Source organism: Ammospiza caudacuta, chromosome 2, assembly GCF_027887145.1.
Source record: "Ammospiza caudacuta isolate bAmmCau1 chromosome 2, bAmmCau1.pri, whole genome shotgun sequence".
Classification (NCBI taxonomy): Eukaryota; Metazoa; Chordata; class Aves; order Passeriformes; family Passerellidae; genus Ammospiza; species Ammospiza caudacuta.
In genome coordinates, this window is record NC_080594.1 from 116,610,665 (window position 1) to 116,681,559 (window position 70,895).

The window sequence follows — 70,895 nt, forward strand, 5'->3', positions numbered from 1 at the left end:
GTGATGTCCATGTGTTAGAAAAATCAATTAAGAGTTTAGGGCTTGACATAGTTTTTGCTCTCAGACCTGGAGGAGGAAGTTAGCAGAGCCTGAGGGAAATTTATTGTTGACAACTGAACAGAGTTTATAAACCACATTACATAAAGCAGAGATGCCCTATCTGGGAAAAAGAGAACAAAAAGACTGAAAAATGCAGACTAATTAGCATGAGAAACGAGAAATCAATAACAAATAGAAGACAGAATGCTAATTAATGAAGAAAACTCTGTGAATTGTTAGCTAATTAATATTAATCTCTTTGCTGAAATGTATAAATAGATAAGCATTTTGATGGCTGGTGTGCATGTTGCAGGGACCCATCCCCGTGTTCCTTCAACGCCAAATCATGAATGTGAAAAACGCCAATCACATTTTTTTTTAATTTTTAAAGTTTTATAGTAATAAAATGATTATAAAAATAGTAATATAATTAGAGTAATAATAATTTGGACAAATTGAATTAGGACAATATGAGACAATAGAGACAAAGAGTTATGGACAGTCCAGATACCTTTTTCTGAGCAGCAGGAGCCCAAAAAAGGACCCACATTAACAAAGGATTAACCCTTAAAAACAACAGCCTGTTGCATATTCATACACTTTATACATGATGCATAAATTCCATTCAAACACAGGATTCTGTCTGGTCAGTGTCAGCTTCTTCCTCTGAATCCTGAGAGCGCCTTTGAGGTGGGAAGAAGTTAATTTCTTCTGATAAGAGAGCAATAAATTCTTTTTCTCTGAAAGATTCAGGTGTCCTGTGGCTGCTATCTCGCTGTGAGTCCTTTCTTTTTAAAAAGTATCCTATATAGCATAGTTTCTATTTTAACAGTTTTTATAACCTAAAACTATATTTAACACAGTACTTAAGAGAATGAATACAGCATTACTTTCTAACACAACACATACAATATTCACTTTAATATTTGCGAAAAGCCAATGATAAAATACATGCATTTTTCTCAGCGAATGCCGCCTTTCCAGCAAGCAGCTCGGAGGGTTTATTCGTATTTCCCGGCGCTCGGGTCGGGGTGCCCGGGCAGGCCCCGCTGAGGGGCCGCGCTCGCTCCGTTGTCACAGCGACGGCGACGCCGCGGCCATGTCGGACCTGGGCTCCGAGGACGCCGAGTCCGGGGAGGCCGAGAAAGACATCGGGGTCCGCGGGGCCCGGGGGGAGCGGGGAAGGGAAGGGGAAAGGGAAAGGGAAGGGAAATGGAAAAAGAACAGCTCCGCTCAGTGCCCGCCGGGCCGGGCAGCGTTGCCGAGGGCAGCCCCGGGCACGGCTGTGCCACCTCCCGCCTTCTAACGCGGGTCTGGAACAACGCGCCCGCGCTCTGCAGCCCTGTGCCAAGAAGGCTGGGGGTGCCGGGGTCTGGAGCCGAGCTGGAGCAGCTTTCCTCAAGCACCTGTGTCCCTCTGATGGGTTGGATTGTGGCGGCCCCAGCCCTTTAACCCTTTCCCTCCCGTTTGGCAGGAGTACGAGGGCGATCGCGATGGCGAAGGGCGGCGGCACGGGCTCGGCAAGGCGCGGCTGCCCAATGGTGACACCTACGAGGGGCAGTACGAGCACGGGTTGAGGAGTGGGCATGTAAGGCACCGAGCCTGGCTGTGGCTCTGCTCCTGCAGCTGGGCTCTGTATTGAAACAAGGGCGAGAAATGATGGGTGTTTCATCTGTGCCAAATGTGTTCCAGGGGACATACAGGTTTAAAAACGGTGCTCTCTACACTGGGGACTACCTTGAGAACAAAAAGCACGGCAAAGGTGTCTTTTTTTATCCAGATGGATCGAAATATGCAGGTAAAGCAATGAACACAATTGCAGGGATTTCTGTAGCCAAAAGGACACATTCGACCTCACTCCTCCTCCCTCCACAAATGAAAAGAGTGGAGAATGTTTTAAGTAGATACAAGATATTTTCCAAGATATATTGCTACAAAATATTTTCCTCTTGTTCCCTTTTTAGTAACAGTTTTGAGAAGCTTGGGGTTTATTTGTGGGGATTTATGTTAGGACGTTTATTAGGTTTATTGTTTAAAAAATAGGCTTTTTAATAAAGCCTATTTTTAGGGATCGGGACACCTGAAGTTTGAAGAAGTAATGAAAGTTAGAGTTCCCCTGCTTGCTGGAGAGTACCTGAAACAATCAGAATTTATCAGTTAAGATTTAAAGGACAATATTTCCCCCCTAATTTCAAAGCTAGAAAAGAAAAGACGTCCACATTGTGAGGGCTAAAAGCTGAGAGAAAAAAGAGCAGCCCAATCTTGCCTTGCAGGAACATATGCTCTGAGTTGGGTTTTTTTGTTTGTTTGGGTTTTTTAAAATTTATTTTAAGTTTGATTTGAAGAATAATTAAGATAGAAACCATCTAGCATCCCTCTGAATATATGTGCCCCAATATTGACAGGACAACTTCAATAAATTAGTCAAATTAAAGTCGCTCCTCTTTAAATTCATGTGGAAATGTCACATTATCTAATGCAACTGTAATACATTTCCCAATTCAAAGATAGGATTGGGTTGTTATGTGTTCATAATGGTAATAGAGAGTGATAATGAAGGCAGGTAATTATGGGAAAATGGAAAGAGAGGTCAGGCAGCAGCATAAATACATGTGGAGAGGAACAGACTGATGAAAAAAGAGCAAGGGATTCTACTTTAGAGTAAGGAGTGGTGTAAGGAATAGTGAGGAATCCCAGCCGTGCCATAGCTTTCTTTTCTTTCTCTAATACTTGTATGATAATGTTACAAACTGGCCACAGGGAAATAAACCAGCTCTCACACTGCTTTTATCCTTTTGTCCTTGAAGGAGACTGGGCGCATGACCAGAGACAGGGCTATGGAGAATATCTGTATGCAAATGGAGACACCTATACTGGAGAATGGGCTAACAACAAGAGGTTTGTTTCCTTCTCACAGGGATGTTTCAGGTCACCCAATGGCATTAAAATGCAAACATTATTTTCAGAGCATGTCTGACTGCAGCAAATGAGGTCCAGGGGTGACCTTGGCAATTTAGTCCAGCTTGAGTAGTTTCAGCTGCTTAATTAATACAGTCTTAATATCTTAATTATAACAACAGCCTAAATTCTTAATATTCCCTGGCATAAAACAAAATTATTATTTTCTCCCTAGGCATGGGCAAGGCACATATGTCTATAAAGAGACAGGATCTAAGTATGTTGGTTGTTGGGTAAATGGAATCCAGAATGGACCAGCTGAACTTATCCACCTAAACCACAGATTTAAGGGCAGGTTTCTCAATGGAAAGGTAAGTGTGCTTTCTATTCTGAACAGTTAGCATGGAATTGCCTTAAAATGACTTATTTCCACTTAAAATAGTAAGCTAGGCTTCTGATCTTTTGTAATATTTCCTGTACCATTAGTGTAACACATGAAACTGAATTATTCTATAAACACAATGCCAAGTTTCTTTGCAATGTTGCTTTCCAACTGTAGTGTTACTGACTATTGTATGGAATTTCTAGTAAAGGATATTTTACATTTCTGTGCTTAGAATGGATTAGCTGTTCAGTTCTCCTGATGTTTTTGTGGTTTTATGCAGCCTTTAGGTCGTGGCAAATTCATCTTTGATATTGGATGTGAGCAGCATGGTGAATACATACAACCAGTGCAGGTAAAAGAAACAGTGCAAGAGCACTCAGTAAATCAAATCTGTTGTTGAGGAATATATAAAATGCCTTTCAGACAGTGATGTGAAAGTAGATCATTTGAGTCAAAAAGGGTAGAAACTCATGCATTCCTAGGTGCTAAATGAGGTTTCATTTTGTTTTTTTAATGGTTTCTACTGGGTAAGCTTTGAAAAGTACAAGGTGTGATTTTGTACTGTTTGCAGACATGAATCCTTTCTGCTTAAAAAGAATCAGGACATTTTCAAAACATTTGAAGCTTCAAATCACAGAGGAATATAGAGATATTTGTATACACAATTAGCCTCTATTGCATTTTCTTCTCAACACCAGAAAACAATGAGCAGTATTTTTTGTGTTTCTGAACTGCTTGGTGCTTTGCATACAAATGGTAATTTCCAGCAGGGTCATGTTTGGGAAAAATATCCTATTGTTGTTCTGGTCATGTTGGGAGCTTAATGTCCATAGCTTCTAATAATTATAGGAAGTGGTTGGGATCAAAGTCTGTTTTCCCTTCTTTATTCATGAATGTTTTGAAACATATCTGTTTGATATGGTGCAAAAATAGCTACAGAAGTAGGAAATACATTTTAATGTAACTGATTTTTAAAAAAAATTTCCACAGTTTAGCTTAGAGTTTGCTACCTCTGTTGTCTGACACATCAGTTCCTGTTACACACTCTGAAAACTGTGATGCAGCAATCATTCTGAAGGATAAAATAATAATCATCAAAATCCTATCAATTGTGATAGAGACTTGCAAAGCTTGGAGACTGTTTTGCTGTTTTTCTGGCTGGAAGCAAGAGATCCTCAAATTAGGTGTCAGATTCATAGGAGTATCCAGAGTAATGTGTGTTTCCTTAGTTCAGCTGGGAATTCTTAGATGAGTTTTTAAAGCAGGGGACAGTGCTGTCACTAAAGTAAGATTAAATTTTGCCCTTTTGCTTTAGTTGAAGTAATAACAGAACAAAGCCCATTAAAAAAAAAGAGAGAAGAAATTAGCTAATAATACAGACAGTGATTAAATTATTGACTCCTTCATATTTGTAGGAAAAACATTATTTTTTTAAATTTTAAAAATATTTTCACATTTCAAAGCCATAAGCTCTATGCACAACCTTCCTCCTTCCTAGGTGTTTTCAAATGTCTTCCTTAGGCAAAGACTGAGGTAGAAACAGCTGGTTTTTCATTCTGTTTCTGTGTGAGACAGACAGTGCAGCATCTACCAGGCAGAGCATCAGGTAGCAATCATCATTAACAGCCAACTGGTTTCATCAGGGCTCAAGAACTTGGTAGTTCTTGTCCAAGATTTGCAGCTGCTGAAGTTCCTCCACCTGTAAATACTTTCATTCCCATTTTGATTCCAGATAAGGAGGTTTTAGTAGACTAACCCATCATCTTAGTTACTGTCTGTAGGATGAAATCCTGGATTTCATGAATTCTCTTCTAGGAAAAAGAGGAAGAAGATGAGGATGAACCACCTTTACCTCTTGAACCAATATGGAAAGTATCAGAAATTACCAAATTAACACCCTGGTCTCCCGATGATGAGGAGCTGCTAGTCCCCAAAGAAGGTGAAGGTGGAGAAGCTGAAGAGGGGGAAATTCCATCAGCTCTAGGTTTGTTCTGGAAACATCTGGAAACTCCATGTTTTGACTATGATGACCATTGTTTTAGGGGTTTAATATCAAGTGATGTGAAAAGGTTTTTGTGTTTTGTTTTGTTTTTCCTGTGATTTTCCATGTATTGACTATTTGGAACTTCCAAGTCCATTCATAAACTGCACAATATGTATGTATGTGTTTTATTTCACATAGCATGAGATACAACTGTCTTGGGAAGCCTGTGAGTTATTTGACTCTATATCATGGCTTATTATACAAACTTGGTTATAAAGATAAGATTTTGTGGGATTTCTCATGTGAACAACAACTGCAGCCTTCAGTAGGACTTAAGAGCTATTACATGGAAACAAAGGCTGAATGCAAATTTGTAAAACAGGTTTTCTTTAATATTTCTAATTTCTTATATTTCAGATGCTGAGGAGGGTGGGGATCACCCAGAAGGTGATGCAGGAGAGGAAGGTGAGGAAAAGAGAGAGGAAGAAGTAAATCAAGATCAGGAGGATCAAGGTGAGAAATGGGGCTCGTGTGCTCATTCTTTAATTAGCAGTCAGGGTTTGAAATTGTGGATGTCAATCAGCTGAAGCCATGCTGCTGTTAGGAGACCATGGGCATCTCTGCCTTTCATAAGGAGGGCAGTCCTCTGGAGAAGTAAACTATGAGAAGTTAAATTCATATGCTGCAATAGAACAAATTAAAAGTGACACTTCTGTGCATATACACTTGACAGCACTTGCAGAGCTGAATTTGTAAGAGATTTAATTTCCAAACTGTGGTTTTTTTACCAAAAATGAGACAAAGTATGTCAGATCCTGAGAAGTTCAGGAATTTTCAGCACTTCAGTTTTCTCTCATGAATTCAACTGTGTATCCTTAATTCTCCCAAGTGTAGTTCAAAAGCAGGCAAAACAAATATGAAGAAAGAAATTTTTGGTGTTGTTATACATTCTGGTTTGAATAGTCTTTGTTTGGTTTGTTTCTCCTACAAACCAAGGAGATTTGAAGTTCAGGTGCTCAGGTTTTCTTCCAGGCAGTTCAAAAACCTGTTTTAAATACACAGTTACAAGCAGCAACAGGGATGCATCCATGTTTACTCATATTTAGCTTAAAAGCCTCCAACCAATTGTGTTCTTTGTATTTATTCTTAAAATTTGCAAGCTTGCCTATCTGATATGAAAATATCAGATGAATTTATCTATTTGTAATCAGTCCATTTTACAATAAATCCAAGCCAACCACTGTCTTTATGGATTAGAAAATACCTTAAACCATATGAAAATGCCTGGAGGTATACACTAAACATTTAGGTCAGCCCTTGTAGTTTTCAGTTTATTTGCTTTTCATTTTCAGCTCTGAAGGTGCTTTCCAGCTTGAGGGCAGGACAGGCAGCTGGCTGACCTGGTGTGTGGGACTGACATCTTACAGGGTCCCTGGGCTTGGGTCAAATCCATCAGAAATCTCAGCAGGTTATAGCTCTGCTTTGGATTTGGCAAAAGTGCATTGAGCCTGGTTTGTCTCAAAGACCCTTGGACTCAACCATTTGGACTGAACTTGATTCTAATAAATTTTCTGGCCCACCACAACAAAGAAGTTCTGGTTTTCCCAGTGGCTTTCCTAGAGTGTTTTTGTGAACAAATGAGCCCAGGTGTCTGTCAGATATTGCACAGAGGCAGATGCCAATGCTTGAAAACACAGCAAAGTGATAGATTCAAAATTCCCTCCAACTCTTTATTTCCAAAATCAAGGAGTTGGATGATTTTCAACATTTTTCAGCATAGGTCTCCATCCACAATTAATGAGGCAACATATTGTTCCCCTTGTCTTTAGGTTTAGCAAGATTAAGTTATAGGAAGAGGGAATGATTTGAAGAAAATATGCGTCCTGTGAAGAGCAGATATAAGAAAATCTGTTTTCTTTGCAGCCTAGTAATCCCTGCTCCTTTACCATCATTTTTTTCCACACAGAAATTCCTTCTTTTTTTGTTCTGCATTCTTTATGATATCATCTAACCAGGAGGCATTTTTGGCTGTTCAGTTATATGTGGGCTGGCTGGCAGTCGGTGTGGGTGTACTGAGTCTGTCTGCCAGCTGTCAAACAATGTAAACAACTTCAATTCAACTACTGGCATTGAAAGGCAGTGGGTGAGGAGGACTGAGGTGGACAGCAGAGTTCTAGAGTTATGTTTTAGATTACTGGGATTACTTTCCAGTGTTTTATAATAAAATGCATCTCTATGCTCTGTCTTTCCTTCTACTCCACAGAAATTACTGATTTTGGAGGATGAACCAGAGGAATCAGAGGATTTGGGTATAACTAAAGGAAAAGACCCCAAAATTGAAATTTTAAAGTAGATTATTTGGTTTGGTAAGCCTGCAATATTTTTAGTTGTAAAAGGTTGTGTTAAGATGTTTTGAATAAACATTTCTAGGTGCTTTGAATAAACATTTCTGTCAGTGTTCTGTCTGGAATGTGTATCTTTGGACCTTTTATACTCTCAGATTCTCACAGCAACTTCCTTTATTCCATGTAGCCAGTAATGAGGTGTCAAATCCAGTGTGGAATTATTCTGGATTCATGAAGCCATGAAGCTGTGTCCACACAACTTACTCTTCTACTCCTGGTGGTTGCTGTGTTTCTTGAACCCTGCCTCTGGGCACAGAGACTTGGGGGTCTTGCTGGTGAAGACAAAGGCAGTACTGGACTTCCCAGCTCTCTCCATTTTTCCTGTCACTAGGGCACAATTCCAGGCCTACGTTTTCCTTGTTGATTTTGCTCTTGTCCTTGCATCTATAGAAGCTCTTCTTGTTGCCCTAAATCTTCCCTTGCCAGTTGGAACTCCAACTGGATTTTTTTATCCTAACACACTGGTGCAATGTTTTTAAATTCTTCCTCTTTACGCTGGTTTTCCTTCTGCTTTCTGTATACTACTTGTTTAGTTTGGTTTGGTTTGATTTTGGTGTATTGCAACTCAGTCCCAAGATCCTTCTTTACCATGTGCCTTCCTTAAGCTGTTTCAAAGATATTGAAACAGCTGATCAGCACTCAGCCACATCATCATAATGATCATCGGTGATCCACAAGCTCTTATCAAAATGTTGTTCATATACAGAATAGTTTCATGCCTTCAAGCAGCTTCTTCACATGGAGAAAAACTCTCCTCCAAATTTTACCTGTCTTTATTGAGGAGCCCTTCATTCATTGGAGAGCTCTGGTTCTGTGAGCTGTCCCACTGTGTTTCAGTTTTCCCAAGGATGTCACTGTTCTGCATCTGAAGCAGTTCCTAGTTCCTCCTTTTCCCAGTTTTATACACACAGTCTAAGACAGGCTCCCTTTTGAGTTGTTTTATCTTCATGATGGGTATCTTGCTACCATCACCCTGCTCCATTTATGTAGCAACCCTGAACTTAATTCCTTAGTGTAAGCAGTTCTTGCCGTCCTCCAAGATACCAAGTTTTTCCTCATCAGATTCTCAAACCTGTTGGCAAACACACTCTTACTTTGTTGCTCAAAGAGGGAGCCATGGTGATTAAAGCCCAAGCAGGAGCACCGTGCTCCTATCGCTGCTGAGGTACAAGAGGTGGCAAAGGCAGCAATTTACCCGCTTTGCTCAGCTTCCCATCCCCTGCAAGCGTGCTGAGGGAGGGCTGGATCCACTGTTTGTGACATTGGGGAAGCCATGCAAGAGCCCTGGGGCCTCTCTCAGGAGGAAGCAGCTCCTGGGATGTCTGTGCTAGAGCACGACAGAGATGGAAGAGGACAAAGTGAACCCCAACTTCCAGCCCCCCAGCCCCTTGCCCAGCTGGCCGAACACCAGGCCCTCAGTGGGCACTTGGTGAGGGCAGTGCATGGCTCAGTCCTGCCCCTGTCAGGGACTGAGGAGGAGGGGGCTTTTTCAGTGTGGAGGAAGAGCAGGAATCTGACATGGATCATGAGCTTTCCCAATCCCCTAGATGTTAGGAGCTACCAAGAAATTTCTGACTGGGAAGAGTCTCTTGAGTGAGAGCTCTCCCAAGGAGATGTCAGTAGCTGTGGAGAGCTCTCCAGCTGTGATGAGGAGAGCAGGAGCTGTCCCAGGGAGAAGCCCTCAGCTACCAAGAATTTTCCATGGGGAAGAATGCAAGGAGCAGGGCCTGTCCCAAGGAGCTGTCAGAAGCTCCCCAGAACCATCTGACTGGGAGGACTCTGTTGGCCAAGAGCTTTCCAGAGGGGAAGACTCTGCTGGACAGGAGCTGTCCCAAGGCAATGGTAGCAGAGCCTGTGTGCAGTCCAGCTGGGACAATGATGGTGACAAAGAGCTTGCTCAGGCAACTGAGAACATGTGAGTGTCCGCAGCGATGGGATCAAGCCCTTGCTGCAGGAGAAGGACATGGCACAAACTGGGTTTCTTTGAGCTGAGTGAAGAAGACGGGATGGAGTTTTTGCAGAAAATGGGCTCCCAGGGCCTGTCCCTCAGAGGCCTGGGTTGAGCACAGGGCTTCTCCCTCCTTTGAGTAGCAGGTGCCAGAGGCAGGGACAGAGAGCCAAAACAATGAAAGTTTGGCTTAAGAAATAGTAGCACTAAGAAAAGAAAACCCACAAAAAAACAAACAAAAAAAACCCTAAAACCACCAAAAATCCCCCAATAAACAAAACATCACCACACAAAACCCCTCCCCCATCAAAAAACCCCCAAGAAAATAAGAATAGGAATATGAATAAGAGTAAGATTAAGAGGAATAAGAGGATTAAGAAATATTAGTAGTAAATTATAATAATTACAAGAAGAAAAAGAATAACAAAAAAAGTTGAATAATAATAACAAGATGAAGAAATCATTGTAGTAGTAAAGAAGAAGAAGAGGATTAAGAGGACTAAATAGTAATTAAAATAATAACAAAAATAATAAGGATAAGTTGATTAAGAGTTATAAGAAGAACAAGATTAAGAATAAGAAGATAAGAATTATTAGTAGTAGTAATTTGTAAGAGAGAATAAGAAAAACAATGAGAAGAACAAGTACTAAGAAAGAAAAATACTAGTAATAGTAAATAAGAATAAGAATAGTAAGATGAAGAAGATGAAATTGTAGTAGTAGCAAATAATAATAATAATAATAAAAATCCACACCTTCTAGAATCACAGAATGAAGGGGAGGGCCTTAAAGATCATCTGGTTCCAGCTGATAGTAGTCTCTTCTCTCTGTCTCTCACTGTCTCTTTCTCTGTGAGACCCTTTTGCTATATCTTTCTACCTCTCTTCCTCCCCTTTCGTGATAAATAAGCTCCATGTTAAATATTGTCTTCATATGGCCCCCTTTGCACCTGCATTTGGGCAGAGGCCTCTCTCCCTCATGCGTTTGTAACACCTGCTCAGGGTCCCTTCCAGCCGCCAGCATTCCGGGATTCTGTCAGCTCCTCTCTTCCCTCTTCTTCTTGCCTCTGCTTTGAGCTGGGAATGTGTTGAAGTGAGGGGAGAACGACCATTGTGCATCGAACTCAATTTATTGATCGATCAGTCAGCTTAAATAATAGTGTTAACGAACTTCATGCATATTCCAAAATACAGCTTTATGATAGGCTAACAGAGAAAACTCTAACCACTCCTTTTGTTTTACAATACCGTTGATTGTTTACATCAAACAAAATCAGTGTTCTCACTGTGATACGAACGGTTCTCAAAACTTCCATAACTGTTCTCAGGGTGCCATCTTTTCCCAGAGAGGATGTTACCTTTGTTATGGGAAGACTGCCTGAGAACTTTATTGTTTATACAAGGATGCCTGAGAGAGACTAATTGTTTATAGAAGTCAGGCTGGAAACTGCTTTGAAACTGCTTTACAGCTACCTGTTACTTTTCTCTCAGCTGCATGGCTTCGTGGCCTTTTTCCTCAAGCCATGCCTGAACTAAACTCTCCACAGGAATGTGCTTGAGAATGTCCAGCAAAGAATCCTTTCCTGTCTGCTCCAGGAGCCCATGTGGCTTTGGGACCTTGTCACCTGCACAGCTCCCTCGAGAGGCAGAACCAGCACCCCGAGAGCCTCGGGAATTCCTCTCTGTGGTCCATGGCACACACTGCAATGGTCTGGAATTCCAGTTTCCAGCAAGGAAAAGATGTTCCTGCCCTTTAACACAAAGCTCTGAAGGGGCTGCAAGCCAAGTGGAGCAAGATCTTGCAATGACATTGCATGAGCAGGTTTCATAACTTAATCAAGGGTTCTTTTAGCACATGGATTGGGAAAAAAAATCAGGTGAGGGTCTTTGGCTGGGAGGTGCCACAGGTAAAGACAGACAGTATGAAAGAAGCAGAGCAGACAAACAATGAAAGAAGAGAAAGGATGCAAGTAGCACTAAGCTGAGAAGGTGGCACTCTGAAATCCAAAGTGGAACTTCCTGAAAAGGAATGAGACAGAAATAAAGAAATCTGAAACTTTGAATTATTATGCATTTTCTCCCTTTATCACAAACCTCCTCTGGATAACAACAATCATGCAGCACAGTTTACAGAAAGTCCTTAGTTCTGAATTGACGTTGCAGGCTGTGGACACAATGAAACATGGAATGGGCTTACTTCTCCTTTCAGTTACTTTGACATTCTCAGGAGAGGAGGCAGCAAGAAGAAAAGGGCAGCTTGCATTCACCCTTCAAGAAGACACAGGGCAGGGGAAGGGAAGGTTTGGTGATCTCTGTAAGTGCTCCCACAGGCTGATACCAGAGCCCCAAGGGGTGCCTTCCTGCAGTTGCTGGGTATTGAGGGGCAGCACTGCAATTTTATTCACTGGGCTTTGTTATTCTGCCACAAGCCAGGTAAGTAGGCCTCGGCCTCCTGTGCACAGAGATTCTGTGATCTTTCTTTTTTGGAGGAGAAAGCCTGGCCCATTGGTAGCCAAACCCCTGTGCCCAGAGGTGACACTAGCAGGTTTCTTTACTATGCCCAGTGCCCACAGGTGACACTAGCAAGGTTCTTTATTGCATGAAAAGATGTGAGGGGCTGTTCACAAAACTCTGCAGTTGTTGCTTAGTGTGCAAACAGCATCACACACACTGAGAGAAGGGGAAACCCTTTGTTGTATGAAAACTGACAAAAACTCTGAATTTGACGCTGGTGTCTTTGGCAGGCCACTGAAGGCCTCTGAAGGCCTCTGCTGGTCCAGTGTCCCTAAGGAAAGTTCCCCTCACAGGGGCCTGGGCACATCACGGGCTACACGTGCCAAATCTGTGGCTGCTCTGTGCTGGATGTGGGGTGTGGCCCTTTGTGACGCAGGTGTGTTGTGACAGGGCCTGTGGTGATGCAGGACACAGTGGCATCCGGAGGCCTTTGTGACACGGCAGAGCCCCACCCTGCCAGAGGGGTGTCTGAGGGTGTCTGAGGAGTGTCTGAGGGGTGTCTGAGGGGTGCCTAAGAGTGTCTGAGGGATGTCTAAGAGGTGTCTGAGGGATATCTGAGGGGTGTCTGAGGGGTGCCAGAGGGGTGTCTGAGGGGCGCAGAGCCCTGGGGTGCCCAGTCCCAGCAGAGCTACTCTGCCAGGAGGCAGCAGCTCCCCTGAGCATTTCTGTGGCAGAGCACAACAGAGCCGCTCACAGAGGAGGTGAACCCCAACTCCTCCCTTGCCACGGAGCAACGGGGCCAGCGCATGAAACCCCAGGTGATGGCCAGCCATGGAGGGAGAAGAGACGGAGAGATCTGGCATGAGGCCGGAGGCAGAGGCCCAGGAGCCAGGGCCGGGCTGGCGACTGTGTCAAGGTGGTCGCCTCCTTCCCCCACAGCCAGGGCAGAGAGGCAGGGTCGTGCCCCACACAGGACCTGGTGGCCCTCCAGCCGCCGCCATGGATGGCTGGAAGCCCTCAGGGAGCAGGGGCATGGGGCAGTAGGGGGTTCAGAGCTGCCAAGGCCACAGACTGTGGAATGGGACTTGGCCAGGAGGGAGAGAGAGAGGAAACCCTACATGGGCCGGGAACTGGTCCAGTGGGGAAAGGAGAGGGGCCAGGAGCTAGAGCAGTGGGAATATGAGAGATACCAGGGCCTGCCCCAGTGGAGAGATGTGAGGGTCCAAGGACTGTTCCCTTGGGAATATGAGGTACACAAGGAGCCTTCCCGATGGGGAAATGAGAATGTCCAAGAGCTGGACCAGGTGGAATATGAGAGATACCAGGAACCTTCCCACTGGGAAGACATGAGAGTCCATAAACGGTTCCCTTGGGAATATGAAGGACACAAGGAGCATTCTCGATGGGAAAATGAGAGTGTCCAAGAGGTGGACCAGTTGGAATATGAGAGATACCATGAGCCTTCCCAATGGGGAAATGAGGATGTCCAAAAGCTCCATGGATGGGAACACGATAGATACAAGAAGCATTCCCAGTGGGGAGATATGAGAGTCCACGAACTGCTCCCTTGGGAGTATGAGGGACACAAGAAGCCTTCTCAATGGCAAAATGAAAATGCCCAAAATCTTTACCAGTGGGAATATGAGAAATACCGTGAGTCTTCCCATTGGGAAGGCTCCACTGACCAAGAGCTGTACAAAGAGGAAGTCAGACATGACCCAGAGCTGTCCCAAAGGGGATACAGGAGAAACATAGAGGAGTTGCAGAAAGATGCAGAAGAGATCACAATCACCACCATTTGGATCAACCCCAAGTATGCACAGTTCCTGCAGGACCCCAAGGACTCTGCCTTGGCAGAGCAGGTGAAGGCAGCAGGGGCACAGAGCCGAGGGCCTGTGCCGGGGGCCCTGCACAGCCCCAGCAGCCCCCCAGGCCCCTCAGCTCCCCAGGCAGGAGCCCAGGCCCTCAGGGAGCAGCCGGCTCCCCCCAAGAAACACCCATCCCGCCTCAGGCGGGCGCTGCGGGCACTGCTCTGCTGGCCCTGCCTGAGGGCACAGCCGGACAATCAGTGCCCGCTGCCAGCGCCAGGCCCGGTCCCGCAGGCCCAGAGCCTGCCCGGTGCCACACGGGCTGCCTGTGATGTTCCAGGGCTCGGGGACATCGCTCCTCATCGGGAAAATGGCCTGGCTGAGGCTTAGGGCTTGAGAGGCACCAGCCATGTCAGAGCCAAGGGTAGGGGCACAAAGCCTGGGGAGAAGGAGCTCCTGCTCAGAGGGGACACCAAGGATGCAGAGTGACAGCCACAAGGACATTTGGCACAACTTCTCAGATAAGGACAAAACTCATAAAGCCAACTCAGCAACTGTGCTGAAATCAGCTCCAGCTGGGAAAAAGGTACTTCTGGCATAGGGGCATGGCGACTACCAAGTCCTGGCCCAGTGACACCAGAAACCCAGCGAGAAAAAAGAAGAGACAGACTGAGCACAAAGAGTCGTTAGCATAAAAAGCAAGGGAATCTTTAAACCAGTAGAAGAAAAGTATCAATACTGACATTTTAATGCCAAGATACTAATATTAATTATTAAGTTATTGTAAATGAATATTATTCAATAATAAGATAAAAGATTGCATCAGTATTTAATACATACAGAAACAAAATACCATTATAAAATACAAATATAAATATTGTATAATATTTAATAGTTATAATGTCTATATATAATAAATATTGAGAAATAATATATTTTGAATATTGTAAGATGTCAAAAATGTAATACATGATCTAGAATATTAGAGTTCCATGTAATACAAATGTAACATCTAAATATCTAGATATGATGCTATAAAAAATGAAAATAATTTAAACAAAAATATTATATGTATTTAATAAGAGAGCCATATAACTGGTAGGCAATGAACATGAATGCCTTTGTTCACTAAAATGTATAAATAATGAAAAGTTTTGATAGTTACTGTGCTGGCTCTGTGGATTTGCCACCCAGCAGCTCCTCCTGTGCAGAACTGTAAATAAAGGAAATAGCTGAACTCTGTGTGGGGATTGGCTTCTTGTACATGGGGTGAAAGGATCCCTTTGGCACAGCAGCTTTGCCATGGCCACATGGATAAAAGCTGCTGCTTTTCCAGGCAGGCTCAGCTGTGCCCGGCCCATCTCGGAGCCAGCCGGGCGCGGGCAGAGCAGCAGAGATCTGAAACTCGGCGGCTGCGCGGTCGCTGTGGCCCAGACAATCCCCCAGCAGCCACGAGAGCCCCTCTGGGAACGAGCACCAGATCCCAGAGGGCGCCTCTGCCAGCTGCCCCCGAGCCCCTGCAGCGAGGAGTTGTGGTCCAGGTGTTTGGGGAACCTCCTGGGGCTGCTGGGCCCAGCTGTGTGGTGTTCCAGTGAGCACCTGGCAAGCTGAGTTCCCCCACAGGGACAAGGGCAGCTGGTTTGCAGGTGTCCCTTGGTTCTTTAAAGAATCATTTGTTGGAGTCATTGTCCTACTAGGGTAGGCAAGAGCAGCCTCCCACTCTGGTAAGGCACAATATTCTCTATCAGATGTCTCAGAAGTATGGTCACTTCAGGTAAAGAAATGCCACTTTTGGATAAAGAGATTTTGATGCAATTGAATTGGCATATGAGAGATGTTATAAACTTTGCTTTCTCTTCATCATCTCTAGAACATCCATTACTCTGAAAGCTCAGGATGTCAGATTTACAGATAAAAATCCCAACTGAGAAAACCAGGTGGGCTTTCTTTTTCACAACCAAACATGGACCCAGCTCAGCTATGGAGAGGGCACATGGTCCTGTGGCTGCCCTTATTGCTGTGATCCTGAGGGGCAGCACTACAGAGCAAAGCAAAAATTCCTCCCTTTCTCCTTTCCCTTCCTGCCATCCTCCCACCCATTGCTGGGACAGATGATTTTAGATGATATTAGAACCTCTGCTATCTCTGTTGAGGATGCTCTTAAGTTAACTGCTGATATGACCACCCCATCCAGCTACTGGATATGATTACATAGAATAGTTGAATCTTTCAGGGCAGGAGCACATTTACATTTCCTGCTTTCTGTACAAGGTCATTGATTTTTTGAAACAACCCAAAACCCTGAACTCTTGACCAGAGCAATTGCCATGTAAATATCTGCAATTTCATGCAATTCTCCAGACAGTGATGTAAAGCTGTCAGATGTGCAAACTGAATTGCTGACTGCTAGGGGCTTAATTAAAATTCTGCTTGTGAAGCCTGTGATTCTGCTTCGTTTGTTTGTCCTTCAGTCCTTCCCCAGGGCTCTCTGGTGCCATCACCAACAGCAGCTCTGGACATTCCCGCACCTCCAGTACACCCAAAGCTCCCAGCAGTGTCCTGCAGGCTCACACACAGCCCTGACACTGGCACACTGTGCACTTAGGTCTGGGCAGGGACAAGGAACATTGCTGCTGCTGTCAGAAATTGTGAACTTCAGCAACTTCCCTCAAGGATGTCCTCCTCCTCTGCTCCACCCAGCCCAGCCCCTACCATCCCTCCATCCCAGGTTCAGGCTCTCACCTCTGTAGAATTCCAGATGATATCCCATTTTCCCTTCTTCAAAGAGAGTAATCTGCACCTCTCCTCCTGCAATTCCTTGGATGTCACACCAGGACCAGCACACAGCTCCCCCAGGGAAGGAGCCCAGAGCTGGGAGAGGCTCAGACACAACGTGCCCCTGCCCAAACCCTGTCTGGGTATTGAATGCAGGGAATGATTGGCATCTGACTCCATTGCTTCCCAATGCTGAACAATTACTTTATTAAAACTATACTACATTCCATTAATACTATATTATAACTATACTAAAGAGATACTAAAAGATATTATATTCAAGGAAAACCTGTGACTGTCTCCAGACAGTCAGGCACAGCTTTGAGTGATTGGTTAATTAATATAAACAACCATCCCCAGAATCCAATTACCAAATCCCTTCAGGCAAACAATTTCCATAACACATTCCACATGTGCAAAACAAGAGGTGCAGCAAGTAGAGATAAGAATTGTTTTCTCTCCTTCTCTGAGGTCTCTCACTGCATTTCCCAGGACAAGTCCTTGGGAAGTCGTGCCTGCTTCTCTCTGTGAAGAGAGATGTGGCCACATCTAGGCTGTCACCAGCATGGTGCCAAGGGAAATTGTTCCAGGGTGCTAGAGATCAGCCCCAGTGTTTCATCACCCTTGGTGTTGCACAGTTGCCACTGCTTGGAGGAGAGTTTCTGCCATTCCCCAGCACCCACACAAATTACCAACAGCTCGGCTTGCTCTGCTCCCATCTCCCAGTGGAAGAGGAATCCTTACAGAGCAGCCAAAGCCCAGTGGTCCCTATCAGCAGGCAGATAATTACTTAACATGCAGCTAATGCAGCTTTTTGAAATCAAAAATAAAAAAAGCCTTTTTATTTTTAATGCAGTTTTTTGAAACAAAAACCTGTCAATCAGAAAGTGGCTGGTGGGACACAGCAGCTGCAGAACCCTCCTAGAAGCTGCCAGAATCAAATGGAAAGACATAATAGTAAATTAAAAGTACAGAGCAAGGCAGAGCTATACAAAGTGTTGTACAAGCACGAAATTCCACTGACAGATGGTTTTCTTTCTTTGTGCAGGTGAATAAAGCTGCTCTGGAAATTTTTTCCCTGTTAATTTGTAAGCAATACCTTAATTATTATGTATACCTGTCTGGTTTTAATTTGCTCTCTCATACTGTGAGAATTTTGGTATCAATATTAATGGGCCTGGAGCCTGAGGTAGAGAGTTACCAGCCAGTAGCAGTTTTTATTCTGCTTCTGAAGTGAAACAACAAGGTTGGGCCCATTAGGCTGAGATATTGTAATGATATTGCTGAAACAGGAATTACATTTTCTATTTCTTCACTTCAGAGCAAGAAATCAATATTAAATTTTTAGCAGAACGAAGAAAAACATTTTGACAATTTCCATTTCTCTACAACTCAGAATTCCAACAAAATGTATCTGAAAGTTTGAAAGTTAGTGATAAAAATGGATTAAGAGCAAGTGGAGATAGGGAAACCGGTCACATGAAATAGAGGTTATTACTTCTTCCTTGCAATTTTTTCTGCTGTCAGAAATAACATAGCGATAAAATTCCCAGGCAGTCTTTCTTCTCCTATCTTAAATATTTTTTTTCAATTTTTTTTGTCACACTGATGTCCCCCAATGCTTACCCCAGTGAGCATTTTTAGATTAGTTCTATTTTCCTAATTTTTGCTACTTTTGATTAAGATTTGTGATGCATTTCCATTATTACTGTAGCTAGATCAAAGCTACCTTGGCCTGCTAATGTTGTGGGGAGGGGATTAGTCTTTTGATAAGAAAATTAGGATAATTAGTTTACTTGCTACTTTTGTCATAGTCTACTGTAAGTGTGAGGAATATCTGCCCAACATAATTCCAAATTCACCTCCATTTTAACATAATCTTCAAGTCACGTTCATTCTTGGGTAGTTTAAATTACTTTTTTCCCCTGCAGCACTGTTTGTTAGTACATGAGTGACCTCCAGTGGTAGTCCTGAAAAAAATAAAAAGCCTCCTGCTTGGAATACAATCAGGGAAAGCTGAGAACATCTGCAAATCTCTAGTGTGTTACAGGTTGCTCCTGAGAACAGGACTTGTTCCTTTTGGAGATCCCCAGTAAGTAAAAAAGGAGTAAAAAAATCCACTCAACTGTTAGTCCTGACCTGTGACTTAAAACTGTGCAAAGAATAGAAATATCTGTTTCTCTGACTCAGCAGAATCATTCATATTCCTTGAACCAGTATTAATGCTGGCATAAGGAAAAAAAGCTTTGGAAAAATCAGGATCAGAACATTCATGGCATGCTTTATCTCGCTTTTTTGAAGAATTTGTCTCAAGCGTTTTTCCAAGCTCCTCTGCCTAAAAGTAGTCCCAAACAATACAATTTTTGATGTTCATATCCTTTCAGGGTATGGAAGAGGCATTATTGTTTAAAAAAATTGCTGCTTTTCCTCCTCATCCCTCAATCACACCAGACTTTATTTAGCCATATAAATCTGAAGTTGTTTTCCCACAAGGGGTCACCATAGATTAGCCTCACTGCAGGTCTTCATCATAAGAATTTATGTTCTCACATTTTAAGATACAAAGAAAACATTTAGATTCTCAAGGCAGTACTAAAAGCATCTATTGAAGCATATAACTTTGTAATAAAATGTATCCAGTGGAAGGAAACTGCAATGGAGTAAAGCAACAACTAATTCTAGAAGTTGCATTAAAAAACCAAACCAAACAAATAAACAAAACCAAAAAAACCCCAAACAAACAAAAAAAACCAAAAAACAAATCACAAAACCCCCCAAGAAACTGGAAAATAAGTTCCTATTTATTTTGTTTATCACAAAAATAAATTGTACACACCATGTTAGGAATTATCTCTCTCTCCCCAGCACCAGATTGTACAACCAAGAAACCTTGTATGATAAGGACATAATTTCAGCTCTGATTTTAAAAATTGTTTAGGGTTGAGTCTATGTTCATGGGGTCCCAGGAAAGCCAAAAGCAGGGTCCTTGTGAATAGCAGAGCTTGTCCTTGCCCTTCCATTACTAAGACTGAGATGGTTTCAATGGGTTCCTGAGGGTGCTGCCTGTTCTTTCTGTTCATGTTCTTTCTGTTCAATTGACTCAAACAACAGACATGGAGAAGTCTTTATAACTTTAGCACAGTGTTTTGTGACTAAGCATTTGTCCTCACCACATAAGAAAACTTAAGTTTGAAACCCTCTTTTAAACATGCACTGAAGTTTAATTCATTGCTTTCGCTGAAGTAAAATTCATTGGAGTGCATCTGTATGGAGAATAAAAGAAAAGCACAGTGGGATTCTGGTTTGAATGCTTTAGGAATCTGCCTGTTAAGTATATTTAGCTTGTCAATAGTGTTGTCCATGCACTGTGGGCATCTGATTAGATGCCAAAATCGGGTGGAGCAGTAAAATCCATCCCCTGTAAGAGACAGACAGACAGACACTTCCCCCCGCCACATCCTTCTCCCCTCCTGTCACCTGCCTCTAGGGAGCTGCACACACTCATTAAGGACAGGAGCTGGATGGGTAATAACAGGATTAGAGTGCCATTAACTCGTTTTCAGCAACATTATTTCTGCAGACCAGAAGGACTGAAAAGCAAAAAGAAGTTTCATTATTACCTTATACACAGTGGCAGCAACGTAGAAAAGCTCCTAAAGAAAGGATGATGCTGTTAAAGAAATGAGATGGTGCTGTTCTTACAGGTTTTTTTTCACAACAGACCCACCCTGACAATACATGTGATTCCATTGGGTGAAGGGAGAGATGTCACATGGTATTTTATAGGAAGAAAAAGATTCTTAATCCAAACTGGAGTTTGCAGCCCAATCTAGGATTGATGTATAATAGCATTATGGAAGAAACCCCTTGTTATCTCTAGAAAGGTAGAAGAAAATTTGTAATGAAATTTAATATCACTAATACATTAAAAATGACCAGTCTTTGCTGATTTTCTTGCATCATACAGCCCTTTCTCAGCCAGACCTGTGAGTCCCCCCTGCCCTCCCTGCTGGCCACAGAGGAGCCTGGCCACCACCTTCAGACAGAGCAAACTCATCCCTCACCACACCTGCCTCTCTTGGCTGACAGCAAGTGTGTGCTGGGCTGAGATGTGGAGAAGTAGCCAAGCCACAGTTCTCTCAGCACTGCAGTGGCATCCTGCTTCCCCTGATTAAGAAAAGGTTGTGGTGACATTTGGTGTTTTTATCTTTTTCTAGAACTACAGCTGTAGCCACCCATCTCCTGAGCTTGAGTCCTGTGCCCTTGCTCATTAAAGAGCTCCTGTCTGAGACATTTGACTTTCACTGTAAAATTGCAGCACTGTCAGAAAACTGAGAGCTCAAGCAACTCCACCAGAGCTGGAAAGTCAGAATGAATCATTGCAGGTGCACAGCTGAGATAACAAAATCTCTACACCCACAGATAAAGGTGCCTGTCAGGCACTTCTCAGCCCCAAAGCTGCAGTGTTGGATGGGCTCCTCTGCATGCCCCCATGGCTAATGGCATGCAGGGAGATGTCACATAGGAGCAGGCAATGAGGAGTGAAAGTGAAAACATTTTTAGCCATGCTCTGAGAGAAATATTTTCATTTTTTCCTTTCATTGAAAGAAACATTGTACTTTGCTGGCAGCAGTTATCTGATAAGCAGAAAGGAAAAGCAGGAGAAAAATGGACAGTGGAAAGGCATGTTCCTGTTTGTGCATAGGATTTCAGGGCTACATTTTGTTAATTAAACACATCACATAGAGAAGAGCTGCAGAAAGCTTCCAGATGACCCACGGGGATGGTGGATCATCATTAATAAATTCACAACCAGCACAAGCAAAGCTGTTGTGCTGCAAGTGCCACCTTGGGAAGGGTTCAGAGTTAAAGCTGCTCATGTCACAGTTTTGTCACCAGTACAGTAACATGGGGCATCTTTCCTTGTCCCAAAAACAGTAAAGCAACTGGTTCATTTCCCTTCAAAAAGAAATAATTTAAACCCTTTTGCAATATGCAGCACTTGAGAATTTCTGGATGAGGAGCTGATGTGATAGAAAATGGACTCCCTTCATAGAAGAGGTAAACTAAGAGTCAGTGTGGTATTTGCTCTCACAGAACTGATGGAGTGAACAGGAAACACAGTGGCTTTAGCTAGAGCTGGTCTCCTCTTTGGGTAGGAGTTGACTTTTTTCAGTCCCAGTTTTTCTGTTGTCTGAAAATATCCAAGTGAATAAAGAAGGGGGAAAAAAAGGGAATTCTTGCTGGATGTAGTTCAGTCTTAAAAATACAGCATTGTTTACTTCAGTGCCTCTTGGAGTGGAGTTGATAATCAGGTAGTTATATATATCTATATTTATTAAACATTTTTTGCTCAGGAAAGGTTAAAAGGTGCTTTTGTCACCACCATCAAAAGTGTTATTTCTCACTTGTGCCCTACCTCTCAAGTTCATTCTTCTCAGTCACCAAAATAAAAACAAAATCCAGGCACCAAACTCAGAAGTGTTTTTCTGTGCTTTGACAGCTCAGAGAGGGCATTTCCCACCCTCTGTGTGTCTTCTGGATGAATCACTGGACTGTGATGAACCATAACCTGCCTTTGGCTCCTTTTTGACAACTGCAAAGGCAGAGATGGCATTTTAATCTTCCATGATAGTATTTCTCCAGTTAAATGCTGCATTTGCTCCATGAGTTAATGTCTTCACTGGTGGGTTGACCATCTGCCATTTGTTCTCCTCTTTCTGTTCTTCACAGAAACACATGCCCAGGGCAGGGATCTGAGAAGGAAGTTACCAGCAGGGTCATTGCTTTGACATGAAGGAGGGGGCTTTGCTACAGAAAAGAGAAGCCCCTGATATTCTGTCACTCCTGAAATGAACTAAAACCAGGCTGGGAGCTTGAGGGGTGAAAGCTGAACTTGTGTCACCACTCCACATTCATACCTGGGCAAGCTGTTCCCATGTCTCACCCTCCCCCACAGTAAACAATTTCTCCCTAATATCCAGTCTAAAGTTAGAAGCCATTGCCCCCTGTCAGTTTGAAGCCATTGCCCCCTGTCCTGTAACTCCAGGATTTTGAGAAGTTTCTCTCCATCTTTCTCGTAGGCTCCCTTCAGGTACTGGAAGGCTGCAATTAGGTCACCCCAAAGCCTTCTTTTCCCACTTTGAAAGGAAGGAGACCGGCTCCAAGTGGAGAGGTTTCCAAATGCACCTCATATCTGTAGGGGTTACATGGCATTGACTTTCCAGATGAAAATCTTCTCCAAAGACTTAGCTGCCAGTCACATACAAAGCCCCCAGAATAAAATCCTTCTCTTTACCTCCAGTGCTTTGCTAAACCTGTGTGAGACCCCCTTTGGAATGAGAGAGCTGATGTCACTGCTGCTGGCATGCTGTTACACATGACTTGCTGCATAAGCAATCTCCTTATTAAAAACACAATGAAACAACCCAAAGGATTCCTGGTGGAATAAAATCCTCTCACCTTCTGCACCATCTGGGCAAAGTCTCTGCTGTCTCTGCTGGGGAGCCCTGTGAGTGCCCGGCTGAGGGGTGCCAAGGAGGAGCCGTGGCCCACGATAAGGATGACACCTGGAAAAGCAAAGAACCACGGTGAGGGAGCTGCAGCACTGCCACATTCTCCACCAGCACATGGGGATGAGGTGGCTTTGGGGCTGTTCATCTTTGCAGACCTCTTTGATAATGTGGCAGAGTGTGTTGTGATGGGCAAAAAATATCTGGTGTGTTGAGCGTGACATCTACTGAGAGAAGGCATTTGTGAGGGAAAGAGAAAAAAGCTTTCCAGAAAAGCATGTTATATTTTGCTGAGCTACATCCTGTCACAGACATCTTTTATGGAAAATCCTTTCCTTAGGATTTTCCCTCCTGAGAAGATGGGAGGCCTCAGGAACAAAATGTAAACAGTGATTATCTGCTGCTGTGGAATGCAACAGGTGGATCTGTGATTGGTCTCATGCGGTTGTTTCTAATTAATCGCCAATCACAGTCAGCTGGCTCGGACTCTCTGTCCAAGACAGAAGCTTTTGTTATCATTCCTTCCAATTCTATTCTTAGCTAGCCTTCTGAGGAAATCCTTTCTTCTATTCTTTTAGTATAGTTTTAATGTAATATATATAATAAAATAATAAATCAAGCCTTCTGAAACATGGAGTCAGATCCTCATCTCTTCCCTCAACCTGAGACCCCTGTGAACACCATCACAACATCCTGATGTAGAAAGACAAAGAAAAGCATATACTTTTGCAATTTAGTACTCTACCGTCTCAGTTTTATTTTACTTTTTTCATTTCAATTCCATAAATTGCATTTATGTTACTTTGGTGTAGCCCAGGGCAAGCACTGAGTCTACCTTAAGCTCTGTGCAGTACCAAAAGCTCACATTAAATGTGTTTCTGGTGGCAAATCTCTGCCAGTTCCTCTTACTGCAAGGGTCTGACAGAATATTCAAGGATCTGAAACCCCTACCTTTGCAGGGGCAGGCACTGATGATGTGTTTTATAACTGCAGAGCTCCTGCTGACATAGTCTTCATAACTTTCTGATGGCACCAGAGAGGAGAGTGGGAAGTTACCCCTGACAATAAAATCACAAATATATGTTAATGTGGATGAATGCACTCTTAGCAGCATTGAATGACTACACCAGAGAAAAAGGCACTCAGTTAAAAGGTTTATCTACTGGCTTGGCCGACACACTGTTACCTCTGCTTGTCTGAAGCATGAGCTTCTCTCTGAGTAATTTCCATTCAATTTCATGGCTAAGTCTCATAGCTCGTAAAGCACCAGATGCAGGGAAAACCAGGCTTCAATAAAACTTGCAGTTTACAGTGGAGATTATTTAAAGCAGGATTTGTGCCTATGAAAAGCTTTGAGCAATTCTGCCAGCAAAGACCATTGCCCAGACATGAGCTGCAGAGCTGCCTGGGTCTTCCAATCCTGACTGAGTTCAAAATAAGAAGACACAACAATGATGTGAATGCTTTCAAGATTTAGTATCTCAGCATTAATCTCCTCAATAAACCAAGTAAATAAAAATCTATATTGAATAAAGCTCATCTGCAATGCCGGCCAAATGGATAGTAAAGACTTCCACTATTAGAGTTTAAAAAATAGGTGTTTCCAGGGACAGAAATCACAATGCATCACTCCAAGATATCTGAGTACTTCTGCTGAGACCAGGCATTCTTTCATTTATATACTAAGGCTTTTCAGGCACCCAAAAACCCCAAGAGCCAGACCATCACACTGCTGTGAATCAGGGCAGCCTCAGAGGTCTGGTGGGGCTTGGGTGATGGACAGCTTTTATAGGGACTGATTGGTAAAACCAGACCCTGCTGTCCCACGAGCTCAGTAGTAGAGTGAACCTTGCCAATGAATTTTAATGTGCTGACACTTAATTTTATAATCTGGTTTTTACTGATACCCCTTGCTGGTGATTCTTTAAGTGATCTTATTCATAACAGCTGGCACCCAAGGATTTTTTAGTCCTGCACGTGATGGGAAGAAACTGGCATTCTATGTCAAAGTTTATAGTTCATCCACCCTGTTTTTGCCTGGACCTGAGTGAGCTGTGAGGGGCCTAAACACTGTAGTTCACATTGCCTTAAAGATTCCCTTAAAGAACTTCCCACTGCTGTGCATTTGCACAGTTTCTTTTGAGGCAAGTGATTTTGGACCAAAAAAAACCCCCTAGAGAATATTCTATTAGTGAAGAACCACCAAAAAGACCTGTGCTCCAAAAAAAAGAAGGATTTTGGGGACTTTATGCAGTTTCAAACAAAGATACATTGTTGGCTGTAAGGAATGTGTTAAGACATGAGATGTTTCCTTTCCCCCTTTCTTGAATATGTGGGAAATCCCAGAGACAGCTGAGTAATTTCCTGGATCTGGCTGCACTGCAAACACTGAGCAGACTGGTTTGTGAACAAGATGAGGAGTTAGACTGAATTGGAGGTTTATCATTTCCTGCCAGGCTGTGGTTTGCAAGTGCTCAGAAAAGGCATCGACCCTCACCCTGCCAAGTTATGAGGGCTCCAAAAAGTCCTTGCTGAGCACAGCATTAATCTTTGATCAACTTAAAATGATGCCAGAAACATCAATTGAAGTGAAATGCTCTTATCTTGCCTGTCCCCAAAACCTCTTGCTGCTGCCCTGCAGACCCTCAGCCAAGGGCTGACTGACCTTATATAAACATCACATTTCTTTGTCACTGAAAATCAGGTTATTCTTCACATTTCCAAAGTGTTTTCACATGAACCAAAGACAAAAGCAAAGCTCCTGGGACCTGACATTAAAGCCCATAATGTCAAGGCAGCACCAGAGGAGGGCTGGTCCCATGCATAAGACATTTGTGCTAGTGCACCCATGTGCTTGTGACAGCATATCTTATTTTTATATCCTATTTTGAACTGAATTTGATCAGAATCACCCCATCTTTGCAATGTTTGCAATGATTTATGACACATGAAAGGACAAGATATCTCAAGGAAAAACCCCACAGCTTTATCAGCCAGACACAATTACCTGTAACTCGTGTCTATGTCATAAGATGCCTCCACCAGCTCTGCCACAGTCATGAATTTAGGGATTGCTCTGCTTGCTTCCCACTTGGTCCATTCAAACAGTCCTGGTTCCACCCTGATTCTGACTTTTTGATTTAATTTAAGCCCTGCAAGAACAAGAAATAGATCTTAGGAGAAAGGTACACTTGAAGTGCTACATTCAGGCTATACATTCTGCCTTGTTTGCTGTTGTACTTTCATTAATGAAAATGAATTACTTATTATCAACCAACTGATTAAAGGAAGCCACCATTATATTCTTGTATGACTAACATAAAGTGACTGCAAATTATTATCATCATCATTATCATAATTATAATTTTTGAAGCTCTCTTGTGATGCTCTGCTAGAGGGAAAATACTCAGTTTTGCAATGTTGCAATCTGGATAAATTTCAGACAGGAAATATTTTTACCATTTTTATATAGTCGTTTGCTCCTCAGTGGGGCAGTAAACTGTTCTAATTGTCCAGAATTAGAAATGGAATTCTCTTGTCAAAAGAAATATTATTTTTTGAGTATTCTCAAGAGAGGTTACTGAGTGGCAGTGAATGCCTTCTGATGTAAACATGGCAATGAACTGTGAGCTTGCTGAAAGGAACAGGAGATGAAAAAGAAGAGAGGGAGAGGAAAGAAAATATGTTCTGCAGCATGAAGGATTAAAATAGTTTGGTTTGCAAAAGGAAGCATGGAACCAGTCTTCCCTGATTCACAATCAGATCCTTCAGAGCTCTGGATACATCTGATAATTGGGTCAAAACATTTTCTGGAAGAGGTGGCAGTGGTGATTTGAGGAGCAGCTACTAATATTGAATTCCAGCAGATATGAAACACCTCTGTTTTATATAACATTAGATTCCATTCTAACTAGGAAGGCCCAGAGTTACTCTGATATATTCCTCAGATTGCACACACACCAGCAGGTCCATTCTCACTAGAGAAGCCCAGAGTTACTCTGATATATGCCACAGAATGCACACAAACACCAGCAGGTTTGTTTCTAACTAGGAAAGCCCAGAGTTACTCTGATGTATCCCACAGAATGCACACACACACCAGCAGGATTGTTGCTGCCTGCATTAGAAACAGTCAAAACCACCTCGTGTTGCCTGCGTAAAGAAAACCACAACAACCACAAAGTTGTGCATCTCCCTTAATTGCTGATGTCAGAAGCTTCAGAGAGGTTTGGTGGAGATGTTTGCAGTGTGGCAGAAGCACCTGGCAGGTTTTGCTGCCTTACCCTGCAGTACATGCTGAGCTGTCTGCACGCAGCACAGGGCAGGGGACGAGTACACGGAGTTGACTGTCACCTCCTGCTCCAGCAGAGCTTCCCCTGGATGGCAACAGCAAAGTGTGACAGATGAGAAATTACTACAAAACACTTTCTGCAAAAAAAAACCACCTCAGAGCTTTGTAATGTCATCAACATGGGATATGTTGGCAGTCCCTTTCTGTTAATTTTTCCCACTATCTGCTGATTGAGCTCATTAGAAAGCTCATTCTGGTGGAAACATCAATTCTAAAATGAGTCCTGGAAAGATAATTACAGAAGATTCACCCCAAATCTGCAAACAGCACTTAGGCATGTGGCTGTGTCTATAAATCTGAACCATCAGAGACAAGCAATTGCAGCAGATCAGCACTGTCACAGTCATGCCTTTTGCCCAGGGAGCACAAACAACTTCATCTGGTGAGTAAATTGAGTCAGCCTAACCCACATCACCCATCTTCCTGCAGTGAGGTGACCACACTCTGCTGACCATGGAGCTGCTTCCTCTGGCCAGCCCCTTCACCCCTCACTGTCCACTCTGGGACAACTGCACAAGGCATTCATCCCTTGCAGACAAGCAGCAGGGCACAGGGAGTGTTCTGGTTCCTCCAGGAACTGGCAGAGGGGGGGGTCCCAAAAACAATTTATCAGTTGTGTTCTCTGTTTTACTATTTAAGAAGATATTGCAGTGGTTTCCCACAGAGAATTGTGCCCATAATTGAGTGCTGGCAGGAGATTTTTCTGCTGCGAGGCCAGCATGAGCTTTGGCAGATGATGACAGCCTGCTTCCCAAACCCTTACACTTGCAGGAGGATAATATCCAGCTTACCTATAAGCCTTGACTGGAAAATACCACAGCAAGATAAAGGAGGATCACATTCAGACTGCTTCATGCTGTCTTTCTGCCTCAGCAGGGAGGAGGGGAAGTTCAGATCTGCTCTGTAGTATTTCCCTGAAACAAGGCAGGACATTTTGCTGTGGCACAAGGGAGGCAGCAGCTGTGTTGTGTTTGTTTTACAGACTGTCAGTGTCTCACTGATGAACAACAGCCACTGCTATTACCTTAAAGGGAGCATGTTTTAAGTTCACAACACTGGCTTGGGAAATCATCTGTCCTAAGAGAACAGCCCCTCTTCTTCAAGCTCAGAAGGAGCAAATGGGGAGCAGGAGAGGAAGAACAAGAAATCAGGAGAATTTGGCTTTGTGGGACACAAGAGAAACAAAAATCGACTCCCTATCTATATTCTTTTACAGTTGCCAAAATGACCGAAAAAGCCCCATTTCCACTGAATCAAAATGAAAACTATTGATTATACAGCTATATGGTATCACTCTCCTTATCTGCTGTGAATTCCATGCCTTAAAGATGGGAAGTCTCCAGCAGAGCAAGGCAGGCTTTCAGCACAAAGCTCTCACTCATGAACTCCCACCTTCTTGTTCCCCTCCTTCCTCCTGACACACATATTTCGCTGTTTTGGATCAGTTTTCTTCACCTGAAAATGTACCTTTTTCTTTGAATTTTGAGAGAGAGAGAGGAAATTCAGATTTTCATTTAGGTCAGTGCTGACATTCATTTCCACCACAGATTGCTCAGGTTGGACTAGTGACATAGTGTGACCGATCAAGAGCCCACAATTCTGACTCAGGCCCAGAAAGGTGGAGGGGTCTGACAAGAACCACGTAATGAAAGGTGATGAGGGTGCTCCTGTGATTTGTTCATGTTCAGTGACACACACCTCCATCAGCAGCACAAGAGCTTTGTTTATCTGCAGGATTTAGGGAGCACAAACAGGAAGGACTTTAGGACACTGTGACCTGGTTCTGTGCAGGTTGAAGCAGTGCTGTGACTGATTTGCACTGTTATCATTTACACAAAGATTGAATCCCTTCTACCCATTACTGGGGTTAATTTGGTTTGGCCCTGGTTTTTGAAGATCTTCCTGTTGCCTTACTCACCATCTGCAGTCAGGCACTGTTGAAGCCAAGATTTGCCAAAGACCTGATCCACTCTTTCCCCGTGGCTCATCACCAGCACCCCTCTCCTCAGGGCAGCGTTCTGGGAAAAGGGAGTTTCAGAAGGATATTATCTACAACCTGCAGGAAAAGCCTGGATTCCTGGAGAAGAGACAGCAGAATAGATGCCTGTCCTTAGGACAGTGATAAGCCTGACTGGTTCTCCACTGATGAAAAATGAAAGAAAATCATAAAATCATTAAGGTTGGAAAAGACCTTAAGGATTATTGAGTCCAACCTTTGACTGACCAGCACGTTGTAACTCAAGCACAGCACTGAGTGCCACATCCAGATGTTTCTTATACACTTCCAGGTTTGGTGACTCAGCACCTCCCTGGGAAGTCTCTTCGATGCTTAACCATCCTTTCAGTGGAAAAATTCTTCTTGATATCCAGCCTGAACCTCCCCTGGTGTGGCTTAAGGCTACTTTGTCTTGTCCTGTCAAAGGTCACATCCCCGACCCTCATGGGCTGCAGGTTCTAATTCTGTGTTAGCACAAGTGAAAGGCAGAGCTGGTAACAGATCTTGTAACCTCAGTGTGGGAAGGAATCATAACTTTACTTTATATCATATGGGTGATATAAACAAAAAGCAGAAAATTAGCTAAGATCTGACTGGTAATTCCCTTTTCTACACCAGGACTAACACCAAGCTTCTCCTTCTTCTCTTAGTGAAAATACTACTTCTACATTTTCATAACTGTGTGGCCAAATCAACAGTGAACCCAGATCTCCTACAAGGCCACTTTTTTTACTCAGACTGCATGGAATTACAAATAAATTTGAAGTAGTTTGGGGTTAGTATACAATGCACATTAAATACAAATGAGAAGAAGATAGGGAGAAACAGGTCAAAGGTTTTAAAACTTTAAAAACAGTGTTACTGTTTAAAACAGCATTGTTAACAGTGGTGCAGCACTGAATTAAGTGCTTTGCATCTTCAGCAACAGAGAAGGGAACTCTTAAGAAGTTGTTTGAGGTTGATGTTCATGCATTCTGTTAAATACTTGAAATTCTGCCATGAAACACCCCTTAACTGCCACAAGATCAGAGTATAAACCCGAGGTTTTGTGGTCTTCCTTTTCTCCTTGAGAGGAACCCAGAGGCCAGGGAAACTCTAGACTGGAGATGTGCACTTCTGCAAAACACATTTCTCAGGCCAAGCCTTGGCTCTGCCCCAGATCTGACCTGGATAAGAGAGGCCCAGAGCCAGAGAAAGGACGTGTGACTTGTTCAGAAAGTTCTTACAGTCACATAGATGGTGTCCTGGAGGCCCCAGGACGGAAACTCCCTCAAGGTGCCCTCAGTTTCTCTGATGTTAGCAAAACCAGCCCAGGGTTATTGCCCGGCATAGCAGGAAGAGAGGCTGTGGGGCCAGCAAGCTAAAGGGGTTTCTGAGGCATGTCTGTGCTGAAAATGCATTTTGGCATCTCTGACAGAGCCAAAAAGGCAACTCAGGTGCAAATGTGCTGTAGGAAAAAAAAACAGAGTCCTTACTTGTTTTGCTCTTCCTATCAGAAGAAATGGAAAAAAATTATAGCTGTTGATTTGGATCTGGGTGAAAAATGTGACCCTACCAGTGCTGCTAACCACTCCAGCTATCTGTTCTGTGCTGTTATCTGCACTAGCTACACATTTAAAAATAAAGAAGAAAATTGAACATTTAAACGTCATCTGAGGCCATGGAAACCTCCAAGACAACATCCATAGAATCCAGATGTAAGAGCAGTGAGCCTAATTAATTCTGATTTATTTACTCTGTCTGAAGCCATGTGGAGGTCAGGGGAGGTTGTGTCTGTGTCTCACCTATCAGACTTGTCTCCATACCCACTGAGGCTGTGCTCAGAGAAACCTGAGCAGAGAACTCATGTGTTGTGCTACTCTGACAGGAGCAGGGAAAGATTTATGAAAGACACCTGTGATATACATCATCTACAGTACAGAAAAAATGTACAAGATATGATACAATACATTATGAGTGTGTATATATATATGAATGTACAATATAATAAATAAAACTGTGTGTATAAATGTACAACAAAAATGAAAATATGAGGGAGGAAAAGGAAGATTCTACTAAATTTACTAAATGCCATTAATTAGTAGCATATTTGCCAAAGCACGTGGCAAAGATGAGAAATGGAAAAAACAATTACCTGAAGAGAAACAACATTGGTGACACTCCTTGACATACTGAGATTATGGGCTTCCCCATTTGGCTTTACATTGGGTTCCTTTTCAGTTTTGGTGAAGGATCTTGAAGCTGTGTCAAAAACATATTCCCTGTAGAAAAAGCAGAAGCAGCAACACACGCAGGCAGACAAATAGAAGAGACTTTTGAGTCATGATGTTATTTACAGGACCAGCAAGTCAGTATTCGTGCTCCATTCAATATTTTTTGCACACTTGCAATCCAGCTCATCACTTTGCTGTTCATTTAGAATATGCCCCATAAAAAAGAGGTTAAAATATGAGGAACTGATGGTGTGTATTGGGTGTAACCCTGCCAAAGTGGGACCTTCAAGCAGGAAATAACTACCTGGTGGCCTCCTCCCTTTCTCTGAGACATCAAGAAGTGCACCAAAACTTCCCAGCTTAGAAAAATCAGCTCTAATCTGCAAGTAGCATCAGCTGTGCTGCAGAATGAGGTGCAGGAAGCCAGACAGGTGGCTTCTGATGCAGGGCACATCAACAAGATAAGGGTGGTGCCAAGGTGGTGGAGCAACCTTTGTGTGGTTTCATTTCATGCCAACTTTACAAGCCCTTGAAATGAGGAGAAAAAACAGAAGAGATCAGGGAGCCAGGCTGAAGGCTGAGCCTGCCCTGGCAGAATGTGCTCTTTCAAAATTCATTAGGGCGTTCAGGTTCTCCAAGAGTGATCAGGGGTCAATCCTGGAGCAGCTGAACTTACGCACTCTGCAGGTTTGCATCCTGCCTCTTTCCTCTCAGAAGATATCCCAGCATCCCACCCAGACGCTCAGGATTCCCAGCCAGGAGGAACGGCCAAGGAAAGGCACAGCCATGAAATTACCTGTGCTTGACCCAGGTGTCTGACTCGTGGGCTCTCTCGGTGTAGTTCTCGGGCAGGAAGCCCCTGCAGCCGGTGCGGTGCGAGGTGCCGACCACCCAGCCCTCGCCCGCCTCGCTCTGCTGCCTCGGATCCACGTAGATCAAATCCCCAGCGTTGATCATCAGCTCATCAATGTTCTGGGGCTTGTACTGGAAGAGGGCCCTGAGCCTCTGTGGGGACACACAGCAGGGTCAGGGGTGCCCTGGGCTGTAGCTGCTCAGGGGATGGGTGCTTGCCGATCCTGGATGCAGAACCAGCTCTGTTTGCCACTCTGCAGCCTGCTCTGCAGTGGCACTTTTAAACCATCTCTGTTTGCCACTCTGCAGCCTGATCTGCAGTGGCATTTTGGTAGAAGAAAAGTGTGGGGGCTTTGGAAAGAATTCCAGATGGAACCTCTGAGATTTTTAGATGATGTGATTTATTTTTCTTCTACATAGGCAGGAAGGGTGAGTTTGGCTCACATCTTCACTGCATGGTTCAGAAGATTACAAGACCTCTACTTGCAAGACCTTTTAAGGATTTGTTGACTAATAAAACACTGCCAACAAGGATATTTGTGTTTTTGACCCAATCCTTAAATATTTTGTCTTACAGACCCATGCTACAGTGTAAGCTTTCTTAGCCAATCATGTTATGACACACAAACCTACAGTACTGCATTCTAAACTTCTTGTTTTCCTCTGTAACTACTTTTATTTTTCTATATCTTACACTCTAAAACTTTAAACTTTCCTCAGCTTAACATATCTCTGCTTTAAACCATAAAGCCACATTCTCGCTTCTAGCACCTAAGTTTGGAAGCCTTTTTCAAGGTCTCAGATAAAATTATGTGCTTAATTCTTTGGCTTCCAGGCCCAAAGTTCAGAGAATTCCCTGGAATTTCAGATTCCAACAGAAAAGGAAGACACTACCACACTTACAATATGTTTAAAAACAGGCACTTGGTTTTCACAAAAATACATTTTTCCTCCTCTAACTGCTTTTATTTGAAAGCAAACATAGATCTGACCTATTTTTGCGATTGCTTGCAGCTCTCCTGAGTGTGACTAAAATCCAACACGAGACTTGTGACAAAGTGATTTACTGATCTGAAAAAAAGTGGAACATTCTGTAATTTAAATTTGGAAATGAGAACTGAAAGAACATTGACTGGTTTCAACTGAGTCTGCTAAGCAGAAAATCATCAATGAGAACTGACCCCTGCTCACAGCAGCTGCAGTTTTCATCATGGCTGGAACAATCAAGAAAACTAATTTTGCTGAAGGGAATTTTGCTGCAAAACTGTAAACTGACAAATCCTAGAAAATATTAAAGAATCATTATTTCCTGTCTCTTATTTTCTCATATCATGGTAAGATTAGGTTTTTTCTCTGGGGTTTGGAGTTATATTTTGAGACATGCAGGTCAAGCAATCTGCAAAAATAAAGGTATTATCTACTGATTCAGGAGTGCAGTTTTTCAGCCCAAAATGGCACTGGAAACAACCATGGTCTTTGAAACACTGTGCTGAGCAAGCAGAGATTTTCTTAAGGATGGAAAAGGCAAGGTGACTGTAGCTAAGAAAAGGAAAGGTTCAGGAGATGAACCAGTATGATTCCAGTACCTGGTAATGCACAAAGCGCATGTCCCGTGAATAGAGAGCAGCCACCCACTGGCAGGGCTCTCCTGGGTTGATGCACTTGGCCAGCTGTTCCAAAGTCTTCTGGTGGTGAGGGTAAAACCTGTGAGCCAGGGTAAGGTGGAACTGCTTCAAGGAGGGCTTCACGTGGCAGTCTAGGGATGAAACAATCACAGCACGACATAGGAACAAAGGTCATTTAATGCTCCTCTTGTTTTATCCTACACAATCTGCATGATGGAAGAAATATTATAGTAACTAGTGGTACAGATCTACTGAGTAATGGTTTTGAAGGGTGTCATGGTTTTAATCACGTCAAAATAATTCACAAATGTGGACTGGATTTTCTTCCTGGCCTCGTCTGTGAGGAAAAGAAATTATCATGGTTGGATTTCTCTCCCAGCTTGAGGTGCACTGAACTCATTTCTCCCAGACAAAGCTGTGCTGGGGCTGTGTCCCTTCAGTCTCCACTGGTGATGCAGTTTCCCTTGGAAAAGGTATTGGGCCCTGTTCCTAGGGATGCAGCCAGGCCATTTACAAACTTTACAACATTTGTATATTCTAAATATTTAAATATTTAAATATCTAAATATTTTGCTGAAGTCTTCTCCAATAACTTTCCTCTTCTGAGTTCAAGCTGGGGCACAGCACCATGAGGGTGGAGATCTGGGGAGGGTTATGTCCCTGACAATCTTGGATATCCTGATCAATCACCTGCCGAGTTGCACACAGGATCATTTCAGCTTCTAGGCAAAAGTGCTGTGTCTTCAAAGATCAAAACATCCTCCTCTGCTACTCTGCTTGCAAATCTGTAGCAGCAAAGGCTGTTAGTTGGTAGGAAAACATCACCTAAGCTCCCCTGGAGACACAGGGAATGTTTTCAGTACTGTGGCTACACATTTGTGCTACCATCCTCCCATTTTCCCCCTGGTGTTGGTCCTACCTGCCAGGGCTGAAGCCTCTGTTGAGAATGCCACAGCAAAGTCTTTGAGGATGTTTGCCTGGCTGTCATCAATGAAGAAGCCCAGGTAGCTGGGAGATGCATGTAGTGTTAGGAAAATGGATGGTGGAAAGATCTGGCAAAAACTGTCACCCACTTTCTTTAGGACGTCATACAAGAATTCCACTTTCTGGTCTTCACACTGAAAGAAAACAGAGGAGGAGCAGGCTTCACCCACCAGCTCACAGCCAGGGTTGTAACCTCTGTCATATAGCACTGCCAGAAAACTGTGGGGCTATAAACTTCCTGAGAAACACAAAATACCTAGGAATTTGCCTGAAATCCCTGGCAATAAACCCAGCAGTATTTGGCAGCTGGATCAGCACAGTGTCCTGGTTCTATAACAGGAAGATGGAGCCTTCAACCCAAGTTTATCTAGTTTGGGTAGGAAAAAGCCAAAATATTTTACCATCTGCAGGAACAAGTCTGAAACAGGGATCATGATTTCCTTCTTCAATTCTAAGCAGCAATTTGTGTTATTGTTATCCTACAGTTCTTTACTGAGATGTGCAAGGTGAGGGTTGCAATGCAGTCGTCTCTTCCATACAGGCCTTTAAACTTAATGCCTCCCAAGAGCATGGCATTCATTATTAATGAATGATTTTTGTTCTGTATAATTGTGTTTAATGGTCACAGAGCACCACTCAGTATTTTGCAACAAAACAATCTTATTTTCACTGTCTCTACTTTTTGGCAGGGTTGAGATGGCCCACCCTTAGTGGGAAGGAAGCACTTAATGGTTTAACACAAAAGTAGGATGAACAAAGTAATTTTTTGTCCAGCTGCTCTAGCCCATGCCTGTTTCAGCACATCCCAGACAGAGCTGATGTTCATGTGTTGCATCGTCAACGTGCTAAAACTGGATCCCAGGAGGCTCCAGAGTTTTTCCAGACCAGTCCAGTGCTGGACTGGACATCACAAAAGATTTCACAAAATCTTAAACTTCAACAAAAAGAGTAAAATTTGGGACACACCACCATAGCAGTGATGGGGCTCTCTAGGGAAGACAGAGCCTTTCCTGAGATTCCCACATTCTTGTACCAAAGCTGTCTGCATCCTAGGATAACACTGTCCCTGCTGCACAGCTGGCTGATGGCAGCCACTGCTGCCCTGGCTGGGAAGGTTTATCATCCAAAATCCATGCAGCAATGGACACATGGAAGACTAACAGCAGCTGGACTGCACAGGGCTGCTCTAGATGGATCTACCAAAATGGCACTGAAAACAACCATGTTCTTTGAAACACTTTGCTGAGCAGGCAGAGATTTCCTTAAAGATGGAAAAAGCAAGATGACTGAGTGAAGAAAATGAAAGGCTCAGGAAATGAAATAAATCTGATTCCAGTACCAGCTGCCAGCTACCTCAAAACATCCCACTCAAACATTAACTGTGACCCAAACATTCAGCATCACTCAGAGAGTAAGCATCACTCAGACATTAAGCATTGTTGGGGAAGATGAAACAGGAAAGCCTTATAAATATGATTGTCTGGCAAAAAATTTTGAGAATATAGAAACTGTAAGCGAGATTGAAACGAAAGCAAGCTTTGAGATACCTGAGTTACTGAACAACTGGAAAGCAATGGTGTGGCTGGCTGAAGGTAATCCCCTTTTGATGAAACAATGCCCTCTGCTTGCAGACAGGTCCAAGGGTCAGAGCAGACCCTACAGCTTGGCAGAAGGGGTCCAAAGAGGAGTTTTTAGGGTTTAAAATGTAACACAGTATGGTAATGTAATGATTCTTATAGGCTGTATGTAAATGCTATAGGATTTGTATCTTGTACTAGATTGGTTAGTGAGAATCAGAATATTCAGCACAGAAGAAGATTTATGGTATTGTAATGGGAACCTTGCTCTCTTACCTTTTTACGCTCTTACCTTTTTTACTCCCTAACACTCTTACTCTCTTACTCTCTCATCCTCTCTACCCCTCTCCTCTATCGGGCCTACTCTGAGCTGTGGCTGGCAGCTCCCAGCAGGGCCCTGCACTTGGGCCCTTTGCAATAAACCACAAGTTCCATGACCTGGCTGCAGAGATCTCTGCTCTCCGTCCATCCCGACTGTCCTACCCCTGACACTCCTACAAAGCATCACTCAGACATTCAGCATCACTCGGACATTAAGTTTCACTCAGACTTTAAGCAACATGCCTGGACCTGCGTCATGTAATTTGATCACCAACAAGTTCTGGTGTCAGACAACAGCAGGTGGCCCAGTTTCACCAAGTATCACCCAGCTGAAACCCGACCTTGCAGTGTCCTTGCCTCACCGTGAAGAAATCGCAGAGGGTGACGTGTGGGAAGACCTCGTGGGCTCTGTTCTTGCCGCACTGGCGCTTGCTCTCCCTCCAGAAGTCCTGCAGGCGGCTGTGCAGGCGGCCCCGGGGGCACAAGTACAGGGCATATTCCTGGGGGATGGGGTCATCCAGGGAGGGGTCATTGCAGTGGGAATGCAGCCTGAAATCAAGAGTGTAACGCTGACAGTGAGTGTGTGCACCGCTCTGGTTTCCTGCAGCTGAAGGCCTCTACTGTCACAGGCATATTTTATGAAAAATCCTTTTGCTAGGATCTTTTCCTCCTGAGTAGCTGAGAGGCCTCAGAAATGAAATGTAAACAATGATTATCTGCTGCTGTGGAATGCAACAGGTGCATCTTTCATTGGTCTCATGTGGTTGTTTTTAATTAATGGCCAATCACAGTCAGCTGGCTCAGACTCTCTGGTCAGTCACAAGATTTTATTATCATTCCATTCCTTTCTTTCAAGCCTTCTGATGAAATCCTTTCTTCTATTCTTTTAGTATATTTTTAATATATTTTTTTCTTTAATATAATATATATCATAAAATAATAAATCAGCCTTCTGAAACATGGAGTCAGATTCTCGTCTCCTCCCTCATCCTGGGACCCCTGTGAACACCACCACAACTGGTGACCCCAAGTGAGGAACATTACCACATTCTATAACAGAGATCACAAAAAGGAAATGCAGTTTTATTTTCTTTCAAATGAAAACCTGAAGTTAAAGCTCAATTTTTTCTCTGCAGCATTAAATAACTGAGAATTTTTTTTCTGCTTATTTTTTGACTACTTTACATTTTGTCATGTGCCTTTGCTTCTGTCAGTGTCAGCCAGCAGGGACAGTGTTATCCTAGGATGCAGACAGCTTTGGTACAAGTCTGTGGGAATCTCAGGAAAACAAGAAAAAACAAAAAATACTTTTTTAGGGTTTTGGGGTTTTTCTTCCCCTTGTTCATGACTGGAAACAGAGAGCTGGAGTAGGAAAATGGCAATGGGTGGAACATGTTAAAGAATGACAAAATTAAAATCAGCTGAAGATTAAAATAATATGCAGAATGAGCCTTTTTATTCAGCCCTAAGAAAAGTCAGCAAGGCAAATCAGAAACACACAAGGAAAGGTCAGAAATTTATGTGCCATGTGATGATATCGTTCACCACGTCTTTCATGTGATGTATGTTTGTCTTTGCAGCTCTTGGATTGGGAAGGGCTGCTGGGAAGTGTGGCAGCATCCCTGAAAAAAAATTATTTTGAAAGAATATGCCATTCTCAAATGCATCCTCTGGCTTTTTACAAAAGAAAAGAAAATAGAAGAAAAAAGAACAAAAACAACTGAACCAAGGGGAAAAAAAGTAAAAGAAAGTGCAAGGAAAGACTATATTTAACGTGAAGGTGAATTAAAACAACAACAAAAACATCAGTTATCAGCACATGAATGACATATAAATACTCTGTAAGAGTCTTGGTAGAGAAACTTTGTGGCATTCAAAACTGAGAAGTGATTTAAATTGTAATAATACCTCCATCTAACCATCAGCCTTTCACCTTAATTTGTGATGGGCCTTTCTGTTCCCCTTCAGCTGCAGTTGTTTCTGCACGTTTTTCTAAGTGCAGTCATAGGTTTACAAAAATTTTCCCTCTTTCCTTGCTCCTTTCTCTCAGGAGGCTTAAAGCTGAGGTGAATTTTCTGACCTGACCAGCTGGTCCTGTGAACTGACTCATTGATAACAGTAGCTGCTTGTTTTTAATTTACCTGGACCTTCTGCAAGTTTCCTTGTGTCCCAGAAGAAGTACAAATATAAATATTTCTCTCTCTGAGTAAAATAAATGAGAAAAAAATTCTCAAATTCGGGTTTGTTTTTTTTATGGCACCTAACTTCAAATTCAGCAACAGGATGAGCACATCAACAAGGATTTTTAGGCAGCTTTAATGTGAAGGCACACCTTAGAAATCACAGGTACTTACCATTTTACTGCATCTTCTACTGTTTTTTGTCCAGTAGCAACCAAGGCTTTTTGCCTAGAAAAAACACAAGATTGGTTCTTCAGAATTCCTGAAAGAAAACTTTTATGAATTAAAGGCATTCAGTGTCTTTGGTCATCAAGTCTATTTTCCAGCACAGGCAGGACATTTAGCAAGAAGGTTTTTGCTAGCAAATGTTATTGTTCTTGAAGCCTTCCAAGTAGCTTTTTTCTCACTGCAAGTGTTTAATTCCTTAAAGACTGGTAACCTGTGCTCCACATGAGATGCCTTCCCTTGTGTTCTGGAGGTGTTTCCTTAGCAGCCTCACTGACTAGATGAATTTCCTTGGGGTTAGATGAACCATCCATCCAAGCACTGTAAGAACAGGGTTTTCTTGGTTCATAGCAAAAAGGGGCTGATTCAAGATGCCAGGGCCAAGCCCATACATTAAAACTAAGCAAAATGATATTGGGGTTTGGAATCTGGATTGAGGACCCCCCAGAGCCAGCAGAGAGCCAGATCTAAGCCAGCAACTCAGAAATGAGGGACAAAATCTCTCATTTCTCTCTGTTATTGCAACTTCCGTTCTCTGGGGTAGGATTTGGTTTCCTTTTCTAACTAGAGCTTTCAAAAAGCCAGCCTCATGTTTCACATGAGCAAAAAACCTTTGTGCCTAAATACTGGGTAATGGGCGTAAGATTCCAGTGTTCAAGCAGCAGCTGCATTCATGAGCCCCATTTCCACCCCTGAAACGCACCTACAAACTTCTCAGAAGAAACATCAAACGGATGTAGAGACAGAGGACACTGGAAGAAAACTACTGAATTTCTTGGCTTCTGCTGATGGTTTTCCTTCTCTTTTGAGGCTATCTTTTCTGGACACTGGCTCCTGAGGGCATTGAGTTGTGTTGTCTCCTCCCATTTTTGTTCTCCATCCATCCCCATGACAGACCATCACACACCAGCACTGTGTGCACTGAGCTGCACGACTCAGGCTCATCGTTTTGTTCCCTCCCAGTCTTCTGTCCTCTCCTCGGTGTAAAAACCACACTTGGGCTTGTTAATAACATTTATATGCAGCCACTGCTGGCTCTTCAGTGGGGATCAATAGGGATGAGGACAAACATGAGTCTTTCCACTCAAACTTTCCTTCTACCTCTCCTCTGAGCCCTCCTTCTGTCCTTCTCCTCACGTAGCCTTCCCTGATGTGCTATAAGATTAAACCTTTTTCTGACCCACAGATGGGGCAACTGAGAGGTGTTTTAAAAACTTCTATTCCATTTTCAGTCTCATGTGAAGGGAGACACAATACAAATGTTATAACTCATGGCATCACAATCAGAAGCCAACTATTTCCTACTTACAATACATCACAAGTGTTTCTTGGCCTATCAGATTTTGCCACACCATGCTGTAAATGCCTTAAAGCTAATCATCGAAAATTCCCCCTCGTGGGTCCTATTCCAATGCATCTTTCATAGTTCTATTTCTCTAAAACATCTAGTCTTATTTGCAAGGCCATCCTTTGAAACTTGTTTCTAGCTCCATTTCTCTCTCAATAATGTCCATCCTCTTCCATGGCATTTCTCAGTCAGCATTTATCTCAAAGTTTGCATGCAGATGCACACTTTGTGAACCTTCTGTCAGGCTCTGAGAATTCTCTACAAATTCATTTCTCACCCTGTGCCTTGTGGAAGTGTTGGCGGCAGTGATGCCAGGGTTCAGAACCACTCGCTGCACCTCCAGGGGAAGGTTTTACCATTCATGCCATGCTGCTCTCCCACCTGGGCACAAGCTCTGAAGCTAAATCCGAGCTTGGCTTCAGCTTTTCTTTACAATGAGGCCTTCAAAATTAACTGTAATAAGACAAGTGAGACCTGAGGCCATGAACTGCCATTCTGCTCAGTCCCATCTCGTTGTCCCCTCATGCTCCTCTTTCATCTCACCTTTTGTCTCAACACATATGGGGATGTGATTTCCAGCAGAAAATTCCAGTAGCATGATTTCCAGCAAGGTTTATAGAGCCCATAGCACTAGGAGTGTGACTAGTCCTACACTTCCAAGATGAGAAGTCAAAACTGAAAAGTAATGCAAAGAATAAGTTCTGCATATAGCAATTTCTCTCAGATAGAGAGATGAATAAACCATTGAGAATCTGTAATGAAAGTAGATTAAAAATACATCTACAGTGAGAATAAGCTGGCTCTTCTCTAAAACAGAAACTGCTGGCACAATTTCTTGTGGGAATTTTTTGATCTTAGGCTAGACTTGACCCTCACATATTTGAGATTTGTTTTTTGGGGAAATGCTGCTTTGGCCTGTTGGTTCTACATGGAAAATTTTGTAATCTTTCCACCCCACCTCATATTTCTCAGGCCAGGACATCTCAAAAGAAACTTTTCAGTACTTTCATTCATGGTTTAATTGAGAGATAACAGAGACAGCTAAAAGGTTTTTAAAAACACCACCAAAATGTTGAAGGTCTTAAGGTGAATAATAGGAAATAAATTTTTTTTTAAATTTCTTTTTTATATTTTGTTATCTTACATCAATTTGCGCAGTATTTCTGCTGCTGCTTCTTGATTTTGAACTGGGAAGGACAAAGTCATCTCAGTAACAGCAGAAAGCATTTTGAAGGGGATTGGAAAAGCATCACATTAAACAGAAAAAAATTCAAAAAGTGGACATTACTTTGACCTGACCGAAGTTACAGTATTAATAAAGAAATTATGAGCCATATTTTCAGCTAAAATTCCATTGTGCATCACTGGGAACAAGGGACTCACAGTTCCCTTGAGAGCTGTGCCCATCGTGTCTGATACTGATTGCTACCACAGCTGTTCCTAAAAAACAACACAGCACTCACAAATGGAACCTCTTCCACCCATTTAATTTTCATTCAAAAGGTAGAGAGGTACCGCTCTTCTTTCTAAAATATTTTTATGAGGGGTTCTTTGATATTTAAATAATAAGATTTATTTTTTTAACGGTTTGAACAAAAATGTCCCTACTTGCCATCCGGAAATTGGAAAATCTTCCCCAAAACGTGCCTGTCCAACATGAGAGATGTTTGGGGGTGGAATGACCTGAAATTTTCTTTTGCATTAACTTGTTTACCTGCCACCAGTCACTCTCCCATCCATTGGAGTTGCCAAGAATAGAGCCTCATTCTTTACTATGACATTTTCTAGGCAGAACATGATTTTTGGAACAAGATCCTGATGACAAGACAGGATGAAAAATTGACAGACTTAGGGGGCATCTTAATGAGAAAAAAACAGTTTCCAGTGACACCCCCCAGCAGGAGATTTTTGCCAGGCCTGAAAGAACCTTTGGCTAGAAATTACACCCTTGTTTTTTTATTATAAGAGTAATAAAAGCAGACAAAATCAAAGAGGATGTATCCCAAGAATAAACTACGGTCAATTCCTCAACTCATTGAGAAGCCTCTCAAAACTCATGATGTGGAAGTGCTTGCACCTTTAGATTTACAGCATTTTAAAATATTTGATATTGAGCAGATTGGTTTTGCTGTATGGGCAATACACACTATATATGAGAATATATCATATATCATGCTATAGATTTAGATTTACACAGTATTTTAGATTAACACAGTATTTTAAAATATTGGATATTGAGCACATTGGTTTTGCTGTGTGGGCAGTACACATTATATATGAGAATATAGGAGAATAGATATCATACTATAGATTTAGATTTTCACAGTATTTTAGATTTACACAGTATTTTAAAATATTGGCTATTGAACAGATAGGTTTTACTGTGTGGGCAGTATGCATTATATATTACAATATACGTCATATTTCATACTTTAGATTTAGATTTACACAATATTTTAGATTTACACAGTATTTTAAAATATTCGATATTGAGCAGATCGATTTTGCTGTGTTGGCAGTACACATTATATATAAGAATATAGGAGAATAGATATCATACTACAGATTTAGATTTACACAGTATTTTAGATTTACACAGTATTTTAAAATATTGGATGATGAGCGGATTGGTTTTGCTGCGTGGGCAATACACACTATATATGAGAATATATACATATATATATGAGACTATATATCACATACCATACTATAGATTTAGATTTACACAGCATCTTAGATTTACACTGTATTTTAGAATATTGAATACTGAGCGGATTGGTTTTGCTATGTGGGCAATAGACAATATATATGAGAATATATATATATACATACATATATATGAGAATATATATCACATATCATACTATAGATTTAGATTTACACAGTATTTTAAAATATTGAATACTGAGCAGATTGGTTTTGTTGTGTGGGCAATACACACCATATATGAGATGTATATCATACTACACATGAGAATTTCACATATGAAATTCAGAGTGAGACAGGCCTGATCTCTGCTTGGGGACATCACCCCAGGAGCAGCCCAATCTCCTGATCAAGAAACCCAGGCTGCCTGTACGGGGATTTTATGGCAAACCCCTCATAAGTTGGATAAATCCCCCAGAGCCAGGGCAGCTGAGCATGGTACTCACGCAAGATGAGCTGGGAACCCTTTGGCCAGGAGAGGCTCCAGGAGGGCAGAGGTGCCCCTGCCCCGGGGCTTGTTGGACACCTTTGAGTACAGCTGTGCCTCGGCCACCGCCATCTCCTGCCTGTCCTGCCCTCTCCGTGTGCTCTGACACACTGGGAGGAGGGCGTGAAGAGAAGAGGGAGCAAGGCAGAAAATGAAACAGAGAGAAGGAGGCAGATAAAATAAAAAAAAAAAAAAAAAAAAAAAAAAAAAGAACCCAACCTTACACCCCTTGTGATCTTTTCTGACAAAAGCTGACATCCTGTTTTCATAGAATCTGCACCTCTGAATTTTTGTCGTAGGGTGGCTGAAAAAGCAAAAGTTTTTCTTACCTGCCCTAGCAGAACAAGATGAGGAGACCAAAGGTAACCACCACAGTCAGGGTGGGCTTGCTGGAAGGGGCTGGGGTGGAATCTTTTAGCTTTTCATTATAAACTGTCTCCTGAAAGCCACAAAATCCATCTGATCTGCAACTGCACCAGGGAGGAACAACTGGGGCTGTCCTGCAGTGAGTAGGAAGTTCATCTGGAGGCCAAAACCTTCCTTTTGGGCTCAGCTTTCAAGTCCTCCTGCCCATATCATATGTAGCTTCTGCTTTTGGTCTTCTCCAAAGGCAATGAGGAACCAAACTGTGGAAGATTAAACCCAATGTCCTATCCAGACATCACGCCCTGAGGCTGAGCTTGGAGCAGCTCAGGGTGGAAGCAGGGAGAAGAATTGTCCTTTCCAGTGGTGCCAGTCCCACTGTGGGAGCTTTGCAGAGTTGCCCTGGCTGGTCCTCAGCCTTTCCAGCATGGCTAGAGTGGGTGAATTGGTTGGAGACAGTTTTTTCTGTCCTCATTGCAGGTATCAGTGTTCCCTCTGGAGGACAGGACACCTCACCCCATGGGCTGAAGAGATCACCTGAGCTGCTGGTCACCTGAAATGAGCCCTCATGTTTTCCCCACTTTGGCTGAAGTTCCCCTTGGGACACCTGGCCAGCTTGAGCTGGTTCTCCAGCCATTTGGAGAACCATCAGAACTGTCTGAAGCCTGGTGGGGAGAGTGTCCCCATTTCCAGAGAAAGCTGCTGAAAGAGTGACCCAAGAGATGATGAACGGTTCTTGATGCCATGGCTTAAGAGGATCATGAGTGTCACCATCATATTTTCTGGAAAAATTCCTTTGCCAGGATTGCTTCTCCTGGGAAGCTGAGAAGCCTCGGAGAAAACATAATTATCTGATTGCTTCTCCTGTGTTTTGCTGCTTTAGAATGCGGTTGGAGACTGTTTATCCAACATGGGAATTGTTTTTAATGACCAATCACTGTCCAGCTGTTTCAGGACTCTGAGGAGTCATGAGTTTTCATTAGTACCTTGTTAAGCCTTCTGTAAGTATCCTTTCTCTACTCTTTAGTGTAGTTTCATCATAGCATTCTATAATATAATATAATATAATATCATATCATATCATATCATATCATATCATATCATATCATATCATATCATATCATGATAAATTAACCTTCTAAGAACATGAAGTCAGATTCATCATTTCCTTCTTGCCACAGGGGACCCCCCCCACACATGATGTGGTGTCCTCTCCTTTGGAACTGCCAGTCTCCATCATGCACAGAAATGGGACTGAAGAGCTTCTCTCATCTCAGCCATATTTCAGGGACATGGGTTTTATAATGGAAAACTTTCATATCCTCCCTGGCCTCTCAGGGGCCTTGTTTCACTTACTCTCCTGTGGCTTTTTGCATCATCCTTTTTTCTCCTTCTTCCCTCCATCCTTCCCTCTATCAAGAATCTCTCTTCTAAGTGAAAACCACCCAGCCAAACTATTACTACTCTCAAGCATTCCTTGCAGCTGAACAAATGTAGCCATGATATGTTATGGAAAATCCTTTCCTTAGGATTTTTCCTCCTGAGAAGCTGACAGGCCTCAGGAACAAAATGTAAACAATGATTATCTGCTGCTGTGAAATTCAACAGGTGGATCTGTGATTGGTCTTAGGTGGTTGTTTCTAATTAATGGCCAATCACAGCCAGCTGGCTAGGACTCTCTGAGAGTCAGGAGCTTTTGTTATCATTCCATTCTCTGCTTTCCTTGCTAGCCTTCTGATGAAATCCTTTCTTCTATTCTTTTAGTATAGTTTTAATATAATATATATCATAAAATAATAAATTAAGCCTTCTGAAACATGGAGTCAACATTCTCATCTCTTCACTCTTCCTGGGACCCCTGTGAACACCACCCCAAATCTACATTTCCATTTTCTAAATATGTACAACTCAGAGTGCAACTGAGTTGATCCTTCAGCAACGTGAGATGCTGCTTTTTCACAAACCTTCTGCAGGCACACGGCGAAGGCTAAACCCAGTGAAGGAGGAGCAAGGTGAGTCTGTGAGATCAGAGATGAAGAGATGAAGTCTCAGAACTTTAGCTGCTCAGAGTGACCCCGAGATATGTTAGAAAGTCTCTTCCCCCAGCCCAGCAGTCAAAGGAGTCAGAGCTCTTCATTTCTCAGTCTCAAGGTTGTTTATTGTATCTTATCTATAAAATTCTTTCTCCTGTCCAGACAAGATCTGCTCAGCAGGACAGACAGAGGCACTCTGCCTGCCCCTGGGGTGCTGTTATGTCTTTATACTAAAAGCTACATGTACAATGTTTACAATTACTTTCCAATACCTATCATCTAAGTTAGGCAGTGAGCTTCTACTCTAAACCAATCTAAAAGTGCCAACATCACAGCAGAAGATGGAGGCCAAGAAGAAGGAGAAAGGCTGGACATGCCCAGATTCCTCCATCTTGCCTCCTGAATTCTCATTCTAAAAACCCCAAAAATCTATTTTTCACCCCATGATAAATTCACTGTCATTCTACTTAAACTGCTGTGGCTTGCAGGTCTTCATCTGAGGTTGGTAATTTGCTCCATGGGTCATAACCATCAAAACCACAGGGGCACCTTGGGCTCTGTGCCAGGGTCTCTGAGCCCCCTGGCAGGGGTCCTGGCAGTCCAGGAGAGCCAGAGGGATATCCTGAATTCTGACCATGAAGAGATGAAGAGATGAAGCCCTGGGGCTGCTGCTCCCTGCCTTCCCCAGCTCTTGGTGCTCAGCGCCCTCGCTTTTGGCAGAGGATGAGTGAGTGCTCACAGGGCTCCTTTGCTAAGGGTTTATGGCAAGCTTTGCAGATCCCACAGTGCTGCCTGGTGTTTTTCAGCTAATTAAAGAGCGTGCTGAATTTTTATCTGCCCCTTTCCGTAGCCATGCCATCCAGGGCCACCCGATACCCCTGTGCAGGTTGGGTTACACGGCTGCGGCCCCGATGCCGCGCGCAGCGGCCGGCTGGAAACCCTCCCCGAGCAGAGAGGCTCAGAAAACTCTGAGCTTGATAATGAAGGAGGAAAACAGCTTTGCTTTTAACTATGACTTCCCAGGAAGAGGTGAGTGAAGATTTGGGAGCATGTGACAGCCTCTGGATAAGCGAAATGTTGGTGTTTGGCTTGCATGTAATTTGGTTCACAGTGATGTTTTGTTTCCTGATGGGCAAATTTTGCACCAGCTAGATGGCTTTTTTGGTTTTAATATTTAACAATCATGCTGGCAGATTCTCTACAAAGTTTAATTTATGTTCAATGAAATGTAGGTGAAATTTTGCCAAATGAAAGAAATAGATGAAATGAAAGAAATAATGAAATAAACATTTATTGCTGAATGGTGAAAAAATACTCCAGGGTATTTTCCATTATAAATATAACGCCACATATAAAACATGGATTCTTTGCCTAAAATGTGTCACTGTAAGCATTTTCTTGGACTGACTCTGCAAACATGCTGCTTTTGCAGCTTACCAGCTCCACTGTCTTTAACAAACCTGGACCTATTTCACATCACTCAGAGATCAAAAATCTCATTCGTTTTGCCATTGTTCAGAACCACAGTCAGAAATTAGCATTTTGAATCTATTTGCCCCAAATTCTCGTGTAGCTAACTTTTTTTTTTCCCCTGTATAGTAAGCCATCAAAAGTTTACTGGAGTAAAATTGCCCTGAACGAGGATCCTGTCAGGTGCTGTGCTGCTGTCCTATGCATTTTAGTCTTTCTCTTGTTTTCTATTGCAATTATAGCGCAGGGGATGGAATCACAGCCCCAATGTGAGTTATTAAAAATAGCTCCGGTGCTTTGACAAATCTAAACAAAAATTAACCTGAGTCTGTGGAAGGGGCTAACAGCGGGCCTGTTAGCTAAAGGAGCGAGAAGTAAGAAAAAGAAGCTGAACCAAGGAGATTGAGATAAGAAAGGTAAGAGCATTCTGCAACTGGAGGGGAAACAACTGGAAAGTGTATCAGCCATTTTCACTAATAAAGTGTTGCCAACTGTTGCCAACGGTTGCAAACGGTTGAAAACGGTGCTAACGGTTGACAACTGTTCGCAACCGTTGGCAACACTTTATTAGCGAAAATGGCTGATACACTTTCCAGTTGTTTCCCCTCCAGTTGCAGAATGCTCTTATCTTTCTTCTCTCGATCTCCTTGGTTCAGCTTCTTCTTCTTACTTCTCGCTCCTTTAGCTAACAGGCCCGCTGTTAGCCCCTTCCACAATTACATGAGTCGTTTGCTGGTAAATTAATTATAATTGCTTCTCTCATGAAAATTAGGTACAATGTATTGTTAGTGTCCAGCTCTGAGGTCCCCAGCACAGGAAGGACATGGACCTTGCTGGAGTGAACCCAGAGGAGGCCAGAAAGATTCTCAGAGGGCTGGAGCACCTCTGCTGTGAGGAGAGGCTGAAAGAGTTGGTGTTGCTCATCCTGGAGAAGAGAAGGCTCCAGACAGATCTTCTTGTGGCCTTCCAGTACTCAAAGGGGGCTGCAAGAAGGTTTAGATGAGATGTTAGGAAGAAATTCTTCACTGTGAGTATGGTGAGGCCCTGGAAACAGGGTGTCCAGAGAATTTCTGGGTGCCCCTGGGTCCCTGGAAGGGACCAAGGCCAGGTTGGGCAGGGCCTGGAGCAGCCTGAGATAATGGAAGGTGTCCCTGCCCATGGCAGAGGATGGACGAACTTTAAGGTCTTTACAGCCCAAACTATTCTGTGACTCTGTGACAACATTGTAATGATTATTTTCTTTCTTTTCTTCTTTTTTTTCTTCTCCTGTTGAGCCAGGTTCAAGAGACAAATCCCACTACTGGAAGTCTTGAAGTCATCTCCGTTACAGAAGATGAACCGCCAGTACCGCAAATTCAGTTTACCTTCAAAAGATTCTTCTTCATACCACAAGCAAGAGTGGACCCAAGTGCAGATGGATCTGGTAGGGACAATCCAGAGCCCTCTGACCTTTGCAATCCCAGTGGCCAAGCTGTGCTTGCCCACCCAGAGCAAGCAATCACACTGAGGAGGAAGAAACACGAGCTCCCAGCCCCAGGTGTGAGGTTTGCCAGCTCAGTGATGTGATGACATCTTGTGTCCATTGCACACACAGGCATTTTTCACAGCCAGATTGTTCACACAGAAGGAAACATTTCCCCTCTCTTTCCAGACACATTTTAAATGATTTGTTGAAATTTTGCCAGCCTGGAAATTGGTCCATTAAAAAACCTGAATATAGAATGCAGCAGCCCTGGAGGATTAGCATGTCTGTTTGCTGCTTCCCATTGGTTTCAAAATAACGACGGGTTCCAACAGAGACAGGCTGAGCTTCCAGAATGAAAATAGAGCAATTTAATTTTCCAGTCCATTAGCTGCTACAGCTGTCTAAGATTTTTGGCATACCAGACACCAACTCCATTGCCAAAACCAGTTACTCAGCTGCTCCTGAGAGTCTCAGGAAGCTGGGATTTACCTAGAGAATCTCTAAACCCTTGGAGATGCTCCTTATCCTTGACTGATTGTATCTGCCAATCTCAATTATAAAGCCTGAGGAATGGGGAAATGAAGAGCTGTAAGAACTAAAATTAAAGACAAGGTTCTGTCAGTTCCTGTGTGCACCCATGACCCTGTTGTGTTTGCTATTTCCCCACAGCTTGCCCTTTGTATATCAGAATGCATTTGAGACAAGTGAATCACTCATTATTTTCAGCAGAATCTCTTGTTATCTTCCAGACTGGCAATATCACTAAGCAGAGGTCAGCTCTGGAGGTCAGTGGTTGGTAAACAGATCCAGCTCATGAAATGTATTCTGCAATAACTACTAATGTATATTTAAACTCTAGATGCAGCTTTTTGTACTTGAGAACTCAAGACTCAGCCTTGAGCCATCACTCAGTCCTCTTCTTGCATCTATAGCAAAACTTTGAACAAATCACTTTTTCACAGTTTTTGAGACTAGGTAGAGGATCCTACTTTTTTTTTTTTTTTTTTTTCGCAAATTTCGCTTTCAATAATTTTCAGTTAACCTTGCTCCAAGTCCAAAGGGCCAGTGAATTTCCTCCTTCTTGTCTTGAACTTCTATTTATAAGCTGCGCAGACAGAAGAGGTCTGGTTTTCATTTTTACCCCAGGACTCAAGTTTTCAGCAGAGGTGCTCATATGCTTGAAAAGCTCCCAGTGTGAGGTAGCCCATGAAAATGAGAATTTGGGGCTCACATTGCTGATGGCATTGAGGACAGGCCAGGTACTCTGCAGGGGCACAACTCAGACCCTCCCAAGGCAAATGCTCAAGGGATGTCTGAGAGCAGCAGCAGCCCCAAAGCTCTTGGAACCTTCTCATTATTCCCTGAAAGAGCAAATCTAAATCCCTTCAGGTGAGGGCAGCTCATGAAGCATACCCAGGAGCTGGTGATGACATCTAGTTTAATGTTGGATAAATTTTTAATTGCCAGCTCAGCTGGTTTAACCTCACAGAAGCTTTCTCTCTGTCTGTTTTCCAGGAGATATTGAACCACCTTCAATGTGCCATGCTCTTGTCTCCCTAAAATACTTCCCATATATCTGTGGTTTATTCCTTGCAGTAATCCTAGCAGTTGCCTTTGGCCTGGGTGGTGAGTACTATTAGTTATTTATTAAGTTCTCACTTAGCCATTCAAATGCTTAATTTTTCATGAGCCTTTTACTGAGAATGGAATTAAAGCTACTGTGGCTTTTTTGTGGAAGTAAAAAATCTTGTTGAGGTGATGGCTTTAAATTTTATTTACATGTAGGGATAAAATAGGTCTGGCACTCCTGGGAAGATTGGTGTAGTATTTACAACACTGGGGAAGCTGCAGCTTCAGGAGACCTTTCTCCAGTAAAATTTTATCAGCTCCCTTCAGGCAATGAGCTGAGTTTAGAAAATGGGGATAAAAAGGCTCCTGTGGGTAGCCCACACCATGTTTTTGTCTTGTAATTCACTTCTCCAAGTTTGCTTCCAAAGAATTAAAGAACATTCCCCTATCAAAACCAACTTCTACAAAGAAATAGAAAATGCAGAATGAGTTTAGTTGTGGCTGGGAAGTGTGACCTGCCCAGGTGCAGGGCTTGTTGTGTCTCCACACCTGGAATAAGGAGCAGCTTGTGGGAGGCTGAGGCATCCCCCTGGGGAGAGAAATCACTGGATGTGTTTTCCAAGGGTGTCCCTAATTCCCTGCTCAGGGTCTGAGGCCCTAGGCAGGAACTCACCCTCGAATGAAACTTAAACTGTGCAGAGGGAGCTGGGAGGGAGGCAGCACACACAGCAGGGCTGACTCCTCCTACGAGTCATTACTAATAAATGAATTTTAGCAACACCACGCAGCAACCTCCAGGCTGGATTTCAAAAGTTCCTGGAGTACAGATGTCAGAACCCAGGAAATCCCTCTGGCTGCCCTGGAGGGCTCGAGCCCCTGCCCAGGGGGCTCAGAGACCTTGGCACAGGGCCCAAGGTGCCCCTGTGCCTTTGATTTAGCCCTTGGAAAAAACAATTACCAACCTTTATATGAAGAATTACAAGCCACAAAAGTTTAAGTAGAATGACAGTGAATTTATCATGGGGTGAAAAATAGATTTTTTTTGGTTTTTAGAATGGGGGTTCAGGGGGCAAGATGGAGGAATCAGCATGTCCAGCCTTTCTCCTTCTTCTTCTTGGCCTCCATCTTCTGCTGTGATGGTGGCACTTTTAGATTGGTTTAGAGTAGAAGCTCACTGCCTAACATAGATGATAGATATTGGAAAGTAATTGTAAATATTGCACACGTAGTTTTTAGTATAAAAAGATAACAGCACCCCAGGGGCAGGCAGAGTGCCTCTGTCGGTCCTGCTGAGCAGACCTTCTTTGAGTGCCAGGCTGGGAAAAGAGACTTTCTAACACATCTTGGGGTCACTCTGAGCAGCTAGAGATCCAAGATACAGGATCTGGCTTTTCCTTAGCAAGACTGAAATCTGGACAGATAATGGAATGCAGAAGTGTTAAATTAAAACACTTTTAATTGCCCTGTGTTCTTTCTAATTGCCCTGTGTTTTAATTGCCCTGTGTTCTTTTTTCCTTTCAGTCCAGTACAACTGCATTGGGAAGTTTCGCTGTCGCTCATCCTTTAAGTGTATCCAGAAATCAGCCAGGTGCAATGGTGTCTTCAACTGTAAAGAAGGCGAGGATGAGTACAGATGTGGTAATTTAATTTTGATTGTAAATCCCTCCTACCTCCTCCTGTAGAACTGGCAAGTTATCAAGGAATGCCTGTTGTAAAGGGTTTGGGTGAGACAAGAAAGACAGAGACCAATGGAATATCTAAATCACCACTTCAGAGGAACAATCTCTCTGAGGTACTGATTTACAGTTTGTGAAAAACCAAACTGCTTTTTAGATAAATGTGATGATTGCTGAATATTGTTACTGCCATTTTTGATAATTCTCTCCATTAAAAGCCCAGATGCTTTTTGACTGCTCACATTTCCTCTGCCTGAAAGGCGTAACCCCACTGCCTTATGAATGAATACAGAATACACTGAATTCACTGGCACACCATTGTGTTGTGTCAGTTTTGAAAGATGCAAAATCCTGGTATTATCTTAAAGGATGTGGGAATGGGACAAATCAGCCTTTTGTGCATTTGGTGCTGCAGAATTTGCTGCGTCATCTGTGAAGTGTGTAACTTATTTCTGAGTTTCTCTCTGTGGTGGTTTTGGGAATCACAGGGATGATTTAAATGGTACTTCCCTGTCCTGTACTATGAAAGGTTACTGTGGTGTTCACAGCCCCTGGAGGGAAAGGATTCTAATTGTAATAAACAGAATAACTGTGTTTTAGCTCAGTACACTTGTAATCCTGGCTCCTGTACCTACAGCTAAGAAGGCAGCACAGCTTTCCCTCTGTAGGAATGACAAGAACCACAAGGTTTTGGCCCCACCTAACCCTCTACAATGTGCTCAGCATTTGGAGAGTTTTCCCCAGGAAGGCTCAAGATGTCAGAGGAGCCAGGAAAAGCCTGTCTGCTTTTCCTGTCTTCCTCTGCAATTCCATAACACTGGAATCTGGGCACATGTGGGAAAGCCCACATGCATGGCCTCCCTTCTCCCTCACAGATGTGCCCTTTCCCAGGTCCAGGACAGCTGGGCACACTTGCATCCACCTCTCTGGCACAGGAGCTGCTCACCACCTTCATCCCTTATCCTGACCATGGTTTTCCTCAGGGCAAAGCACCTGCAGCTCCAGCTCAGTGCAATCAGCAAGACTTGCTTAAAGCTCACTGCAGGGCCAGGCAGCCTCCACCTCCTCCTGTATTAGAGCTGGCATTCCCATCAGCAAAGACTTTTCCCCCTAGCTGTCCCAGTTCAGACTACCTTATTTCCCTTCTTTAATGGAAGGGGGGAAAAAATAAAAACCACAGAAAAATTCTGTCAAAGAATCCAAATGATGCAAAAGATGAGTAGTGGCTCGGTGAGCCAGAAAGCACAGACACCACAGCGGTGTGGTGTGCCCGTTGTGTGCCTGATGTTCATCTCCACAGCTCACTGAGGCTTTTCTTGTCCTGAATCCCAAAGTCAGGCTGAGTGGGAAGAGGGCAGTGCTGCAGGTGTTCGCCCTGGGCTCCTGGCGCACCGTCTGCTCCGACGACTGGAGGGCAGAGTATGGCAACAGCACCTGCAAGCACCTGGGCTTCTCAAGGTAGGGACACCACTGCCAGCAGCTTCATCTGGCATTTTGAACAAGCTCTGAGGTTTCTAATGAAACCTTGTGTTGGTTTGTGCCTTAAAAATGACTTAACAATCCACCTTTGTGAGTCACATGGTTGAGGAGATTTGAGATGATGTACTTGTAGATGGCAAATAACTTTTATTACTGCTATAAATCCTGCAGGATGGCTAAAGAGAATGGCTTGGCTAAATCTTCCCTGTGAGATGCAGGTGCCCAAATCCTGTTTCTCACTCGAGTGGCCTGTCAGAGAGGCACTAATGTTTGTGGAGATACACAAAACTCTACAACTTTGTGAAGGTTGTAAAGCCAGTATCTTTATTACAGCACTGGACACATGTGGGTATCATTCTCTTAAAATGACATGCATACTTCTGGAGACTTCAGGTCTCTTTTTATCCTCTTCTCAAATACATGTGAATACAATTTCACAATAAATTCATACATATTAATTTTTACGAATTTCATGTGACATTTGCGGCTAGTTCTTCTTTATCAGAAAGCAATTCTTAGGTTGACCTGCTCTCACAGCAGTTTCTGTCTCTCTCTATCACTTTCTGTCTCCCCCCCCCTTATCTCTGTCTTTCACTGAAACAGTTTCTCTGAGCCTAGGCTTTTTGCAATCAGGCTAAATAGCTATGTTTGCAAACTACAGATTTAACTCAAAGATGTACATTTCACCTGAACCAAAATGGATTTCTACTCTGGAGAACTTCCACTTTGTCTCACTAAGAACATATGAACATTTTCCACTTCTTTTACTTCCCCTATAGGTAAATTGTGTACACAATTCATGTCATGACATCTGATGGGCTTTAAGGTCCACCTCATAATTGGAGAAGAACATGGCAAGGCAGTTCTTGCTGGCTTGATCCCATTCCTGAAAAAGCACCATTTCTTTCACAAACTTTCATAAAACTGAAAAAGATTTGAAGTCCTGATTTGGCATGATGCTCTGTTATTGCTTACCATGGCATCATTCTGATTTATGCTATGTTAGCAGTATAAATCTTCTTTGAATAAATTCTTGTTGCCTTTAGGATAAAATACATCTCAATTTTTCAACAAAGAAGAGAAGAAAAAATTTAAAATTATTCATCCTCCCTGCTGCAAAACATAACTCTAGAAAAAGGAGACAATGAGCTTGTAAGGGGCTCAGGAAATGTGCCAGCCACTTACAATGAAAAGCTTCATTGTAATATTACAATTAAAATCTATTTTCTCTGCCAGTTAAATACATCTCAGCACATGTGGCTTCCACGTATGATTATGTCAAAAATACATGCACGTGGTAAGGAGCATAGGGGGAGGAAATAATTACTTTTATCGAATGCCAGGATCTGATTATTGTGGTTTTCATTAGCAGAACTGGTGAATTATTTAAGCAGATTGCTGCAGTGCTGTCTGGGCAAGCTGTGTTTATGGTTTATTTGCAGTTATGTGAGTTCAGGTTACCTGCCCGTGGATGCAGTTGAGAAACAGTTCCAAAGACATTTCGTGTCCCTCGGCCACTGGCTCTCAGCTGATCAAGTGACATCCCTGCACAATGCCACCAACCTCAGGTATGCCTCAGCTGCTTCTGGAAGGCACCAAGCAATAGAAGGGGAATTATTGATAGTTTGGGATTGTTGCTGTTTTTTCAGGCATGTAGCACTTTGTAAGTGTTTGGTGGTGTTACACATGCTAGACTGAGGTTCAGCTTGCTGGAATATAAACTAAGAGTCTGATCCAGGACTCATTAAAATCAGCAAAGGCTTTCAAATGAGCTGTTTAAAATGACTGTTTGTCCCATGATGCCATTTTCACAAATGGATAGGCACCAGGCGCTTCTGTTTTTCCATTATGAAGCAGTTTGTTTCAGTTTGCAGATCCTTACATGTTTCCCAGTGGGTTTATGAACCCTTTATGCTCCATTTACTCCTCCTGACAAATGCTGGTTTTTTTAGTTACCTTCCAGTGAGAAGGGAGCAATGAATACAAGGAGACTTCAGATCTTCCCTGGTGGAAGAGTGAAGCCCTCCTCAGTAGGGCAGCATGTGGTCCTGATGGTGGCCAAGCTCCCAACTTCAGAATTCCAGTTAAAAGCCCTGATTAGATTGGATGAATTCATGCCTTTGTACCTCTTTCAATATATGAGTTACTTATTTTTGTGTGCACAGGAAAATTACATAATATTGCAAAAACCCAATATATTTGTGAATTGGGACTAATGATGCATTGTCTTCTCATCTCAGGGAGGAATGCACTTCTGGCAATGTGATCATCTTAAAGTGTTTGGGTAAGAATCACAAAAAAAATGAAAATAAAAGCAGAAACCATCCTTCTTTATCCACTGCATGGCAAGAGTTGGGAGAAGCTCTGTACTCAGGGCATGCTATACTATCAGCTTATCACACCAAAGAACAATTGTACTTTTTATGTAAAATTTGAAAGAATTTCAGAAAGTGAAAACAGGCTGAGAGGGCAGATTGGGAGCATCACATAGCAGGAGCATTTCAGTGAGAATCTCAGTAGGAAGTGTGTATTTAAGGACTGTGTGTTGAGTCCATGGACTCACATTCTAATTCCAAATCTTTGGCATCTTGGCAGGAAAAGGGAAATTCTGCCTTAATGGAATTTTCATCCCACACCGCTCCATGCCACCTAGTTCTCACATTGGGACACAAAAAAAATCAAAATACAAAAGCAAAATCACCATGATGGGAGAGGAAATGCTTGAGCCTGCCTGTGTGGGACCTTGAGGATGAAGGAGAGCAGAGCAGGGGGGTACTACAGTTCAGCTGTGTGGTGTTTGCTGGGTTTCCAGGACAAAGGAGGAATTGAGAATCTGACCCCATGTTCTTAGAAGGCTAATTCATAGTTTTATGTTTATATTATATTGTATTATGTTATACTATATTATATTATACTAAAACTATACTAAAGAATAGAGAAAGAATACAGACAGAAGGCTTAACAAGAATGATTATGAAAAACTCATGACTGACTCCTCAGAGTCTGACACAGCTGATGGTGATTGGTCATTAAGTAAAAACAATTCACAGGAAACCAATCAAACAATGACCAGTTGGGAAACAATGTCCAGACCACATTCCAAAGCAGCAAAACACAGGAGTAGCAAGCGAGATAATATTGTTTCTTCTCTGAGGTTTCTCATCTTCCCAGGAGAAGAAATCCTGGTGAAGGGTTTTTTCAGAAAATATGACAGTGCCACAGCTGAGCACTGCACCTGCAGGGAAGGGAGAGACACAGAGACCCCACAAACCCCAGACCATGAGTGACCTGCAGGGATGGAAGGGAAGAGGAGAAACCCTTGGGATGTGGCCATGGGGATGGGGTGGGGATGCTCCAGCTGCAGACACCTCCCACCCTCAGCAAGGCTGGGATGAAGTTTAATAAGTCTAAGTGCTGAGTTCAACATTTTGGCCACAAAAATCCCCTACAATGTTACAAGCTGGGGACGGCGTGTCTGGACAGTGTTCAGGTGGAAATGGACCTGGGGGTGCTGGTCGACAGCCACTTGAATATGAATGAGCCAGCAGTGTGCCTTGGTGGCCAAGAAGGCCAATGGCATCCTGGCCTGCATTGGGAACTGTGTGGCCAGCAGGAGCTGGGAGCTCATCCTTCCCCTGCACTGGGCACTGGTGAGACCACACCTCAAGTGCTGTGTCCAGTTCTGGCCCCTCAGTTTGGGAAGGATTTCCAGATGCTTGAGCATGTCCGGAGGAGGCAACAAGGCTGGTGAGGGGCTTGGAACACAAGCCCCGTGAGGAACGTTTGAAGGAGCTGGGGCTGTTTAGGCTGGAGAAGAGGAGGCTCAGAGGTGACCTTGTTGCTGCCTACACCTTCCTGAAGGGAGGCTGCAGACAGGTGGGGTCGGTCTCTTCTGTCACTATAGGACATGAAAGAACACAAGCTCACACTGCTGTTCTCAAGGTGAAGAAAATATTGGAGTTTTATTTCTGACTCCAACATTTAAGGTTTTCCAAAAGTGACAGCGGATTGGAGGGTGACAGTGCCACCTCTCCAATGACACTGGTCAACTCAACAGTCCATCAACTTTCTCCTCCATAAAGGAATGCAAGACAATGAGTTATTTACAGAAAGTGTGTGAGAAAGATCACTACAAGAATGTCAACATCAGAAGGCTTAGAAAATCTTAAAAAAACAGGGTGACACTCTTCCACCAGGCAGCAACTGACAGAACCAGAGGACACAGTCTCAAGCTACATTAGGGAAGTTATAGGTTGGATATTAAGAAAAAAATTTTTCACCAAAAGAATAATAGAGTACTGGAATGCTCTTCCCAGGGAGGTGAACCACCATCTCTGGCCATGGCACTTGGTGCTATGGTCTGGTTGAGGTGATAGGGCATAGGTTGGACTCGATGATCTCAGAGGTCTCTTCCAACCTCATTATTCTGTGATTCTGAGATTCTGAGAGGGGCTGAATGTGACCCAAGCCAGGGCTGTGTTTCCTCTCTGCACTGTTTCCTTTGCTCCCTGGCAGCGTGTGGCACTCGGGCCAGCTACGGGCCGCGCATCGTGGGAGGCAACGCGTCGTCACCGCGGCAGTGGCCGTGGCAGGTCAGCCTGCAGTTCCAGGGCCACCACCTGTGCGGGGGCTCCGTCATCACCCCCATCTGGATCCTCACAGCTGCCCACTGCGTCTACGAGTGAGTGCCCAAACCCCCTGCCCAAACCCCCTGCCCAAACCCCCTGCTCGGGGGACACTCGGCCTGCTCTTCAAAATAACCCGCAGGAGACGCTGCCTCATCCGTGGGTGATGCCATGGGGGTTTGTCTTTTATTGTTTTCATGTGTTTGTAATCCTCTAATTCTTCAGTGTGCAGCTCTAGCCTCTATTAGTGGAATATTAAGTATTTACTATTAGTGTTAATACTAATGTTAATATTAGCTGCTGCTTTCCCATTTTGGTCAGATAACACAATTCCTGTCCAGGCCTGGAGATCAAGGACACCTCACTGTCTTGAGCCCCAAGAAATGTAAACAGAAGTGAGGTGGGGGAGAGCAAACTTGGGGTAAATTACTTCATTACCTGAAGTTGTAATTGGAATATTAATCCCTGTGAGAAATGGTACTCACTTCCAAAATTTTAAAAGCTTTATTAAAACCATATCAAAAATACAACAGAAATTAAATAGAGAAAATATTACGGGGCAAGGAGCACAGGATTTTTCCCACCCGTGCTCATCTACACAATGGAGGTTTTGCCTTTTAACCCTTTAGCCCCTCCCAAAGTTCTGTCCATTGACTCCTTCTTTGCTGTCCAGTGGTGGAGTTTGCTTGCTCAAATCTTGATTGGAGGTCAGATGTTGCTATAGTAACAAGCCGACCCTCCCAAATGTCCCAAACCCAGGCCACCCCATAATAACAACACAAGGGGGGTAAAACAAAACTATACATCTATAAAACCTCTCTGAACTGAAAAGGCAAATACATGATATTTGCCTTTTAATTGTGGAAGTCAACCATCACATTACTCATCTATCACACTCCCAATGTGCAAATGGACGAAACTCATAAAAGCGTGAAAACTGTGACCCATTGTCCATTTTGGGTGTAGCCCCTTGGAGGGCTTTGTCTGCCCTAAATGCCCTAACCTGAAGGCCCTTCAATAAATGCTTTTTATTCCCTAATTCTATCTGACATCTGTTTTAAGGTAGTCCCCAAAAGGCATCATAATATTTAAGCTGTTCCTCTCTTTTTGCATGAGTCTTTATTGAAAAAAGCTTCCCCAAGGAGTGATCTAAACCCAGGATCCCAGTTTCCAGATGTTCTGGCCACTCCCAGCTCCCTGGGAAACATTTTAAAACAAGATTTAAGTTCTAGATTTTAGGTATCCCAACCTGCAATTTCTGTTAATTGCATGTACAGAATTTGTATTTGGCTTCTCTGATCCACTGGAGCTCCAAAATAAATTACAGGATTCTTTTCAAGTTGACAGGATCAATCAGTGATTATTAGTCAATTGTGCTGAGCTTTGTGCCCTTTGCCACTTACCCACTGCTCCTTTCTATGCAGCTGAAGAGATCTTCAGGTGGGAAATAGATGCTAAATAGTTATTTAAACTCTGTGTAATTACAAACATATTTATAATGAGCTGCCTGGTTTTGCAGTCCTGTTTGATGCTAATAGTGCAGGAGCACCTCTTGCTCTTACAAACTCCTGACCACTTTCACTAAAGACATTTAGACAGCTAAAATGGGATTTTTCTGCCCGCTATTTAAGCAGCTACAACATGGATGTCTTTTTCTGAGTAAGTTCTTGTAGGATGGTTTTATACCCAGTAGAGAAAAGAGATGGATAGACAAACCCCACTCTTAGTTCCTTTTTAGAGCCTTGTGTTGTCATAAAAATAATTACTTGGGAATGCAGCATTTTTCAACCTTTGTCCTTGACTTTGTCACCCCATCCCAGGTGGTTGTGGTGTGTTTGAAGGGTGATGGGGATGGAGGTGGCAACACATCCCCCATCCCTGGAGCCTTTTCCCAGGGGAGTGAGGCCAAAAGCAGAGGAGCTGCTCTTGCTGGAGGCTGAAGGATGTGCCAGCTCATGAACTGGGGCAGAACACCTTCCAGAAGGGAAGCTTCTCCTTGAAAGCGCCTTGACACAGGGGCTGCTGAGCTCTGGCTGAGTGCAGGTGTGCCAGGCAGCAGCTGTGGGGTGTCACAAGAGCACACACAGCCGGGCTGATGGAAAACTCTCAGATATTTCTAGTAAGATCCATATAATTGCCCTGATAATTGCCAGTGACTCAGTGTCTTACTAAGATTAGTCACCCAGTGTCTTACTAAGATTAGTTTTACATTTTAAAAAATTAGATGCAAAACATGGCCATTATTAATAGAGAGGTAAGCCAGCACAGCAGACTGGAGTTATTTGCCTGTTATATTTATAAGCTCAGGGGACAATTAGAGAAACCTGAGGGTTTTCCTGGAGGTCTGACCTTCTCTTCTACCTCTTTGTTCCAGCCTGTACCTGCCGAGCTCCTGGAGTGTCCAGGTTGGTTTTGTGACCCAGCAGGACACCCAGGCTCACCCACACTCAGTGGAAAAAATCATTTACCATCGGAATTACAAACCCAAGACCATGGGGAATGACATAGCACTGATGAAACTGGCAGCACCTCTTGCTCTCAATGGTAATTTATCTCTGTGAGCTTTCACTTGGCTTTTCCACCTCCCCAGCTAAAGCATCCCTGTCCACACAGCACCAGCAGAAACCCCCCAGCCTCAGTGTGAGCATCTCCTCCGTGCTCCATGTCCAGGCATGGACAGCAACAACGTGCTGCAAAATGTTCCCAGTGTGCTCTGGTATTGATTTACTGCAGCCATTTATTAATAGGCAAACATTAACTTTATTCTTTCCAAATATTCTTCCTATCTAAAATAAACACCCTGCCTCATTCTGGTGGAGGTCACAGAGATTTTTATCATGTCCTTTCCATGAGTGCTGGGGGATCCAGAAGTGTCCAAAGCTGAAAATCAAGCTTGAATTTCAAAGAGAAGAGAAGGCAATTGGAATATAATGATTTAAATGAAAACTACTTTTATTTTCTTGATTTGATGCCACCTGCAGTTGATACAATGAGTTGAAATAATATGTAATAATATTATATGAATTGAAATACCTTCCAATACCTCCTAATCACTGTGAGCTGGCTGCAAAGGGGAGCTGGTGCTGTTTGACACATCTAGGCCGTCATTTTCTAAATCAATTCTCTTGTAATGGTTTAAAATTTCACTTATAATGAAAATTAATCTTGATTTTGTTCTGTTTTATCTCTCATATTTCTGCTGATTTCTTCTGCTAATGAATAGCTCTAGGAATAAGGAATATTAAGGGTTATTTAGGGAATAAGGAATAGTAGGAGCGAATAGTAAGGAATAGTAGTGGCTCTGCACCTGAGCACAATCCCACTGTGCCAAGCTGGGATCACTGCACTCTGCAGAACAGAACCCTTGGGATCTGCCCAGTTATATTTTGTATTTTCCCTCCCTTTTCTCAGCACGCCTTTGTCCCTGCAAGCATCAAGCTCCGATTTTATCCCATAGAATTCCACGTCCCAGAGCACAGAGGCACCAAAACTCTGTGAGCTGATGGGTGGGAAGCAAAGAATCCAAGAATATTTTTACCCTCTCAGGGATGTGCACACCCAGCTCCTTGTCTCAACCCAGCAGCCCCAGGACCTCTGATCTGCCCTTCTTTTTGCTCATTCTTCAATTTATTGACCTGCTGATTCCTCCTTGTGTTGCTTCACACCCAAAACTCACTGGGGCTACTGTGGGTGTTGTCTCAAACCCTCAGTGTTGCCCACAAGACAAAAAAACCTCAGAAAACTGCCAGGCTATTTATGTGGGGAGTGGGTGGTGTTCATCACAAGTTCATTGCAAGCCAAATCTTTAAGCATTTCTGAGACATTTAAACTTTTTTTGCTAAATTTTGATTCTCTTCTCTCTCCCTCTTTTTTTTTTTCTTTTTTTTCTTTTTTCATAAATAGGTCACATTGAACCGATCTGTCTGCCTAATTTTGGTGAACATTTCCCAGCAGGGAAAATGTGTTGGGTATCAGGATGGGGAGCAACTGTGGAAGGAGGTATTTTAAATTGCCTGCTGATGATTTCACTACATGTACACATCTTACATGCAGTGAATACAGGATTTGGTTGGGGCACTGTTTAACACTAAATTTTCTGGAATATCTGGAGGGGGAAAGAAGACGTTACTAAATTTTATGCACAAACTGTACTGCAAAAGTGTTGTGCAAATTCTTATCACAAGGAATGGATGGGCATCCTCTGAAACAGTTGAAAATCACACATATAAAATGTGCCCAGTGTTGTACTCAGCCTCAGTCAAACAGGCTGGGCCCTTTAAAACTCCAAGCATAAGAAACACAGCATGAATGCAAGAATTAACCATCCCTTTTCTTTAGAGAAAGGATATGTTTATTTTAAGGCAGGCTGGGTGATGTAGAAATTGGATAAAACAAAATCAAAAAGAAAAGGGATTTTTTTTCCCCATGACTCATGGGTCATGTTAATCAATAATAAGAACTGAACCACCTTCACGTGAAAATGGGTGAATTGTCACCCATTAATTGTTTTTTATCACTCTTCATTCATGTCACTGAACGTGTTCCTGTTCAGAGAACAAGAACAGAACATTACCTAACCCACAGATAACAGCCAAAGGTGGGGAGAAAATGAAAGCAAGGTTTGCCACATAAAAAAAAACAGCCTTAAATTGACAATAGGCAGTGTGCAAATACTCCCATTTGTAGAAAGGATCTGTTCAGGCTGTGAATGAAATAAAATAACTATTTATAAAGTAAATCAGATGTTTGCAGATGATTTGTTGACTAACAGAACAGGCGATAAACTCAGAACAGGTTTTGGCACCAGTATTGAACGCAATGTGCAACAAGCTTTTTGGTTTATTAGTGTCATTAATTGTCTAGTTTGAGGTGGAAATACATAATGTCCAGATTTTATTGTTATTTTATACACTGTGATAATCCCCATCTCTGCAGAGTGGATAATTGCTGTGTTCTGTAAATGATGAGACACCAAGTTGCCTTACATTTCCATTTAACCATGTTTCTTTCATCCTTCCTTGCCAATTCTTTGTATATAAAACATTCTCTGTTTATAAATGGAGATTATTTTCAAGGACAGGAAGTTTTTACTGGTTTTTATCTTTTTTTTTTTTTTTTTTTAACAGGTGACACGTCTGACACCATGAATTATGCAGGTGTTCCTCTGATTTCCAATGCAATTTGCAATCACAGAGATGTCTATGGTGGGATCATAACTTCTTCAATGCTTTGTGCCGGTTTCCTGAAGGGAGGGGTGGACACCTGCCAGGTATGGAAGTTTCCAAACTGCAACTGTGCTCATTGGAAATGGAAAAACATGAGTGATAAGTTATCAGAAGGCACTCCCAGGCTTTTCTTGGGCAAACATTTGGGTTTGTGCCATTTATTCTGCTCACCACAATTATCAATCACTGACCGTGTGCATTCACACGCTACAATTTCCTTTTTATACTTCTTCTCTGGACCTTATCTGATACTTCTGAAGCCAAATTTGCTTAAGACATATTTCGCTGCATGTGCTGCAGCATGGTGCCATCCTTTCTCTGCCTTGGCTGTGACCCCTGCTCTGCACTGAATTGCACTTCCCTGCACTGTGAGCAGCCCCAGAGACCTGCAAGGTGCAGAAAGCCCATGGAGAAAAGCAGCCAGATAGGGCTGGGGAGAAATTCCTAGTGGAAGATGTCCCTGTTCCAAGCAGGAGGCTTGGATCTACTTCAATGTCCTTTCCAATCCAAACCTGTCTATGATTCTGTGAACTTCGTGTTTCCAGATTTGCTCCATCCCAATCACACAGGGGACAAAAAAAAGCAAAGGCAGAGGGTGCCTAGATGTGCATTTCATCTCTTTTTTGCACACAACACCCTCAAAAAGGCATTTGGAACCAGAAGAGCTGCCCAAAGGCAGCGTGCTCAGCACACAGCTCCACATGACAGCAGGAGCCCTGCTCACCAGTGGGAATGCTTGTTCCAAATTCCCTTTTTTCCAGTTCTTGTGCTGGCTCTGATTCTTGTAGGGCAGGAAACTGCCCCAGCAAAGAAGAAATGGGAAGTTTCCAGTACTTAGATGTGAGTCCATTGAGCTGAATCTGTGTAGCAAAGTGCCTGGGAAGGGTTGGAAAAGCAGGCAGGAGCAGGCAGGGGAGGAAGTCAGATGTGAGCTTGGTGTTGCAACCTTGGGCTAAGCTCAGCTCAATAGCCAGGAGCCAAGGAAAGAAAAGTATGGTCTCCTACATGTCTCAAAAGTCTCCAAGCTCTGCTGAAATGTGCTTTTCCCAGGATCCACAACAAAGCAGAAACAAGAGGTTTTGAATTACTGTCTGTCTCTCCCCTACCTCCCCAAACAGACAATTCCCTCCTTTTCTGGGACACTGACATTTGTCTTAACTCTTTTTTTCCCTCAGGGAGACAGTGGGGGCCCTTTAGCATGTGAAGATATGAGTGTCTGGAAGCTGGTGGGCACCACCAGCTTTGGAGTGGGCTGTGCAGAGAAGAACAAGCCAGGGGTCTACAGCAGAACCACCTCCTTCCTGGACTGGATTCACGAGCAGATGGAGGTCTGGGCTTGCTCTAGTTGTCACCTCTGCTTGTCACTTTGTGCCACACAGGGGGATTTGGTCTGTATTTGTCAGAGCTGAGCTGTGTTGTATGCACATTGAAATTGGAGGGGGTGTTTGGGGCTGGGGTGGAGCAGGGTGCTGGGGTTTGGTGAGGGGCTGGGGTAGAGAGGAGAGGACAACACATCCACAGGGATGGGAATCACAGGGAAAGGGGGCTGGAGCAGGACAGGGAGCAGGAAGGAGTGGAAGGGCTGAGTTAGGAGATGGGGGCAAGGAAAAAGATCCTTGGGGAATGTAGTGTGTACAGTTCTGGTGGCCCCAAAATAGGAAGGGCATGGGAATGTTGGAGCAAGTCCAGAGAAGGGACACAACACTGATAGGAGGACTGGAGCACCTCACAAAGAGGCTGGGAAAGCTGTGCCTGTTCAGCCTTGGGAAGAGAAGGTTGTGTGGAGACCTCAGAGCACCTTGCAGAGTCTGAAGGGGCTGCAGGGAAGCTGGAGAAGGACTCTTTGTCAGGAGTTGCAGTGACAGGACAAGGAGTGATGGGTATGAACAGAAAGAGGGGAAATTGAGGTTAGACAGGAAGAAATTCTTAACTGTGAGGGTGGTGAGGCCCTGAGGTAATGGATGTCCCATCCCTGGCAGTGTCCAAGGCCAGGTTGGATAAGGCCTGGAGCAGCCTGGATGGCAGGAGAGGTTGGGATGAGCTGATTTTAGAGGTGCCTTCCAACCCTTAACATTCTGTGATTCTGTTACTTGGTTTGAAGCCCTGGGGCTGCCACAAAGGAGCCTGGGGAGTGGAAGCTGAGTGGGCCAAAGAAGGAACACGGTGTAGGCTGGAAGGAGAGCAGAGACAGGGAAGTGAGGGGACACTGCAGCCACCTTCAGCTGACCCAAGGGTGGCCCAGTGACAGGAGAGCAGCTCTGCTGCTGCCAGCACCTCCCCAGGGCTGCAGAGAGGAGCTGGGTTCAGTCAGCTGAGCTCACACAGGCACTGTGTGTGCTCCTGCTGGTACTCCAGGCAGGGCTGCATTGCCTGGGCAGGGTCATCCAGAGCTATTTCAGGGATCCCAGGCTGTCCTGCCAGGCTCACAGGTGTTCCTGCAGAAGGCAAGGATCTGCAGCTCACCCTGGGTTGTATCCCCATCCCCATGGGGATGGCTCAGGTCGTACCAAGTGCACTCAGACATTTCAAGTGGCACTAGACAGAGTGTGGTATTTTCTGAGAAATGATGAATCTGACTCCATGCTCTTAGAAGGCTAATTTATTATTTTATGTTACTATATTAGATTAAGGAGTACTATACTAAACTGTACTAAAGAATACAGAAAGGATACAGACAGAAGGCTAAAAGATAATAATGAAAACTCGTGACTTCAGAGTCGGACACAGCTTGGCTGTCATTGGCTGTGACCGTGTTCACAGGGGTCTGAGGATGAGAGAACAGATGAGGATCTGACTCCATGTTTCAGAAGGCTGATTTATTATTTTATGATATATGTTATATTAAAACTATACTAAAAGAACAGAAGAAAGGATTTCATCAGAAGGCTAGCTAAGAATAGAAAAAGAAAGAATGATAACAAAGGCTTGTATCTCGGACTCTCTGTCCTAGCCAGCTGGGCTGTGATTGGCCATTAATTAGAAACAACCAACATGGGCCAATCACAGATGCACCTGTTGCATTCACAGCAGCAGATAATCATTGTTTACATTTTGTTCCTGAGGCCTCCCAGCTTCTCAGGAGGAAAAATCCTAAAGAAGAATCCTAAAGAAAATATTTTTCATAAAAGGTGTCTGTGACAATTGGCCAATAAGTAAAAACAATTCACATGTTGGATAAACAATCTCCAGCCACATTCCAAAGCAGCAAAACACAGGAGAAGCTAATCAGATAATTATTGTTTTCCTTTTTCTCTGAGGCTTTTCAGCTTCCCAGGAGAGAAATCCTGGGCAAGGGGATTTTTCCAGAAAATATGACAGTGACAGACCGGGAAAGTGGAAGGCAGGAGAACACTCCTCCAGTGCCCTGGGAGGGTTCTGGACAGGCAGAGAGCTGTGCACAGGCTTTTCATGGTGATTTTCCTGTCTTTGTGACAAAGCCACGGAGTGTGCATCCCTTTGTGCTGCAGCCTTGCCCTGGCAGGCAGAGCTGCTGCTCCCACACCCAGCCTGGGCTGCAGGTGCCTGCATTGCTGGGTTGCTGCTGCTGGAATGGCACCATTGCTATCCCTGCATTATTCCCAGCCTTGCCCTGGCAGGCAGAGCTGCTGCTCCCACACCCAGCCTGGGAATAATGCAGGGATAGCAATGGTGCCATTCCAGCAGCAGCAACCCAGCAATGCAGGCACCTGCTGAAACGACCCCACTTCCTCCTCAAACCAAGCTGCCAATACCAAACATTCACAGACAAGCAAATGCCCAAAATAAGGTGATGTGTGCAATTTCAGCTCAGCCCACCTCTGAGTGCTGGATGACACACACTGTTTTCACAACTTGTATTGCACATGATGATTTGTGCTACCACAAGCCTATCTGTAACTCAAAGAAAACAGGAAACCAGAATAATTCTGAGTCTTCAAAACCTGTAATATGTGATTTTATTCCCCCTGAATATATCACTGTGATTTATTTGCATACACAAACATTTCAGATTAAGAGCTCATATCACATGAAATCAAGATCTCCATTATAAAGCAATCAAAGGAGAAAAGAAGTACAGAAAAATCTTTGTTGAGCCAAGTGCTGAAATATTGGAATTTTTCAGAGGGACATCCTTCAGATGCAAGTTTATCCCCTTTGAAAGGATTTTCAGGTGCAGCATGGAAACTCAGACACTTTTTAATGGACTCTGAAGCAAAACTAAAGAAATTAGAACTAGTGTGCCTTTGGAAGTGGGGCCAAGGGAATGGCTTGTACCTGGCACAACTGTACCGGGGCACAGCCCAGATCAAACTGGAGCAGAGAAGCTTTGAGGTGACCTAATTGCAGCCTTCCAGTGCCTGAAAGATGGAGAGAGACTTTGACAAGGTGCAATGGCTTCAAACCAACAGAGAGAAGGTTTAAATTAGATATTAGGAATAAATTCTTCCTTGTGAGGGTGGGCAGGCCCTGGCACAGGGTGCCCAGAGCAGCTGTGGCTGCCCCTGGATCCCTGGCAGTGCCCAAAGCCAGGTTGGACACTGGGGCTTGGAGCAGCCTGGGACAGTGGGAGGTGTCCCTGCCATGGCAGGGGGTTTGGAATGGGATGATCTTTAACGTCACTTCCCACCCAAGCCATTCCATGTCTCTATGATTCCATGGGCAGGACCAGCTCCAGCAGCCCCTCAGTCCCCTTGGAGACCTGAATGCAGTGGGAAAACCCTTCCAGAGCTCAATGAGTGCCAACACCAGCATTTAGAAATGATGCATCAATGTTTTTCTTTCCCCCAGAGAGAAGAGCTGCAGACCTGAGGGAGTGGCTCCGCCCTGGGCTCCTGAAAACCCACAGCACACTCCAGCCCTGCAGAAGGACCCAGCCCACTCTTGTGGTCACCTGCTCTGAGCTCTGGACCTTCACAGAGCACCTTTCCCCGTTTCTTTTTGTTACTGGCAACTGCACATGATGCAAACTGTTGCACATTCAGCCTGGTTTGGGTGCAAGAGGCAGATGGATGATCAGCATGTGTGTTTACTGTCAGCTACAGATTTTACACAGAGAGAAAAAGCTAAGATTGATAACCCTGAATGCTGTCACAATAAAGTTTTGCAGAAAAAGACTAGAATAACTATAGATCAGGTTGCTCACCGTTATTTTAGTACTTACCTTCCAAGAACCAGACTACAAAAATATCTTTTTTCCTGAAAGCATTCCTGTAGGTCCACAAGAGGTCTGTGCTCTGTTGCACAGGCAGCAGCAGCTTCCTTTGGATCCAAAAGCAAACAGGGAGCAGAAGGTTGGCACATTTGACAAGTATGTTCAACTCTTAGAAAAAAGAATCTCTGAACTCAAATGTTTTATCATGTTGCTGTGAACAAAGTTCATAAAAATCAAATTCTTCTGTGTTTTCCTGCAGTAAACATGAAATGAGCAACTTGACTGGAAAGTTCTGAGATTACTGAATTTAAATGGAAGAGGAGTTTCTTTATGCCCTCTTTTCCTCCTTTTCTCTGCTAATGGGACAATACAGATCCCATACCCTCAGTGCCTCTTGGTGACATCAGTGTGTGGATGGACTGATGCCAGCCAGACAAAAGACAAAATATCTGAAATGCTGCTGTGGTTTCCTGATTTCCATTTTAACACAACAGTCTCAGCTATTTTTAGGCTGGAAAATGCCTGATTGTTTGACACTTGCCCTTTGTAAAACTCCCAGGGTGAAATTTATCCATTTCAGAATTGATCGCTGGGGATGGCTTGGGCTGAATAATGCATAATATTGTCAGAGCTTTCCAATATCAGCCAAAATTGATCTTATCATCTGACCAGGTGATGGTGATCTGCTTGAGATGTGGTTTTGGAAGCAGTCTGTGTGCTTCTTAATCAGTATTTGCATCACCACTGCTGCAAGAAAGCGCCAGCAGAATCAAAACTGGATTTTTGCTGCAATGTCAAAGCTGAAAGAAAACAGCAAACCCACATGGACTGCCGGCCTCCGCCTTGATATCACAGGATGCTGCTCCAAAACCTTTCACCCTGACTGAAGAAACTGCAGTGCAATGGAAATGCAGTGCACTTCCCAAACCTGCATGTTGTTAAAAAGAAGAGGGAATCGTTATTGCAAAGCTGACACCAAAACTGGAATTAATTTCAACTGACAGAAGCATGACAGAACTACAACAAAGTATGTTGAACCCTTATGTAGCTGAGACATTTTCAGAAGAGTTTTAATGTTTATTGCTTGTTATCATGACATTTTCACAGCCCAACATGGCTGATATTTTGGTATTATCAGCAGTCTGGTGATGAGGGTGCTGCTCTTGGAGCTGACAGTGTCGTTATTTCATATTTCTGAAAGGGGCCCTGAAAATTCCTTTTGAACTCTTCTGTTTCTATAAAAAGGCTGTATGATATGTATCCATTGTGGTTTGCTTTTGTATTAAAGAGAAATCCAGTGTAAAATGTGGAAAGCTACTGAAATCTTCCCAACCAGAAGCCACACTGACCCCCCGATCAATGACAATTACTTATGGGTAGACCCAGCCCAGTGAGCCTGCAAATCTTCCCTCATTCTTCCTTCTGATTTCTGCTAGACCCCTTGCAGTGCTGTCTTAATAAAGCACTGGCAGGATGTAGAATCACAGAATCATGGAATGGTTTGGTTTCTAAGGGACCTTACATCATCCAGCTCCAACCCCCTTGCCACATAAAAGAGTCTCTCCCAATAATTGGATTTTCCTCCCCCTCCATATGCCATTAACATTCATGCCAGAGGCTTTAAAATAAATATAATCACAATATTAACATATTTCTTAATGTTAAGCTAAGTGAATATACCCTGGGGGTTTGAGGCGTTTGCTGTGGGAGGTGTTTTGTATGGACATGGGCATTGTGTTTTATTCAGTGGTGTGGGACTGATGAACTGGTTATCAGTATCACAGATG

The 70,895-nt window shown here is 43.3% G+C and overlaps 3 protein-coding genes across 3 annotated transcripts; 2 read left to right on the top strand and 1 right to left on the bottom strand.

Annotated features, from left to right (window-relative positions):
* The first annotated feature begins 1,138 nt into the window (after positions 1–1,138).
* On the top strand, positions 1,139–7,729 carry RSPH1 (radial spoke head component 1). The gene is made up of 9 exons (XM_058800376.1): positions 1,139–1,195; positions 1,514–1,627; positions 1,732–1,837; positions 2,847–2,937; positions 3,173–3,308; positions 3,603–3,674; positions 5,138–5,306; positions 5,724–5,819; positions 7,570–7,729. The coding sequence occupies exons 1-9, from the start codon at positions 1,139–1,141 to the stop codon at positions 7,590–7,592; spliced, it is 864 nt and encodes a 287-aa protein (XP_058656359.1). The 3' UTR covers positions 7,593–7,729.
* A 14,584-nt stretch (positions 7,730–22,313) lies between these two features.
* UBASH3A (ubiquitin associated and SH3 domain containing A) lies at positions 22,314–44,144 on the bottom strand. The gene is made up of 14 exons (XM_058800215.1): positions 44,032–44,144; positions 39,481–39,534; positions 37,489–37,675; positions 35,164–35,362; positions 34,206–34,375; positions 32,564–32,772; positions 31,689–31,815; positions 29,477–29,576; positions 28,350–28,472; positions 27,491–27,583; positions 26,215–26,359; positions 24,153–24,265; positions 23,158–23,264; positions 22,314–22,451 (listed from the first exon to the last, which is right to left on the bottom strand). The coding sequence occupies exons 1-14, from the start codon at positions 44,142–44,144 to the stop codon at positions 22,314–22,316; spliced, it is 1,878 nt and encodes a 625-aa protein (XP_058656198.1).
* A 3,335-nt stretch (positions 44,145–47,479) lies between these two features.
* Positions 47,480–68,765, top strand: TMPRSS3 (transmembrane serine protease 3). The gene is made up of 13 exons (XM_058800176.1): positions 47,480–47,497; positions 49,217–49,361; positions 50,919–51,029; positions 52,494–52,610; positions 53,983–54,106; positions 55,570–55,695; positions 56,368–56,411; positions 58,643–58,808; positions 61,127–61,296; positions 62,656–62,751; positions 63,879–64,021; positions 65,153–65,305; positions 68,745–68,765. Exons 1-13 carry the CDS (start codon positions 47,480–47,482, stop codon positions 68,763–68,765), a joined length of 1,434 nt encoding a protein of 477 aa, XP_058656159.1.
* Positions 68,766–70,895: the final 2,130 nt, after the last annotated feature.

What these genes read in the sequence shown, in the direction of transcription:
- RSPH1 (XM_058800376.1), top strand. Translation starts at nt 1,139, where the DNA reads ATGTCGGACCTGGGCTCCGAGGACGCCGAGTCCGGGGAGGCCGAGAAA. An exon ending in AGGCCGAGAAAGACATCGGG is followed by an intron (nt 1,196 to 1,513) that starts GTCCGCGGGGCC and finishes CCCGTTTGGCAG; the next exon opens with GAGTACGAGGGCGATCGCGA. An exon ending in GAATGGGCTAACAACAAGAG is followed by an intron (nt 2,938 to 3,172) that starts GTTTGTTTCCTT and finishes TTTTCTCCCTAG; the next exon opens with GCATGGGCAAGGCACATATG.
- UBASH3A (XM_058800215.1), bottom strand. Translation starts at nt 44,144, where the DNA reads ATGGCGGTGGCCGAGGCACAGCTGTACTCAAAGGTGTCCAACAAGCCC. An exon ending in CCCTCTGCGATTTCTTCACG is followed by an intron (nt 35,363 to 37,488) that starts GTGAGGCAAGGA and finishes GTTTTCTTTCAG; the next exon opens with TGTGAAGACCAGAAAGTGGA. An exon ending in TTGCCCAGATGGTGCAGAAG is followed by an intron (nt 22,452 to 23,157) that starts GTGAGAGGATTT and finishes CTTCCTTCTCAG; the next exon opens with ATCCCTGCCCTGGGCATGTG.
- TMPRSS3 (XM_058800176.1), top strand. An exon ending in GATCATCTTAAAGTGTTTGG is followed by an intron (nt 56,412 to 58,642) that starts GTAAGAATCACA and finishes GCTCCCTGGCAG; the next exon opens with CGTGTGGCACTCGGGCCAGC. An exon ending in GCTGCCCACTGCGTCTACGA is followed by an intron (nt 58,809 to 61,126) that starts GTGAGTGCCCAA and finishes TCTTTGTTCCAG; the next exon opens with CCTGTACCTGCCGAGCTCCT.